This window comes from Phragmites australis, chromosome 15, assembly GCF_958298935.1.
Source record: "Phragmites australis chromosome 15, lpPhrAust1.1, whole genome shotgun sequence".
NCBI classification, from domain to species: Eukaryota; Viridiplantae; Streptophyta; class Magnoliopsida; order Poales; family Poaceae; genus Phragmites; species Phragmites australis.
In genome coordinates this window covers 20,712,571-20,784,659 of record NC_084935.1, presented here as the reverse complement: position 1 = coordinate 20,784,659, position 72,089 = coordinate 20,712,571, and the positions used below count along the sequence as shown (strand labels likewise).

General features: G+C 44.3%; 1 protein-coding gene across 1 annotated transcript; it reads right to left on the bottom strand.

Annotated features, from left to right (window-relative positions):
• Positions 1–41,387: 41,387 nt before the first annotated feature.
• On the bottom strand, positions 41,388–46,521 carry LOC133893091 (prohibitin-2, mitochondrial-like). The gene is made up of 5 exons (XM_062334055.1): positions 46,195–46,521; positions 43,920–44,036; positions 42,803–42,973; positions 42,502–42,714; positions 41,388–42,165 (listed from the first exon to the last, which is right to left on the bottom strand). The coding sequence occupies exons 1-5, from the start codon at positions 46,366–46,368 to the stop codon at positions 41,971–41,973; spliced, it is 870 nt and encodes a 289-aa protein (XP_062190039.1). The 5' UTR covers positions 46,369–46,521; the 3' UTR covers positions 41,388–41,970.
• Between the last annotated feature and the right edge of the window lie 25,568 nt (positions 46,522–72,089).

The following is a 72,089-nucleotide window of genomic DNA, read 5'->3' as shown; positions in this document are numbered from 1 at the left end:
TAGGATCTTCGAAATTGGGGGTCATTCAATATAAACAAGTTCATTAATGAAGCCATTTAAGAATGCACTCTTCACAGTCATTTGATAAAGCTTAATGTTATGATCTGAAGCAAATACAAGAAGGATATGGATGGCTTCAAGCCATGCGATGGGAGCAAATGTTTAGCTAAAATCCAACCCATTAACTTGTGAAAATCCTTGTGCGATAAGCCTTGCCTTGTTCCATACCACCACACCATGTTCATCTTGCTTGTTGCAGAATATCCATTTGGTTCCAATCACATTCTTGTCTTGAGCCCTCTCTTCTAGTATCCTTACTTCATTACGATGAAGTTGTTAAGTTCTTCTTGCATAGCAATCACATAATTCTGATCCTTAAGAGCCTCATCTACATACATGAGTTTCGAATAAGAGACAAATGAGTAATGTTCACAAAATAAAGCATATTAATGAGAGCGAGTTCTTACTCCCCAAGATGGACTCCCAATGATCAAGTCAATGGGGTGATCCTTGGAAATATGTGTTTGCTTCACTTGTGGTTCTTGAGGTGTATCTTGAGGTGCTCCAACATCTTGAGCTTGAGCTTGAGCTTCCTCTTGAGATATATGGATATCTTGTGATGGAAGTGGTTGATCATCCTTCTCATCATCTTGATCAACTTGAGGCACCATGATGGTGTGTGGAGTGCAAGTAGAAGGTATATCTTCATCATCCTCCTTTGGCTTGATATCCCCAATTGTCATGTTCTTCATTTTGTATCTCAAGGGTTCATCACTTACATCATCACATGAAACATCTTCTCATTGGGAGCCACTAGATTCATCAAACTCCATGTCACATGTTTTTTCAACAATACTTGTGGTATTGTTGAATACTCAATAAGCTTTGGAGTTAGATGCATAACCAAAGAAAAATCCAATATCACAACAAAGCTCAAACATCCCTAGGTTGATGAGAACTCATGCTTGATGCCTCTATTATCACAACATTCTTTGACTTGTGTGTTTTTTAACTCCGCCCCATTGTCACTCTAGATCTTCACAAGTGTGATCTCAACCTCATTTTGAGCCCTCTTCACGAACTTCTTGAAGATCCCAATGGTTCTGCTCTTGTCATCTAAAAATAAAGTCCAATTGTATTGATGAGAGAATTGACCCGATCTTCCAACATGTAATGATAAGTTGATTTGTGGAGACTCGACATTGACGATTCAATGCTTCTGATCAGAACTGAATGCAACCCTCACAATCACTACACCACAGCTCTGTTAGTTATCAACCACGCCAAGACATGGTTGACCTCTCCAAGAAGGCTTATCCCTACATGCAAATCGAGAACACAAGCAAGAACACGGTAGATGCAATTTGAATATTGCGAGTTATCAATAAGAATATAATAAGGTGGGGTTCCGCAACCAAAGTAGCAGCCTAGTTAGTCTTGTACAGAGGGATATCTAACAAAACAAAGTGTGTAGACTTAATCTAAGCAAAACCCGAGTTTCTAATGGCAGCGGCATGAACTATATAAGAGAACCGGTGGTCGCAGCCATGGAGGAGGAGGCGGCCAAGGGGGTGGACGTCCTAGGGCATCCCTTGGGAATGCTCCTGATTGAGGGGGCACACACCAACTTGGGCTTAGGTCCCAAGTGAAATTACAAGGCCCATGGCCCGATAAAAGGTGATGCAACACCCGACAGAAGCAGCAGCTACTTGGAGCACCGATTTGGAGGCCTTCATGGATGAATTTGGATGTGAGACTTGATCCATTGGAAATTTATTCAAATAAGCTTTCCATCAAGTACTCATATGCTTTCATCGGACTCCGAATGAAGGAATTATGTCCTTCCGAACGCAGTGCTATAAAGCTGTCTCCGAACTGAATTTTTGGTATGTGCGGCCTTATACTCCGAGTTTGGTGTTGGGCTGGTGCATCCATGTACAATATGTTGTAGAGGATGATATTGAGGTTGTATAAGACACATTCTTCATGTAAGCATCGTCCTCACTATGTTTCCTAAGCACAAGTAAATTACTAGCATTAGGTATTCATTATTCAAACTTATGAATGAGCTCACATGAATATTTTTATGCGTTGTGGTTGTATGCATGATGGACATGGTCACATCATGTATCTTGTATAATCATCAACAATGATAAGGTAAAAGAGATTGCCACCAAGACTTTGTAGGTAGTTGGTCCAAAGATCTCCATGTGTAGAAGCTCTAGGGGTCTTGATGTAAACATCATGGACTTGTATGGATGAGAGCTTGCAACTTACTTCACGCTTGGCAAGCACTACACAACTTGTCCTTCTCGAATACCATATCTTTCAAACCAACCACCATTCCATTGTTGCACACCTTCTTGAGTTAGCTCATTCCAATGTATGCAAGTCGACAATGCCAAAGCCAACCCATTGAGGTCTTGGTGAAGGGGCATGTTGTCAAGCTAGCTTCATTAGAGAAAAAATCAACAAGATAGATATATCCATATCTAAAGCCTTTAAGGATTAGATCATTATGCTTCTTCCTAGTTATGACAACATCAATATCACTAAATAAGCATGTGAAGCCTAAATTACATAGTTGAGCTACATAAAGCAAATTAAAACTAAGAGACTCTACTAAAAGAACATTGGAGATAGAAAGATCATTGGATATTGTCACCTTACCCAAACCTACCACATTTGCCTTAGAATTATCACCAAATATGACTATGTCATTGTTGGGGAACGGGTTGGCTATGCTAGCCTAAAAACAAAAATTTTCTACCACATTCACCCAGGAAACCATGCAAGTAGGAGATCATAGAACGTTACCACTTGATGCGCAGTGCAGTGGAAGAAGAGTTGGAGTAGACCGATCCAATGTCGTGCACGTCAAACTCCTCGAGCACCTTATCGATCAGATCCGCGACTAGCCCCGCGTTGGTAGTCATACTCCTCGACTAGCTCTGACCAGGTGGTCGTGCTTCTTGACCAGTTCCAATCAGGTAGTCGTGCTTCTCGATCAGTTCCTCGAGTAGGTCTGTCACGTCCACGACCAGCTCCAAGTGGTCGCATCTTGCTCCACAACCAAGTGAGTAGGTATGTCGACCAGCCATGTAGGTCCTCAACCAGCTGGACAGAAGAGACGCAATCTTCAAGTCGAGGAGATCAGCGCCGCAATAGCAGCAGTGCCTCTAAGGTATCCACATGTACAGGGATAGAATGTCGTGTGCTGGTGTGCTAGCACCGTGCGCCTGACTAGGGTTTTGCAAGGAGTTTGGGAAGAGGTGGTGGCAAGGGTTTTGGTGGTGAAACAACTCTTGCACCTACGGTTCTTGCCTCCTCTTACATAAAGTACCTAGTGGGCTCTTAATCTCATTGAAGCCCATCATTACTCTAAACCGTAATGGACCTTCAATCATATTAAATCCCACATGCAGATCCAATTGGCATACACGATCGCCTTTAGAGCATATCATCAACAATCTCCCACTTGCACTAGAGTCGATTCATACAAGTTCTAAATTCCATCCCTTTCCGTGTGTGACCTGTTAGGTTCATGTGTAAATAGTTGTTACCCAGAAACCCTTTTCGAATCACAAGTCAATAGTGGTACCTAGAAGGACATATTGACTCCCAAATGCACACAAAGATCATATCGGCTGAACCTTGATATACTCATGCACCAATCCCTTTACCACACGATACAAGTCAAGCTCAAGGTGAGATTTGTGCTACCCTTATGATAGATTGACTATTCACTCAATCAAGTAATGGATTCATCATGATTAACCCTTTAATCATATTGGCATGGCCATGCACTTTCTCAATTCAACTACCTTGAGGGGCCTAAAGATATCTCTCTCGTTATCCAGGAGGGGCAAATTCCATCTTGAACGCTCACATCCCACGACATATTTCATAACATACACGAAAGCTACCTTTATAACTACCCACTTACTGAGTAGCGTTTCGAAGCCCCCAAGTGTGTTACTACACATTCTGGAATCAATGACGATCTTAGGTCAAAGGATTCTACAGGTACACCATTCGAGACCACAACTGATGGCACTTCATATAACTATCCTAGCAGTGTCTCGAGGTGGGTCTGTCCAACACCTTGTTCGCTAACATGTGCCTAGATTATTGATTTGATATCTCAATATCTATGATCCATGAAACATGATCATCAATCAATACATGTGCTGGTTTATGAATCATCATTGTTCCACATGAACCGGGAACCATTTTAGAATGACATCAAACAAAGAGTCTCATGAGCAAGTCACATACTTGCTGATCAATGTCTATAATGATCATTCATGGAACAGAGTAACAAATTACTCAAGACAACGCAAACATAGAAGTGATACAATCATCCCCATGATCACCTTTACAGCATATCACCAAAACTTTCCTACTTGCACTAGAGCCAATCACATAGGTATCTAATACCTATTGCTCGATAGTGCACCTTCTTTCAGGTTGTAGGATAAGACAAGCTAACGGATCCAATCCGATGAATATCCAACACCTATTGCATGTATTTACATCACTTCTCCATTCAATTCAAAATGATAAATCCATGCCAAAGTACATGCTTGAAATTATGGTGGTATCAATGCTCCCAGTGCTTGAGCAATAGGTCTACTATTGACAATAGAGATCCATCGAAGTGAACACATTGCAAACCACTCATAACTCAGAAAATAATTTTCTTATCCAAGTAATCTCCAATGCAACTTCAAAAGCGTTGGTGTACATAGCAATAGTTGTAGAGTAGGCAACGGTTCTTGCATGGAACATTTCTAGCTCACTGTTCCATCATTTACATAAAACCAGATTCAACACCATGATTCCTTTGTTGGTTTGGAATCTAGCATCGATGTAACCATTTACAATGACCTTTTTCTTTCCTCTAAAAACCATGGTCACATCCTCGTTCTTATCCAGTACTAGAGGATGATTTTTCCTAATGACTATGAAAAGGACTTGTGATTGATATCAAGATTTCCCTACCCATCAGGTGTCACAACATGCTCAGTCTCACAAAGACTGACACTACATGGCATTAGCAAGAAACCTTACTTGGAATCCTGCATATTGACCTTTTTCAATAACTTGTCAATGTGCGTTGTTCAGCTTAATCTCATTACCCTTTGTTCGGGCATTTTATTCAGGATATCATGCTCATCAAGTGTCACCACACTGATTTTCACAAGTGCCAACACTTTGGCCTCCTTTTATCTATCTCTATAGATCTTTATGTCCTATTTATATTGTCTTTCCCATAAGTTCATCTTGAAACCATTCTCAATGAATATTTAATAAACTTAATGCATTGGATTGTCATCCCAATCAATAATATATCATACATATTTATGATATTAGAAACACAAATGTGCTCTCGCTCTCGATGGGGTCAAACTCTTTTGGTCATCTCATCGAAGTGAAAAATCCAACTCTGAGATACTCACCTCAATCCACAAATGGACTTTTGAAGCTTACATATAGATTCTCAGCATGTTTAGGATCATCAAAATCTTCAGGCTATATCATATACATGCCCAACTTAGGTTTCCATTAAGGAAAGTTGTTTTGACATCATAATATACAGCATTGCTCGGATGATCCTAGTAGACTTTAGCATTGCGACGGACAATATATTTCATCATGATCAACACTTTGAATTACCATGAAACTCGTCATCACCAATCATGCTATACAGACGTGAACATTTCCATCGGCGTCTACCATTTTTCTTAAAACCCAATTACACTCAATAGTTCTTATACAATTGGGTGGATCGACCAGGTTCCAAATTCGGTTTTCTCTCATGGATTATAATTTGGATCTTATGGCTCCAAGCCATCTCTTAGAGTATGGTCCCACCATTGCTTCCGTATGGTCCTTGGGCTCATTATTTTCCAACAATAATATATCGCGCTACTCCATGGTAAGGAACATAAGCCTCTCAGGTGCACGACTAATACTTTCTGACTGACATGGGGCTGGTGTCTCCATAATAGATTCTGCAACATTTTGCATATCCAGTTGTGGTTCAGTAGGAGCTGAAATGCTTTATGATGGTTCATGAATCTCTTCAAGTTGCACCATGCTCTCACTAACTTTCCTTGAGAGAAACTCTTTCTCCAGAAAGACCCCATTTTAGGGGACAAACACTTTACCTTCTCCTCGGTTATAAAAATAATATCCTTTGGTTTCCCTAGGATACCCCCACAAAAAAGCATTTATCTGATTTGGGAGTGAGCTTATCGGACGTCAAACATTTTACATAGGCTTCACAACCCCAGATCTTAAGGAAAGACAACATGGGACACTTCCAGGATATATCTCATATGGCGTCTCCTCTATAGACTTAGATGAAACCCTATTTAACGTGAAAGCAATAATTTCTAGAGCGTATCCTAGAAAGACAATATAACATCAAATTCGCTCATCAGACACCAAACAATGTCCAACAAAGTACGGTTCATCCGCTTAGACACCCATTGCAAGGAGGCATGTCGTGTATAGTCAACTGTGAAACAATTCCACATTGCTTTAGATGACCATCAAATCATGGTTCAAGTATTCATCTCAACGATCCAATCACTGAAATGTAATTATCTTGCATGTATGATTTTGTACCTCATTCTGAAACTCCTTAAATTTTTTGAAGGATTTAGGTTTGTACCGAAAACCACTTTTAGCTATAGAGCTCCTCAGCCTGCATACATCTGTATGTACAAGAGCTAATAACTCACTCGCCCTATCTCCTAGACCGGTGAAAAGCAACTGTCACACTCGGTATTATAAAGGGACAAAATTGGAGGGGTGCGAAACTCACTAGCCCCCAAGAGGCAAGGCCAACAGACCAAAGGGGTATAAATCCCCCTCCCCACAGGAAGAGGTATGGCCTACGTGACTCAAACACGTATGGTTAAAGATAAAGTCATTACCCTACAGTCTCAGCTAAGACACGATTCATACATCATTTATGAAGATCTTGCTAATATTAAGTAAAAGCCCACTTTGTGTGGCACGGGAAATAGTATGGAATCCCCAAGTGTTCATTGCAGAGGCAGCAACTTCTGGCATGCCGTCGCCAGGCTCTGGACGAATTACCTCCGTAGCCGAGCAACAACCAAGGAACGAGCTGATCGAGGACCACCTCTCCTGTTTAGCCTTTGGCTCCGCCTCTGACAAGCCTAAAGATGTAGTCGATCTCCGGAGATAATATCAGGGAAGAAAGGACATCCCCATGCAGCTGACCTGATGCGATGTGATGGGTGATTAATGTCGGTGCAAGTGGTGCTTATCCTGACACCCCAGTGCGATGAAAGTCATCCTGACACCCTCGGCAAAGCAGCTTCAGGCCGCAATCGGGGGTCATGGTCATTTGGGTAGGGATGGGTCACAAAGAGAACACTTAGTACAACACAAAGGGCAATACACAGGACATAGAGGGGCACAAACACAAAGTCACGTTGTGATACTCCCCCTAGAACGATCCATTTTTTCTACTATCAATACATTTCTGGTGTTCTTTCCTCTCAAACTTCATCTCCAAGCTTGAGTCTCCTCCTTAGAAGAAACTCTCATCATACTTGCTAGGGCAAGACGATCTCTTGCTCCAATAGTCCTCTGACAGGAAGAACGATCAGCAGAGATGAGAGGGTGGCGGTTGTGATATGCCACGATCGGCAATCACATTCTGGTTGAGTCGCTATACAACTTGTGAAATACTCCTAAGGTCACATATAAGACTTCATGGGACATGTTGTGACGCAGATGGCACATCCATATGGCTTTCGAATTGAAAGGAAACACGACAGCAAATTTGGTGCCCGCATAGAACACGTTTAGAAACCTGACTACGGTCATGTCGACCTTGATCCCGGTGGTTTGGCTGCTCTACTGGATGACTCGATTGGTGAGGGCGTGGGAAACATCATGGGTCATGCGCTGGTGAAAGGGCATGTTGATTTGACCTCTGGTCTGCTAGGAACATCGATGCCAATCGGTGATGGCCCGACTGTCCATGGCCATGACCGTGGCAGCATAGATCGGGCTTTGGTTGGGGCTAGGGCTTGGCTAGGAACTTATATGATAGTAAAATAGGGGTAAGGAAGGAGAAGTAGGGGTCCTCACCTTGCTTTGATGATCGAGGAAGGAGGATTCACGTAGACGATGATGGCACCGACGGCGACGGTGGCACCAGCGAACGGCAGTGCACGGACAGGGTAGCTGAAGTGCCTAGGGCTTTGAGTCATGGAAAGGGGGTAGGGGAGGACATGCAACACCTATTTATAGGGCTAGGGGCAGCTGGTTGAGGTGGAGTCCAAGCCGGCCACGAATCGGGTTTGAGTTCGAGTCAGTTAGGATTTCCTTTTTCGTAGCTCTCTATTCTGGGGATGATATCTCCACCGTCTGGACACCAAATTGGATGTTTCTAGACATTAAATTGTAGTACACGAAGAGATCTACAAGTTTGGTATTCATTGGAACTTCTGGAGATGCCATTTTGATTCCCAAAAAAGTGTCACAAGATAAATTGTTTGAATTGAGAGTTATTTGTGAAGCACATTTTAGGGCCATAACTCCTAGCTCCATTATGCAAAAGGGGACTTCATAGGTTAAAATCGAAGCACTCGATGGGACCTACAACTTTTGTATTGTAAAGATTTGCATTTGATGCCATCTTGAACTCCGAAACTGTATGAGAAGATAAGGTTGTCCAAGACTCCGCGAATATCCACAAATTTTGTGGATCCTTTGTGTTGGACCTTCTAGATGACTTGTGTGCCGACTAAGAGCTTAGGCTTGGTCAAGATTGGGTCCAGTGACACCTTAGTCATATCTAGGGTTTTAGAATAGAAACTTTTGCAGTGAAATTTGAAAAGGGCTTGAAATTGAATTGAGCTTGGAGTGAATTTGAGAGAAACGAAAATTGAGGTTGAACAAGAATGGGAGTAGATAAGGAATTTAAATTTGGATTTGGTTAGAATTTGAGAAAGAGGAGAGATTGACTTTAAACAAGGATTTGGATAAGATTTGATTGAACTAGAGAAGGACCAAGTATGATCAAGGATTGAATAGATGATGAATTCAATGATTTTGAATTCCAACCATTAAGACCTTAACTAATTTACTACTGAGTTTTGTAAAAGCCTTTTCAAAATCTTTTTCATTCAAAACACCAAAGAGAAAGAAAAAGAACAAGAACTTGAATGCATTTACCTAGCGCATAGCAAAATTCAGCATGCAATGCACACAAAATAATAACCTATATTAATTGATTGTTTATGAAAATAGGTTTAAAATCAATTCTACTGGTAAAACTACTTACTAATTGATGAGCCCATGGCTCCTTTGGATATGATCAATACCACCAATAATTCTCAAACCATACAAGGTCCAATTACAAGAGCACGTGCACAATAATTAGATCACCAGGTGAACTCGTTCCCTGATGTTCGTGTTTCCTTGGATGGATTATTACAAAATTCTTGTGATGTTTTATTGCATAGGAACATGGGAGAAGAACCACAACCTTACTCGGACGTCACACCTCGAAGGCCAAGTCTACTCGGACTCAAGGCTGACCTCTAGTCGTGGTCGTGGTCGTGGTCGAAGTCGAGTTCCAGGACACACATTAGTAAAATAGGCATAACTCTCTCATACGAAGTCCGTTTTAGGCAATCTTGGACATTATGGAAAGCTTACAATGAGTCCTTTCCAATGGGTATGAGCTTGACCAAAATTAATTATGGTTTGGTCAGAGTTAAAGGAATAAGGTGCAGCATCACCGTTTTGAACCCTATCGGGTTCTGTAATCGTGTCGAAGTCGGAGTCCAAGTTGTGCACGCCTCTCTCCACGGTTGCACAACCCTAGGTCGACCTCCTCATGCCCTCTATATATACACAGTAGTTATTGTAGTTTAGGCTTGGGTTTAGTTTAGATTATTCTATTTAATACAGTTTCACCGTTTATCGGTTTATTAAACCCCAAACTCGAGTGCTTCATTGGTAATTAGCAATATTCCGCATCTACATGTTCTTGATTGTGTTCTCGATTCACTTGCAGGAAAAACCTTCTTGATGAGGTCAACCGCATCTTGGCACGATTGATAATGACGTAGTAGTGGTGTAGTGGTTGCAAGGGTTCTTGATCTGTTCTGATCAGAGCCATTGGATCATCAACACAGAAACTCTACTAATCGACTTATCATATTACCTTCGGAAGATCGGGCAAATGCTCATCAAGTGGTATCATAGCCTCGGTTGCCTATTAGGTAATCTCAGTTATCCCTTTTTTTTCGTCGAGTTCCTTTACCCAGAGTCCAGAAAATTACCCAACAAAAAAAAAGGATTTAAATCTTAGTTTTCCGCTGTTCAAACCACTTTGTGCCTTTCACAATTTTGTTTTCAATTTTCGTGTTGTTGAGTTTGAGTTCGTCGTCAGTGTCTTGTTGTTGGTCGAGTCATCGTGTTCTAGTTTCTAGCGTCGAGTCTTTCCTATTTTAGTCGTCGAGTTACTCGGCTTGCCTAGTTTGCTATAACCGAGTTTGTGTCCCCTCGGGTCCCAACCAGTCACTCCGACCACTCACTCGGGGTCCCGACCACTCACTCTGACCACCCCTCGAGTCCTGACCACTCACTCGGGGTCCGACTAATCACTCCGACCACCCACTCAGGGTCCGACCCATCACTCCGACCATCCACTCATTGTATGACTAGTCATTCCACCCACCTTCTCGGATCTGACCACTTAGTCGGAGTCATCCACCTTCCCAATCCGACCACCATAGCCAAAACAGAGGTAGCCAGAGTTCAGAGAGAGAGACAGAGACCCATATACCTTACTAGTCTCCGGAAAAAGTGTGTGACCCATATACCTCACTGGCCTTAGAAAAGGCAGTAGAAGAGTTTTGAGTTTGTGTCACATTCGCAAAAAGAAAGAAAGAAAGAAAAGAAAAGAAAGCAAGAAGAAAAAAATAGAAGGAGAAGCTAAGAGTGCCAAAAAAAGAGAGAGAATTCAAACAAAAAAGAATCAGTTTGCATTGACAATTTTTGTTCCATTGTGCTGCTGTCTGTTATAATTTTTGACTTTCTTGAGCTAGTTATAGGAACGTGTCGGGCTAGCAACTATGGCGAGTACTATAGACTTTTATTCAACTTTTCTAATCTAATTTCAATTATTGCTATACCTTGCTGCTAAATATTGCCTGTCCAAGCTACACCTTCTCTCGATCAAAACGATTTCTCCCCTTGCAACTACCTCACTCGCACCCGATAAGGTATCACGAACCAGCCATCGGTTGTCCCAACTGCTGTGTATGGTGTGAACACTTGCAAAAGCATGGTAAGACACTTGAGAGTGTGTGACTCCACCTCCACCATCTAGTAGTCGATAGGAATAATATCTTTTGTTATCTTCTATCTACTACTCACCATGGTAGGTGAAACATCGGATGCGAAAGAGTGTGTTTTGAGAGAAGAACTCATAATGTTGTTGGATGATCATCGGCAAACTATTAGTAATGATATTGACAAGAAGCTTGCGGGAACCAATACCGCATTGCAATGACTCAATGAAAGCATTTCAATACTCAATACACGCTTTGATCGATTAGTTAATCTACCACCGGACAATGGTCGACTAGATCCTCATATTGCAGCTCATGAACAAGAGGAGCCCATCGTGGATGAAGAAAATTTGAGGCAAGAACGTGACGCCTTTGATGCACGACAACAAAATCAATTGAACTTCAACCGTCAAGGTATGAAGGTAATGATTTTCAGCAACATAACCCACGTGTTAATCATGATCCATTTGCTAAGGTTAAGTTTACTATACCATCTTTTACGGGTGCTTATGATGCTGAAAAGTATTTAGATTGGGAGATAACGGTCGAACAAAAGTTTAATGCTCATTTGATTCCTAAAGTGTATAGAGTTAGGCAAGCCACTGGTGGATTTAAAGATTTTGCAATCATCTGGTGGAATAGAGTTTGCATCGATGGATTGGCGCCTACGACATAGAATGCTTTAAAGGTTGCTATGCGTAACAGATTTATTCCACCCTCTTTTAAACATGATTTGCATAAGAAATTGCAGTGCTTAAACCAAGGTGACAGATCTGTAGAAAAATATTATTAGGAGCTACAAATTAGTATGTTGCGCTGTGATATTATTGAGGATGCAGAGGCTGCAATGGCACGCTTTTATGGAGGGTTAAGGCATGAAATTTAGGATATAGTTGATTACAAAGAATATGATAGTGTTCCTAGATTGTTCCAATTTGCATGTTTGGTAAAAAAAAATTGCAGGGACGACTACAGAGGCCAAGGAACAATTTTGGAAGCTCGACTTCTTCAAAATCAACACCGAGTCAAGACAAAATAGCCCCACATTCAACTTCACGGTCTACTACCCCCTCCTCGAGTAGGGCGTGTTCAGCAGTACCCTCAACACCGTCATAAACTCCTGAGGTAAGCAAATCCGTAAGTGTGCAGGGTCCAGCCAAGAGCTCTTCTTCGGTTGCCTCAACAGGCCGATCGACCGGGATTGTATGCCACCGATGCAAGAGAATGGGCCACGTCATGAAGGATTGCCCATGTCAGCGAGCATACATTGCAACAGAGGACGGTGGATATGTAAGTGCTAGTGATGTTGAGGATGAATATGCTCTTACAGCTAACCTTGCATGTAAAGAGGACGAACTCGAGATGGATATCGATCACGAGGAAGAATTGAGTGCAGCTGCTATGGAGAATTATAGGACACTCATTGTGCAGCGAGTGTTAAGTACTCAAATGAAGCAAGAAGAATAGTTACAACGCCATAATCTATTTCAGATGTTTCTCATAATCAACGACTTTCGTGTTCGAGTCATTATTGATGGAGGAAGCTGCAACAATTTGGTAAGTTCAGATTTGATCAAGAAACTTTCCTTGCTGACAAGAACACATCCTCATCCATATCACATTCAGTGGTTCAACAATAGCGGTAAGGTGAAGGTAATGCAAACACCTAGGGTGCATTTTTCTATTGGTTCATACCATGATTGTGCTGATTTCGATGTAGTTCTCATGCAAGCATGCTTTCTTTTGCTAGGACGACCATGGGAGTTTGATACTGATGCAACACATCATGGTAGAAGTAATAAGTACACTCTTATACATAAAGGAAAGAAAATATTTTTCTACCTTTAACCCCTGCTGAAATTGTGAAATGTGAACAAGAGATAGCTAAAAATAAGAGAAAAGAGCTTGAGAATGAATCTGAAAATCAGCATATAGCGGAAAACGTTTTTCCACCCAAAAAGGAGAAAGCAACAATAACTTCTAAGTCCGATGGAATTAAACTGAAAGGGTGTGTGATGCTTGCCACTAAATCTGACCTTGCTAAAATTTGTAATAAATGAGCTACCATGCTATGCTTTGATATGCAAAGATGCTTTAGTCTCACTTGAGGATATATCTACCTCTTTGCCTCCTGCTGTTGCTAACCTTTTGCAGGAGTTTGTGGATGTATTTCCAGCTGAGGTACCCCCGGGATGACCACCTATTCAAGGGATTGAGCATCAAATTGATTTGATTCTGGAAGCAACTTTGCCAAACCGTGCTGCATATAGGACCAATCCGGAAGAGACTAAGGAAATTCAGCGACAAGTCCAAGACCTTTTTGACTGCGGGTATGTACGAGAAAGTCTTAGCCCTTGTGCTGGTCCCGTTCTTTTGGACATTAATAATACTACTATCAGATATCGTCACCCTATCCCTAGGTTAGATGACATGCTTGATGAATTGAGTGGTTCTATAATTTTCAATAAAATTGACTTGCGAAGCGGATACTACCAAATTAGAATGAAACTTAGAGATAAATGGAAGATTGCATTTAAAACAAAGTTTGGTTTGTATGAATGGTTAGTAATGCCTTTTGGGTTAACTAATGCACCTAGTACATTCATGCGATTGATGAACAAAGTTTTACGTACTTTCATTGGAATATTTGTGGTGGTTTATTTTGATGATATCTTGATTTACAGCAAGTCACAAGAACAACACTTTGATCATTTACATGCTATTTTTAATGCTTTGAGAGATGCATGTTTGTTCGGTAACCTCAAAAAGTGCACCTTTTGCACGGATCATGTTTCTTTTCTTGGCTATGTTGTTACTCTACAGGGAATAGAGGTGGATGAAGTAAAAAATCAAAGTCATAAAGAGCTGGCTGACCCCTGAGACTGTTACTCAAGTAAGAAGCTTTCATGGTCTTGCGGGTTTCTATCGATGATTTGTGCGGGATTTCAGCACAATTGCTGCTCCATTAAACGAGTTGACAAAGAGTAATTCTCAAATGGGGACCTGCACAAGAAAAAGCATTCGAGTTGTTGAAAGAGAAACTTACCCATACTCCATTGCTCCAACTCCCTGATTTTGGTAAGACCTTTGAACTAGAATGTGATGCTAGTGGGATTGGAATTTGAAGGTGTGCTAATTAAAGAAGGTAAATCTGTTGCTTATTTCAGCGAGAAATTAAGTGGGGCAAGTCTGAATTATTTCACTTATGATAAAGAATTGTATGCTTTAGTTCGTGTTCTTGAAACTTGGCAACATTATCTATGGCCCATATAATTTGTTATACATTCTAATCATGAATCGCTGAAACATATTAGAAGTCAAGCTAAACTGAATAAACGACATGCTAAATGGATAGAATTTATTGAGTCATTTCCATATGTTATAAAACATAAGAAAGGAAAAGACAATGTGATTGCTGATGCGCTTTCTAGACGTTATACCTTGTTATCTCAACTTGATCATAAGATTTTTGGTTTAGAGACCATTAAAGAATTATATGTTGCTGATTTAGACCTCAAAGAAATGCTTGAACATTGTACAGAAAGGAAAGCATGGAATAAATATATGTTAAATGACGGATTGCTCTATCGTGCTAACAAGCTATGCATTCCAGCTAGCTCCGTTAGTGTTTTGTTATTGTAGGAGGCGCATGGAGGAGGATTGATGGCACATTTTGGAGCAAAGAAGACTGAAGATGTGCTGGCCACTCATTTCTTTTGGCCAAAGATGAGACGTGACGTCGAGTGCTACGTGTCATGTTACACCACTTGTAATAAAGCTAAGTCTCGCTTAAATGCACATGACCATTACATGCCTCTTCCTGTTCCTAATGTACCTTGGGAGGATATTTCTATGGATTTTGTTTTAGGATTGCCTAAGACAATGAGGGGGAGGGATAGCATATTTGTAGTTGTGGATCGATTCTCTAAAATGGCATATTTTATACCTTATCACAAGAGCGATGATGCTACAAACATAGCTGATTTGTTTTTCAAGAAAATCGTTCAACTACATGGAGTACCTAATACTATCATCTCGGATCGTGATACAAAGTTTTTGTCACTTTTGGAGATCACATTGGAATAAATTGGAGACAAAGCTGTTGTTTTCTACTACGTGTCATCCCCAAACCGATGGTCAAACAGAGGTCATCAACCGCACATTATCGACCATGTTGTGGCAGTTCTAAAGAAGAATTTGATGATGTGGGAAGAGTGTTTACCACATATTGAATTTTCTTACAATAGGTCGGTACACCCACCACCAAGGTAAGTCCGTTCCAGGTAGTGTATGGATTTAATCCCCGTGCTCCTATTGATTTACTACACTTGCCTACTTTTGAAAGACTTAATTTAGATGCTAAGAAACGTGCTAAGTTTATTCTTAAGTTGCATGACACAACTAAAAAGAATATAGAGAGCATGACTGAAAAGTATAAGATTGCTGGAAGTAAAGGTAAGAAGGAAATAAAATTTGAACTGGGTGATTTAGTTTGGTTGCATTTGAGGAAGGATCGGTTTCCAGAACTAAGAAAATCGAAGGTCATGTCTAGAGCTGATGGACCATTTAAGATAATTGAAAAAATCAATGACAATGCATACAAATTGGACCTACCTACAGATTTTGGGGTTAGTCCCACATTTAATATTTCAGATTTGAAGCCATATTTGGGAGAAGAAAATGAGCTTGAGTCGAGGACGACTCCAATTCAAGAGGGGGAGGATGATGAGCCCATGGCTCCTTCGGATATGATCAATACCACCAATAATCCTCAAATCATACAAGGTCCAATTACAAGAGCACGTGCACGACAATTAGACCACCAGGTGAACTTGTTCTTTGCTGTTTATGTTTCCTTGGATGGATTACTACTAAATTCTTGTGATGTTTTATTGCATAGGAACGTGGGAGAAGCACCACAACCTTACTCGGACGTCACTCCTCAAAGGCCAAGTCTACTCGGACTCAAGGCTGAGCTCTAGTCGTGGTCGTCATCGTGGTCGTGGTCGAAGTCGAGTTCCAGGATAGCATGTCAGTAAAACGGGCATACTCTCTCATACGAAGTCCGTTTTAGGCAATCTTGGATATTCTGGAAAGCTTACAACGAGCCCTTTGCAATGGATATGAGATCGACCAGATATTACTTATAGTTTAGTCAGAGTCAAAGGAATAAGGTGATGCATTACCGTTTTGAACCCTGCCGTGTTCTGTAATCGTGTCGGAGTCGAAGTCCAGGTTGTGCACACCTCTCTCCACGGTTGCACAACCCTAGGTCGACCTCCTCATGCCCCCCTATATATACACAGTAGTCAACATAGTTTAGGCTTGGGTTTATCTTAGATTATTCTGTTTAATACAGTTTCGCTATTTATCGGTTTGTTCAACCCCAAACTGGAGTGCTTCATTGGTAATTAGCAATATTCAGATTGCATCTACCTGTTCTTGATTGTGTTCTCGATTTGCTTGTAGAAAAATCCTTCTTGGCGAGGTAAACCATGTCTTGGCACGGTTGATAACCACGGAGTAGTGGTGTAGTGGTTGCGAGGGTTCTTGATCTGTTTTGATCGGAGCCATTGGATCATCAATGTCAAAACTCCACTAATCGACTTATCATATTACCTTCGAAAGATCGAGCAAACACTCATCACTAATGTTGGAAAATTTAAAAAAAATTGCAAATTCTGAAAACCAGAGTGTTACAGCAACCTAGTCATCTTGCCATGTAAACAAGATTTGCACATGTCAAATGATTCAAAATCAAATGAATCTTGAAGAACATCTCTATGGAGCTTCTCCATTCGTCTCTTATTCATATGACACAAGCAACAATGCTCAATAAAAGTCGGGCCAATCAATGTTATAGATTCACATATCCACAAAATTCCATTCACCAATGAATCATGACTAGATAAAGTTATTTGAAAAATGTACAACATTTGTCCGCATTCCTCTACATCCAATGCAGTGTTTATGATCTTAATCAAGTTGAGAATAGAATAACACTTATTCCATTCAAATTTTGAGGATAAAATGAAGCTAAAGCGCCAATCAGCCAACACAACAACTATTTGTTATATTGCCAATGCACATATCAACTTCACCTCTTGTCAAAAATTTCAGTTTGATTCTAGTATCAACTACCCAAGGCTAGAAGTCATACTTCCTTTCATTTTCTCGAGAACTTCCAAGTATTCCCAGTTTTCCTTTGAACTATCATTGCATGATTATGGCTCTTTAAGTGCTATGCCCCACTTTCTGAACATGTACACAAGCGAGGCTTTCATGATTAAGTATCTTTAAGTCAAGCCTGGTTCTCCACAAAGCAATATGCCCTCCATTATATTGAAGTCACGTTCAATGTGAGGTAATGGACATAAAGTGAGTAATCATGGTGTTTCTCATAAACTCCCTGAGTTACAAGATAGCATCTTTGAGATATTTCATCAGGACAAGAACTTCTAGAACACATCCTTTGCATCATTGAGTGAGAACAATTCCCAATTCAATTTCATAGCAATCGTCATAATTTAATCTAGAATTGTAAGGGGAACTACTACCAAAATCTAAAACAAAATATATGCAACGCTTCAACACAATGTTTGTGTGTATCCTCCAATAAACAATTTATCAGAAGATACTCTCACTGTATGTTTTGAAACAGTTTCCCTCCAACGCCATACAATGGGACAAGATCCTTATTTAACTAGGTTCTAGTGAGCTTTGGCATCACTACTAGAAACCTAGATGACATAGGTAAGAAACACATTGCTAATCACATTTCGATGTGACTCTTATTTGTTGGGTGGCATCGAATGCCCTGGCGCCCAACTCCATACCCCAAAGCCCAAAACTGTTTTGATAGCTTTGTTAAGTAAACCAGCACTATGTGTGCAAATGTCTGACATCCACCCTATCTGGTTAAGATAAATGATGGTACCTAGCTTTGGTAGACGTACCAAACAATGATCAAAACCTATGTGGGTGTAGCTGTTGAAGGGCATCAAATCTCTTAATTTTTCTGAGGGAAACTACTCTATCATGATAATCATGTCCACCACATATAAAACATGAAAGAGTAGTATGACAGGAACAAAAAACATCATAGATAACCATATTGACTGTGATATATTATGGCCCCTTCACATGTTGATCTCCATCGCCACGGTCCTGTCCTCTGGGTCATCATGCTCCAAGTCTCCATGATAATGTGCTAGTCTATTACACCTAATAGCACTAGATGAATTACATGAGAAAAAGAAGCATCATAAGTCAGCATGCAGACCGTTATACAATAACATGACAACCTTTGGTTGCAATGAGCCATGACACACAGGCCCTAAAATTACATGCATCACACACATAATAAGCCCATACTAGTCACAACATTCTCTGCAAAAATGAGTTAAGAATAGAAACAAATTCTAATATCTTGATGTGAACATGTTCTTATAACGATCTATGCATGTATGCTATGCAACGGTGGTCTCGAAAATACATAGATCTTATCTATGAAATCGCTATGAAAATCTCATCGAATTGATCATACCAGGCCAATTCTGAGTCATTCACAATGCCTCAATTTCCACTAGATTAATCATATTGATCATCGCGTCAGGTTTTTCACGATGACAACACACACAACCTCGATTTGCTATTCTTCCAACCATGCAGCAACACACGCTGTTAGCTTCGATGGTGATTCCAGTTGATAGGGACAAGTTGCACGCACAGCCAGGTGGGAGATCGAGCTAATCTTTGGTCATGTGATTACATCGACTCACACCTCATTCCGATCACAATTTTACCAAACTGTTCATCAACAAATACATCACATGAACCGATCACAAGAACAATAATAGATCCTATCTATTACTATCACATATTATCTATATGTGACCGATCTAGATCAAAAACTACGCATTTAGACTCTGATACCACTTTTGGGGAATGGGTAGCTACGCTAGCACAAATCAAAATTTCTCTACCGTGTTCAACCAGGAAACCATGCGAGTAGGGGATCATAAATCACTACCACTAGACATGCGGTGTAGTGGAAGAAGAGTTGGAGTAGACTATCCAACTTTGTGCAAATCCTCGACCAGCCCTGACCACGTGCACCACGTCCTCAACTAGCTCTGACAACGGACACTGCGTCTTCGACCAGCTCCAACCATGTGCACTGCGTCAGTGACTAGCTTCGCGACCATGTAGAGGAAGTAGTCGATCACATCAACCACCTCATCGACCACGAACAGGAAGCCTCAACCACGAACAGTACCATAGAAATCACAGTAGTGCCTCCACGGTATCCACACGTACATGGGTGGAACGTCGTGCGCCAATGTGCTAGCATCATGTGCTAGACTAGGGTTTCGCAAGGAGGTCGGGAAGAGGTGGCAGCCAAGGTTTTGGTGGCGAAATCAACTCTTGCGCCCACGGCTTCTGCCTCCCCTTATATATAGTATGCTAATGGGCTTTTAATGTCATTAAAACCCATCATGATCTAAACCCTAATGGACATTTAATCATATTAAATCTCACTTGTATATCCAATCCACATATATGATAGCCTCTAGGGCATATCACAAACAATCATATGACATGTGGACATAATCATCACAATTGTAGCACTTCTTCTTGTCTCCGCCACCGGAGTTGTCAAATTTCTTTGAGCGAAATTTGTTCTTCTTGGGATCATAGTTTCTTGCCCAACTTGGATATCATCCTTGTGGTTCTTCTCATGAAGAGGGCAAGCTCAGTGTCAGAGTCATTGTCATCATCATCATCATCATCACTTTCACTTGATGATGGAAGCTTCATCTTTTTATTCTTCTTGTCACCCATCTTGGCCTTGAGAGCAAGATTCTTCTTGGATGAAGGCATTTCAGCTTGCTTTCCAAACAAGAACATCTCGTAAACACAAATCTTCCCAACGGTATTGGTGATGATTATGTCATTGATGTCCCTTTCAGGAAGAAGAGAGATGACATTGTTGTATTGCGGCTTAGGTAGCACCATCAACATCCTACGAATAATGTCTCCTTAAGACAATTGAGTAAGTTCAAAAGAATTGATTTTCTCAACAAGCATGTTCTTGCGAGAATACGAATCATTGCATAACTCATTGGGAAACATCTTAAATTGATTAAGATTATTCATTAGCACATGATAGCTTTCCTCACGAATTTTCCTAGAACCTTCATGAATTTCACATAGACCAGTCCAAATATCATGAGCTAACTCCTTACTTATTACTCTAGAGAAAACATCTTCACTAATTTCCTCAAAAATAGCATGTTTAGCTTTAGCATTCTATCTAACTTATTGTTTGGTAAAAGGCTGATCAAACCCAATGGAGGTGGCTAGCCAAACTTCGGAGGAAATAGCCTCAAGGTAGCTTGCCATGCGAACTTTCCAATAGGCGAAGTTCTTTCCCTTGAACTTTGGCACACTACTGCCATTCCCGGAGGTCATTGCTATAGGATATTAAGCCTATCAAGAGAACAAGGCTCTAATACTAATTGAAAGGATGGAATGGTCCAAGAGGGTTGTGAATTGGGCTCTAATTAAAAACTAATTCTACCAAATTTTAAAAGAAGTAGCAATCTTAGCCTAGATGGAAAAAAATGCAACTACACGAACAAGCAAGTAATTAAGCATGCTAGAACACAATGTAAATGAGGAATTAAAAGCTTGCAAGAATGTAAATGCTCAAAGTAAATGTGGGAAAGTAAAGAGATGGACAAGAAGAAACTAATTTTTTTCCCGAGGTATCAAGGAGTTGGCACTTTCCCCTAGTCCTCATTGGAGCATCCATTAAGAATATCGCTCCCCCTTGAGCTACAAAGACTCAAGTGCTCCCTCATCATTGTCACTTCTCCATCTTTGGAATGACGGGCATCAAACCAAGTACATCATTCTTCTCAGGGCTCCTACAAGAACTTCAAGAACTTACCAAGACACCTTCAATCATCAAAGACTGGCTAAGTGTTGCCAACCACCAAGAGTAACAAGCCAATAGCTTCATTGACCAAGATCAAGCCTAAACTACAGCTAGATGCACACTTCATACTCTTTATGCACTAATGTTGTCCTTAATCTTCAATTAAAAACTTTGCAGATCACTCTAGTGCACTCTCTTGCTTCTTGATGACACACATAGTGTATAGGCTCATTTGGGTTTGCAAGAGTACTTAGTGAGATGAAATGAGGAGGAATTTATAGGCTAGATGTCCAAATCTAGATGTTTTCCAACCACAGACGTTTCCTATGAACGCAAGATGATCCAGTGTATACCATCTCACGCACACCAAACCATCCGATGTGTACAATTTTCAAAGCTCACACTACCAGCTGTTATTAGCCATTACTGCTGAGAAATGCTCTGCACTCCAACTGTCTACACACCAGATCATCCAATGAGTAGCATCTCCATTGTGCCAAACGCAATTCTCCTAGAAAATGCTCTGGTGTTGCATCCCATTGAAATCGGACCATCCGGCATATTCACTCCATCTTCTGAGAATTTGCACAAGTCAAGTAAAATGCTCCGGCGTTCTCTTCACTCCAATACCGGACCAAAAATGCTCTGGTGAGAGAAAAATTTTGATCATCGAGCCATCTGGTGTACATATCATCTCTCTGACCTGAGCCAAGAATGCTCCGGTGAGTTTTCATTGAATGTTGGACCATCCAGTGAGAATAATTTTTTCTGAGCTCGTCCAATTTAAACTTTCTTGAGCTCTAACTTCTCAAAATCTCAACCATGGGCTTTTTTAAGCTATCTAGTGCTAGAATTTCACAAGTGTGCATCTAACCAAGTCTAGACTCAACTAGGTCAAGCTACTACTCTTAGCCCTTATTTATAGTATGGTCAAAAGACTAGAAAAAGAGACTTAAACTACTCTAAGTGTCCTTCATCTCCCTATGATACTTAGAACTAGAAGATTCTTAATCTTGATACTCATATACTTTGATCGTCCATAGAATCAACTTAGGGCCAAAGAATACCCAATCATCATTGTGAACTAAATTTTTGATACCCTTCAAAACAAACTTGTTAGTCCCAATGATACGGTTGTCATTAATCACTAAAACACTTAACACATACCTAGAGGCCTAGATGCTATAGTCGTCATCTCCCACTAATTGTGGGGTAAGAAATGTGGTCCATCCATTCTTTACAAAGTACTGGTTTCCGCATGGGCACGTCGCTGCCATCACCACAGCTCAAAGCTTGTGTGGAGCTAATGGCACATCGGGCTCGGCCGCCTCGATGGAGTCACACGGCTATGACGGATGGTCACATAGAGGAGGCGATGCTGGCGGAGCCTAGGTGAGAATCCCCTAGGCCCTAGTTTTGCCATGCTTCTATAGTTTGCAGCTTTGGAGCTTAGCTTCATTATATTGTAAATACTTTTGCATTGTAGCATTAAGATGTATGGAATGTATTTTTACACTCTCTTTTCCGTTCACACGCTTTGTTCACATCTCAGACTACTAGTTTTGGAATAAAACATACAACAGGGTGGGGGCCCCACCCTTCTCCAGGAAAAGGGAACTCGCTGGCTTTGGGGCCGGGCTAAAGAATCAGCCCCCTTCACTGGATTTTCTTCTGTTGGCAATTGAACACAACAATCTACTTGCACACGGTGCAACTGTCACACCCTAAATTCATGCATATTCATGTTACATGCATGTCATAAGCATTCATAAGAATTTGAACGAATGTTGTGCAATTTTGAATTGGATTGAATTCAAATTGAATTGAAAAGAGAAAATCACATGAAATGATAAAAATATAATTAAATGGAGCATTACAAAGGAACTCACTTTTAAATATATAACCTAGGGTTGGAAATAACTTTAGAAACTATTACACTAGATGAGAGGAATATTAGTTAATTTTATCAGATTTTGGGAATTTAATTGCGGCGTTAAAAATTGTTGGATGTTACAATAGTAGCCCTATTTTGATAATTTTAATTTGAATTATACATAGTCTATTTAGGTGAATCCATTCCAAATAGAATCATAATGAATTATAGAAGCTACATAAAAAGTTTTATGAATTTTGGATGCCCTTAGAACCACTGTTCCAGCAGAGAAAAAAGGGAAGAATTATTGTTTCAGTTGTCACTATTCACATGGGTCCACAGTTCAGTTCGCTCCCTCTCCAACCCCATTGTCTGGACAAAGCTAAGCCACCACGTGGCCATTGCCAGTTGCCGGCTGTGGGTGGTGCCCTGAAGCTCGGCCTAAAATGAAATCCTATGATGTTAAGTCATCATGACTTTGTCGCTGACATGTGGGCTAGCTTTTAGTGGGCCTCACATGTCATTGACCATATCACAGTGTAATATAACGTTAGAGGAACCCTCTCCACTCAGCCTCACGCCCTCAGCCTTATCCACTTCCTGACACTCTCCACTCTTTTCTCTCCCTCCCTCTCATTTTCCCTCAACCAAGCACAGCCAAGAGAACAGCGCCGCCATCGGTTTCTGAGTCCTGTCGGCCAAATCTAGCATGCCGCCGACAGATCTGTGCCACCTGAACACAGGAGAGTGAAGGGAAAAGTCACTAGAAGCTTCCCTAACAAATTTCTGCTGTCGGGATTTTCATTAAAGAATGAAGGGCCGGAGAGCGATGCGGCCATGATCAAGGGTGATCTGTAGGTTGTTGCTGTGGATTGTGGAGTCAAAAACCAAGATAAGCATCTATGCATACTTCTCCCACATTTTGGTGAATTTTTACTGATCAATTTGACAAGTTATCGCTATATGTCTTGTATGCAAGTCTTAGGGAGTCAATGTCGGGATTGAGGATAGAACATATATTATTGCATTTGTCCCTACATTGATATTCTATATATCTTGATCCTTGTAACCAGGGTATCACCATGTAATTGTCTAACTTAAAATGAATGTGACATGTGTAGCAAAAATGGTCCTATTAGGCCATGATTATGATTTTGGTGATTAATGATAACATAGTCGTTGGGACTAACATGTTTATCAAGAATATATGTTAGTAGGATTCATGGATGCAATACATGAAGAAGCCACCGAAGCCGGGACAAAGTTTGGTTGAATTGGAAAAAGTACCAGGAGAAATGACTACACCGGATGGTACGGTGCTCAGGGTATTTGCACTCACTGGAGCATCTCTATCAAAGGGGTACAGAGGTATGAAAGCCTCACTGGATAGTCCGTTGATGAAGCAAGGCAACACCGGATAATGAATAGTTCAAAGATGAAAAAGAAGCATAAGACCCCACCAGGTAGTCCGATGATTGATTTGAACACACCAGAGGAATGCATCAGAGCATTGTTGACAAAAGGGAGAACACAGTGACCTGACCGTCTGAAGTTCACATGGGAGAAAATTCACTATTCTCTGAAGATTTGTGCACTGGAGCATATTTTCCAGAGAGGGTTGCATTGATTCGACTGGCTGAGGATAACGCACCGAATGGTCCGGTGATGAAGTGATGTGCATCGGAGAATACAACAGAGCAATTTACACAGAGAAGACGTTGGCTTGGATGGCTAAGGTATACTCACCAAAAAGTCCGGTGATGAAGATGGAGTATGCACCGGAGTATTCGGTATTCACAAAAGCTTGAGTGGGGTTCCAACGGCTAGTTCCTGTGAAAGTACTCACCGGATGATATGGTGTTAGTACTACTGTTCTCACTGGATCATCCGATGTTAACAGCTTTTTAGAGTTGTTGGGTTAACGGCTAGTGCGTGAGTTTGAGGCTATAAATACCCCTCCACTCAGTCATTTGAGTGTGCTGGAGTCTAGAGAAGTTCATATACACATGAGAAGACATCCAAGCCACCAAAGTGCTTAAAGTGATCATCCAAGGTGATTAAACACAAGATTAGTGAGTGATTAGTGCTTATAGGCCTCGAGAGTGAGTTGCTAGGTGATTGCTGCCTAGAGAGTGGATCAAGGAGTGATCCAACAGTGTACCTCTTGGTACGTCGGCACCTTTAAGTCTTGGTGACTCACAGGCATGCTTGTTGACCCTCCAACTTGGTGTGGAGTGGCGGCAAGGCGATTGTGCAGGGACGCGGAGACCCTTGCCTTTGTGGCTCAAGCTTCGAAGTGATCATGGTGGTGAGGAACCGAAAGAGAGGCTAGTGGTGAGACCTTGCCTTGGTGGCTTTGTAGCTCATCCGGGTTGAGACCTTGTCTTTATGAGTTGGTGGCTCAAAGGCCGTGACTAGGTGCCGACCGGGACATATCCTTTGTGGAGCTCCAATATGGACTAGGGGTGGCATTCATACCATCGATACCACGGGAAAAAATCCTTATGCTGCGTTTGCCTCTCTACCTTATTTATATTTCCGTATTTACTTACTTGCAATTTTCCGTCCTAGATAGGTTGCAAACGTTTTGATCGGTAGAGTAGACACACTAGATAAACCTAGAGCACATTTAGATAGAATTTGATATAGGTTTATCTTGTGTTGTTTTGGGGAGTCGAAATAGTTTATGTGTCCTAATTCACCCCCCCCCCTCTTAGGACATCACCGATCCCTACAACATGCTTAGCAATGCTTAGGTCACCAGTAGAAGTCGAGCGGTGGATCATTCATTGTTTGTGAGCTTTAGGGCTTAACAATGTTTCATCCAAAATAATCACAGATGATGAGTCATGAGAATGAGAATAGATGTGGATAGTGTTAGGGTCAAGTCAGAAGAGGGACTCGGGTGCAATAGACTGCTTGCATCTTTTAAGCACCGATTGTTAGTGCCATTGGATTAAGCATTTGTCTATACTTTCCATATATCTAAATATGATAACAATGAGCTGAATACCTTTTGTAGCTATGACCCTTTAGCTTGAATGTCTATGGTGTGAGCGGGAGGGCTTGTAGAGGAACTTGAGGTGGCCCAAAAATGGACCTAAGTGGCCTTTACACTGGGAGGCGCAGATCCAAATGGTCAGCGCTTAATTGGGAAAGGTTGTCACGAGTACCATCTATTGCAATTTCATCAGTTGCATGAGTCACATGGTCTCGTGTCATGTGGGTAAAGAAGTACCCCTGCAGAGTGTAAAATAAATTCGAATTAAGTACCCCTGCAGAGTGTAAAATAAATTCGAATTATCACGCTCTGGGTCAGAAGCATGCTTAATGTCCCTTGGATATCAATATTAGAATTCCAATGTTTTGGTGAATGGGATTGTATGGGATATGTTGGGAGTTGGTTCTTGTATGTGCTAGTTGAGATGGTCATGTTCGTATGTTGGCTACGTCTATGGTTATGTTGTCATGATAGAATAGAAAACATATTTGAGTTATGTTAGATACTCACATGTTTATGTTGTCAATTGGTTTTTGCTTAATTCAACTTAACTTTGTGGCCAACCCCTTACTATTCATCCAAATGCATTATCCTTATAGTTGGCAATATATACCCATATGTGCAAGTCTTGAGAATACCTTTATATTCATGCTGCTATTGTTGAGTTTTTGCAAGTGTGGATGAATTAGTTTATGGATATTTTGTGCCCATCGATGTCAGTGACAGGAAAGAGTAGCGGTGTGCTACTTAAGATGACTTCGGTGGTGCCTTATGGCAAATGGCACCACCACGTTTATTGTTTTTAGATGATATTTTGACTACGTAGTAATGATCATTTGCTAGAATATGAACTTGTTGTGATTTGTTAATTCTAGCACTTGATTGATGTTATGTTGAGAGCCTGAACTAGTTTAATTGGATCTCATCTTTAAATTTTAGCATGTAGTACTTTAAACTGTTGAAATTTTAAGGACTTTAGAGACATCTAATATATTTAAATCACTCATTCTTTACTATATATTTATGTGATAAAGTTTGTTGTAAAGGTGTGTGCTCTGACCTTGGACATAAAACACATACCAGGACTACCGAAATTGGATTCGCTTTAATCATTATTGGTTGTGGTTGTTACTTTGAGATGTGGGTTAGCACATGGCACGTCGAGAGACTAGTATGTGCTAGCTATCATCTTATTGGACGATCAGCCGATTTGATTAATTCAAATACAATTTGGATGATTCTCACAAACTAGGTAAAGAATCTTGTGTTGGCATCCCAACGGTGATTTTAAAGATTACTGGGTGGAGCGCAAGTGTTGACGATTAGTGAACCACTAATCTTACAAACTCATACAAAGAGTAGGGGATGCTTCCAGTAGATGAATCACACAGCACACACACACAATGTTATACAGGTAGCCCTACGTCTGTCTTGTATTAATCTCTAGGACTTTTTTACAAGAGGATATTTCGCTAGCCTAGATAGATCTAAACTTAGTCGAAGGGCAAATCTAAGGTGTAGGAAGCTCGAGGGTTCAAAGCTCAGGCTTGAATGACTTCAATGGGCATGTGTTGATTTCTATTGGCTTGTTCCTCTATAGGGTCCCCAGGCTCTGTATATATAAGAGGGTCATTGTATAACTCCTGGAGTCTTTCCTTATCATTCTTAGAGATAAGCTTCCCTTTTTACAAGATATCCTAGGTATTTGCAGGCAATTTCTATACATCTAAGGATTCCTTTCCTTAGGATATAGATATACCCTGAGAATGTAGGAAAATCCTAGGGTGTCTGAATAAGGTAGTTTTGTACTACCCGTCATCAGTGACGCTATCCACGCCGCTCAAAATATTGAAACCAAGGACTTTTGGGTGAACTTCGATAGATCGGTGCTAGCTGCCCAGAGGGAACGAAGGCTTGCTCGATGCGCAAACATTGAAGACCTTCGGATTCTAAAGGTGGATCCCATAGAATAAACGAAGCCTTCTGCTCCTAGCGCTTTCATGGTATCTTCTTCTTTTGATTCGCATCACTCAGATGACTAGCCGCGCGAAGACATAGTGAGCTTTAGCATCACTCCTTGAAACCTAGTGATGTAGGTAACAATTTGCTAATCGCATCTATATGTGACTCTTGTTTGTTGAGTGGCATTCAATATCTTGGTGCCCAACACTATGCCTCAAAGCCCAAAACTGTTCTAATAGCTTTGTTAACTAAACCAGCATTATGCATGTGAATGTCCAACATCTACCTCGTTAATCAAGATAGCTGGGGGCACTCTACTTTGGCAGACCTACCACACAAGGATCAAAATTCTAATAGGTGCGGCTATTGAAAGTGCATCAATTATTCTTAATTTTTCCGAGGGAAATTATTCTATCATGATAATAATATCCACCACATATAAAAACATGAAAGAATAGTGTAACAAGAACATAAATAAGTATCACAGATAATCAAAGTAATTATGACATAGTATGGCCTTTTCACATGGTGATCTCCATTGTCATGCTTCTTGTCCTCCTGGCCATCTTGCTTGAAGCCTCCATATTCATGTACTAACCTACTACACCTAATAGCTAGTAAAGAATTTACATGAGGATATCAAGTACCACAACTCAACACGCATGCCATTACACAATAACAGGACAACCCACAGTTCCAATTTTAAGCATGACATGCAAGCCACGAAAATTACATGCATGCATCACATACACAAATATGGTCATACTATTCACATCATTCTCAGAAAAGAATAAGGTATGCATAGAACTGATTCTACCGCATGATATAAATATGTAGATTATAATAATATATGTGTTGTACGCAAATGGCGGTCCCGCTGGGGGTCGAAAGGGGAGCCACCACCCCCCGGCGGGTTTCAAGGTAGTGTCCGAAAATCTTTTAGAAATACATAGATCACATCTAATAAATCACCATGAAAGTCTTATCAGATTAATCATATTAAGTCGATTTCGTGCAATTCAAAATGACTCGATTCCCATGGGTTTACTTGAGGAGACTGCGACACATAACCTCGATCTATTGGCTCCAATCTACTGGTGGTGCATGTTGTTAGCTCTAATGGTGATTCTAGCTGGTAGGAGCAAGTTGTGGCGCGTCCGAGAAGGAGCACAAACTAATCTTGTGGTCATATGATGCTATCAACTCATACCTATTCTGACATGTATGACCGATTGATATAATCAACCCATGCATAAACCGATCTATCAATATGAATTGATCACAAGAACAACAATAGATCTAATCTACTACTACAACATAGCACCATATGTGTATGATCTAGATCACAAACTACACACAAAAGCTTTGATGCCATTGTTGGGGAATGGGTACGCTACACTAGTGAAAAACAAAAGTTCTACCACATTCATCCAAGAAACCATGTAGAGGATCATGAATTATTACCATTAGATGTGCAGTGCAATAGAAGAACATTTGGAGAAGGTTGGTCCAACGTCGTGCTCATCGGTATAGAGTAAATAGTCAATATCGTCATGAATCAATCGTCTTTTCCTCATGTCCTTGTCGCCAATCAGCACCACAACAGCAGCAACAGTGCCTCCACGACATCCACACGTCCAAGGGTGGAATGTCATGTACCGGTGTGCTAGCACCGCACGCCTGGCTAGGGATTTCATGGGGAGATCATGTGGACGTGGCTACTAGGGTTTCGGGGTGATGGAAATGGATGTCGCCCATAGCCCCCACATCTCCAGTTATGTAGATCAAGCTAATGGGCTGCTACATTGGAAGCATTTAGGATTTTAATCCCTTACGGATCATTATCCATAAGGCCCATATACGGATCTAATCTGAATTAGAGATTACCTTTAGAGCATATCACCAATATTGGCATGTGGCCATCCACTCCTAGCTTCGTCAAATCGCCCCTCCTTATTTTCCTCCCACGGTCCGCTACGTATTGGCACCAAAAGGTCTTTTTCACAACATTATTATCGTCAACCTATATGTACAAAACTTGTCATTTTCATTCTTGCATTTCTTAAAGAATTCAAGCAATTTGTTGATGTCACTGGCGTTATCAGTGCTAACTTCGACACCCTTCCATCAAACATATCAGTGAAAAGGGTCATGGATGTCTCGTTAACCATTTAGATCAGCTACCACAATTTCTGAAGACATACTCAGCAATATAGGTCTGTACCGTGTAGTTCTGGAAACAAATTACAAACATGTCATCATGAAATTTAGTTCTTCGCATGTAGCTTGGAACTCGTTGCATTGTATCGATGAATTACATCATGGTGGGTTCACCATTTTTCGCAGACATGAAATGCACCATGAGAGGAGACCATGTGAGTGGATGGAATGACCCTGCTCAAGAAAACACGGTGCCCTTCTTATGTCTTGCATTCACCATCATTTTGCACCCACTCCACTTCGAAGTCTTATTTCGTTTGGTATTGTGCTTGCCTTTGAATGTGGAATAGAATTCCAAGCTCCATTTTCTCTTCTGCTTCATTTTCATGCCAAATTAAGCATTCCCAGCATATCGTTTATGGGAGATATACAAATCCTCCATATTCTCAAAGGGTATTTTGAATGTGGGAACCATGTCAGCACAGACTTTCTCATCCTGGGGTAATAACACACCAAGTAGTACAACAACATTAGCAACTTAGTACAGAAATTTTAAGTAACTGGAAGCATAGCAATAGTAAATCACGTACAAACTATGAGTAACATCTGGGAACAACATTCAGTAGATTATCACCTGACCAATTAGTAAATTGATTAATTAGTAATATCATCTTCTGCACTCTCAATAATTTTAGCCAATCAATTTTGTAAATATAGTCAGAGAGGTGAGGCCACAACATGTCGGTAAATCAGTTATTGGGAATTTGTAAAGATAACACTCATGTGGATATTATAAATATGGTTGTTTTTATTGCGAATAGAAAGTAATTGAGATAAAATCATGAGAATGAGATTCTTTATGTTCCATTGTATTGAATCATTTAATTATACTATTGGGGGGAAATAAACCAGCCTGAGAATAACGGTCAAAGATCACATCCAGATCCCTCTAGAGTCTTGATCTCCGAACCCTCAATTAAAAGCTCTATATCTGGTATCATCAAATCCTTTAACGGTACCCTTCGCACTAACAAAGCCCTCCCTTGGCTCTGCCGGTTCGACCTCCCAAAGCCTTCCAAAACACGGCCTCCCGAAACCTCGGTCCTCCAAAGCTTCGGCCTCCCGAATCCCCGGCCCTCCAGGGTCCCGCTTCTAAAAGCCTTCACCACCCTGTTCTGTGCCTCCCAAGGCCCCCACTTCGGGATGATCGGGCCGCCTTCCTGAAGGTAGCACAATGAGTCAGCAGGCCCTAGGAAGATCTACCGAGAGGGGAGCGCCGATCGTGTTTTACCTGCAAGGAAGTGACTAGCATTAAAGGCCTAGGCTGAATACACACCCCTTTGACACCTCGGCGTGATGAGGGCTATCCTAACGCCCCTGACAGTACGGCGTCGGGCCTCAATTGGCGACCGGCTCGCCCCCTTCAGGGGGCAGGCACCACGATAATTACCATGGTCGATATTTATCTCCCGATAGGATAGAAGGTAGTTATCCGAGATAAGGCTCGGTAATTTGGCCAGATCTCGGATATTTGTACATTATGATAACTTGTACGCCAAGCTACGCATGGCCCTATAAATAGGAGGCCATGGTCCTCTGGGTAGGGGATCCAACAGAACAGCAAAAACAAAAACACACTACAGCAAACGCTATGATACTCCCCTCCCAGAGTGACACATTTTTCTATCATCAATATATTCGTGGTGTTCCTTCCTCTCAAACTTTGTCTCCAAGCTTGAGTCTCCTCCTTAGAAGAAACTCTCGCCGTACTTGTTGGGGCAAGACAAACTCTTGCTCCAACAGCGCCGTCCGTGGGGATCCAAACACAGAAGTGCTAAGAGAGGTAGGAATCCATCAGGAAAACCACGAGAGAATTAGCTAAAGCCGCCATACCCACCATTGCAAGCATGCAACCCTATGCATGGCTGCCTCAGCCATACGCACTGTATGCATGCCCTAGCCCCGCTGCCGTATGGGATGGCGTTCCTCCGACATTGGCCAACTCAAAACCCTGGGTCAGTATAGGAACCCCAGACGGTGCGGAGGCCTTCCCGCCTCTGCGTGACGAATACCTCACCACCTTAGGAGAGGAGGCAGCTGAAGCCACAGCCAAGCAGACCGCCTTCCAATGCTTCTGGGCGGTCCAACCCAGGAGTGCTCCTACCTGGGCTTGGTCCCCAGGCGTCCCCTTCGACCACACCTGGGATACCCCGAGCAAGCCAACATCTTCGGAAAGTCTGTCTACCCAGCGCCCTCCTTAGGCCCCTCAGGCGAAAGAGGGTTCCAAGGAGACGGAGTGCTCCAGGGTGCGCGGACCCCGCCAGCGCCTCCGACGCCGCCCTCGCAACGCCAACCGCGTGTAGAGAACCCCAAGCCCACCTCGTCCAGTGAGGCATATTCAGAATCACTTCGGCGCCAAAAGCCGGTTCACCGGGCAGCCCTGATGGTCTCCCAAAGGGGAAGGAGCCCCTGGGGAAACCACAGGCTAGGGGACACACCCCCTTCGGCAGCGACCCCGACGGCTACTAGCTCTGGCGCCCTCGGAGGCACACAAGTGCATCCTGCATGGACCAGGGTGCGACCGCAACACCAATGACTGTTGTACCCTCATGACCTTCTGGGAGGAATACCTCGGAAGGCAAGCGGAATACCTGGCCACAGAAGGAGCAGACGAAGGACGATGCAGGCTCTAGATGCCTGGGGCAAACTCCCAAGCAAATCCCCAGCCCCTCAACCCTGCACTGTCTCTACCAACTGTACTACCAATGGTATCACATCCAACAACGAGAACAGAGTTGGGGACACACCGTCGCCAGGCTTCGGACGGAATATCTCCAGAGCCGGGCAGTGGCCAAGGACCGAGGTGGTCAAGCACTACCTCTCCCAACTAGCCTTCGACTATGCCTCCAACATGCCGTCGCTAGGCTCCAGACGATTTACCTTCGAGGTCGGGCAACGGCTAAAGGCTGAGGGGGTCAAGCTCCGCCTCTCCTAACCTAGCCATAGGCTTCAAACTCACCAAGCCTCACAATAGAGGTCTTATTCCTACAAAGGTACGCCCACTGTTAACTACCAAATAGTTTACCTGGTGATCTATCTTTCATACGGCAAGGTTAGAGTCTGTTGGAGGCCTCCAACCTTACTGCTAGGAGTCTCTTTTCAATAAATAGTCACTGGGTAGAAGCAGTAGAACTTAAGTTACATTTTCACTTAGCATGAACAGTTATATCACTTAGCTATGTTTTACGCTGCAAATAGCTTCTCATTGCAACAGTAGACTGCAAAACTTAGCTAGTATAACCATGCAAAATCCATACACTCTCGCAGATGTATCGTGCCTAGGTCGCCTGGAGGGCAGGTCTGCCTAGGTTTCCTGGAAGGCATTATGCGGCCTCGGAAGTGTAGTTGCCACATATCAAGGAATTTCCTTGATAGACCGTGTTGCGGTGCCACCCGTAGGATATCTTCGGGTGGCGTGACAAGACCATGTACCGCAGACGTAGCATGCCTAGGTCAACTGGAAGACAAGACTGCCTAGATTTCTTGAAAGGCATTGCGTAATCTCGGTATACAGTGAGGCCCACGCACCACGGGTGCCGCTTATGCCTAGGTCACCTGTAAGGCACATTATGCCAAGGTGCCCTGGAACGCATTTGCATAGCCTCGGGTGTCGAAGCCATGCCCCGGGGATGTCCCCAGTGGCGAAGTTGCGGTGCTCCGAGGAATGTTGTCGCAAGGAATCCTTGTTGCATGAAATGCTTACACACCGCGGGCGTAGCATGCTTAGGTCACCTGGAAGACAAGATTGCCTAGATTTCCTGGATGGTATTGTGTAGCCTCGATAGTGTGTAGATGCTGGTTATCAAGGGACTTCCTTGGTAATGTAGTTGCGATGCCCTCAGGGGATTTCTCAGAGGGCGTGACAAGCCCACGCACCAGTAAGCATCGCTTGCCTAAACCCAAGGTCACCTAAAAAGGTTTCTCGGAAGGTAGGCTTTTACCTGGTAGGAAGTGGAGCCCACACACCACATGCGTAGCATGTTTAGGTCATCTAGGGGGCAAGACTACCTAGGTTTTCTGGAAGGTATTGTATAGCCTCGATAGTGCGTGGACGCTGCACATCAGCGGACTACCCTGATGTGAGGATGCGGTGCTCTGAGGAATGCTATCATAAAGAATCCTCTCTGCACGACATACTTATATACCGTGAGCGCCGCTTATGCCTATGTCACCTACAAGGCAGATTATGCCTAGGGTGCTCTGGAAGGCATTGCATATCTTCGGCCATATAAATGCCACGCGCGAGGGCACATCCTTGGTAGACAGTGTTGCGGTGCACCCCGGGCATTTCCTTGGGAGCACGACAACCCTACACACCATGGGCGTAGCATGCCTAGGTCACCTGGAAGGCAAGATTGCCTAGGTTTCCTGGAAGGTATTGCGTAGCTCCCATAGTGTGTAGGACCTTCGGCATTAATACATGCTAAGGAGTTTTACCAAAATCTCCGACAAAAACGGAGAGTCTTACCAAAACCTCCAACAAAAACGAAGAGTTCTACAAAAAATCTCCAGCAAAAATGGAGTCTTACCAAAACCTCCGACAAAAATGAGAGTCTTACCAAAACCTCCAACAAAAATGGAGATTATTACCAAAACCTCCAATAAAAACGGAGAGTCTTACCAAAACCTCCAGTAAAAACGGAGAGTCTTACCAAACCTCTGGCAAAAATGGAGAACTTTACCAAAACCTCAGGTAAAAACAAAGAGCTTTGCCAAACCTCCGGTAAAAAATGTAGAACTTTACCAAAACCTCCGGTAAAAATGGAGAGCTTTACTAAACCTCCGGTAAAAACGGTGAACTCTGCCAAAAACCTCTGGTAAAAACGAAGAACTTCACCAAACCTCCGGTAAAAATAAAGAGCTTTTCCAAACCTCCGCACAACGGAGAGCCTTACAAAACCTCCACACCACAGAGAGACTTCCAAAAACCCCCGCGATGGAGATGTTTCTTCGAAAACTCTGCCAGGCAAAAAGATTCTGAAAAGACCTAGCGGGAGAGGTACCCCAGCATCTTGAAGGCTAATGCCTCTGTGCCGAAAGGGGTACGAAACCTGCTGGTCCCCAAAGAGCACCACACACAAATCAAAGAGGTATAAAGATCCCCCTCCCTACAGGGGAAGCTATGATAATGTGACTCAAACATGTATGGTAAAAGGTAACAACATTACCCTACCATCTCCTTTGAAAACACCTTTTACATATTATTTTTTGAGGATTATGCTAACATTTAATAACAGCCCGCACCTCATGGCACGGGAAACATAGTGGAATCACCGACTATCCATTGCAGAGACCGCAAAGCCAGACAGCAGCTAAGGGCTGAGGGGGTCGCAGACCACCTCTTCCACCTTCAGCTTCGCCTCCGACGCGCCGTCGCTAGGCTCCGTACAAAATACCTCCAGAGCTGGGCAGCGACTAAGGGCCGAGGGGGTCATGGACCACCTCTTCCGCCTAGCCTTTAGCTTCGCCTCTGACACACCATCGCCAGGCTCCGGACAGAGTACCTTCGGAGCCGGGCAGCGGCTAAGGGCCGAGGGGATCGCAAACCGCCTCTCCCGCCTAGCCTTCAGCTTTGCCTCCAACGCGCCGTCGCCAGACTCTGGACAGAATACCTCTGAAGCCGGGCAATGGCTAAGGGCCAAGGGGGTCGCGGACCACCTCTTCTGCCTGGCCTTCGGCTTCGCCTCCAACACACCGTCGCCAGGCTCCGGATGGAGTACCTCCAGAGCTGGGCAGCGGCTAAGTGCCGAGGGGGTCGCGGACCGCCTGGCCTTCGACTTCGCCTCCAACACACAGTCGCCAGGCTCCGGACAGAATACCTCTGGAGTGAGCAGTGGCTAAGGGCCGAGGGGGTCGCAGACCGCCTCTTCCACCTGGCCTTCAGCTTCGCCTCCGACACACCGTCACCAGGCTCCGGATGGAGTACCTCTGGAGCCAGGCAACGGCTAAAGGGCGAGGGGGTCACGACCACCTCTCCTGCCTAGCCTTTGGCTTCGCATTCGACGTGTCGTCGCCAGGCTCCAGACGGAGTACCTCCAGAGCGGGGCAGCAGCTAAGGGCCGAGGGGGTCGTGGAGCAAATCTCCCGTCTAGCCTTCGGCTTCGCCTCCGACGTGCCATCGCTAGGCTCCGAACGGAGTACCTCTGGAGCCGGGTAGCGACTGAGGGCCGAGGGCCTCGCAGACCACCTCTCCAGCCTAGCCTTCGGCTTCACATCCAACGCGCCGTCGCCAGGCTCCGGACGGAATACCTTTGGAGCCAGGCAGCAACTAAAGGCCGAGGGGGTTACGGACCACCTCTCTTGCTTAGCCTTCGGTTGCTCCTCCGACACATCATTGCCTTCAACCCGGTCAGTCGCTAAGGAACCGAAGGGTCAAGGACCACCTCCGGAGTTCATCTCCAAGGTTCCAAAGGGACTTCCCTGAGTCAAAAATCTGGAACAAATTAGGAAGGAGTACGCAGTAACCAGGCCCGAGTAGTACGCAGAAACCAGGGACAACGAGGTCGCCACTACTCCACCCGGTTCACCTTAGTTACCCTGCGTATCCACCGGTCGTCAGAAAAACTATCCATTGCCTTCGAAAGGGACAAAGAAGTACGGTTTGGAGGCACGAAAGCACGCACGCACGCGGCCACCCATTCGAAGGGTCTTATCGCCTTGCGATACGAAAGGAGACACGACCGTTCCCTAAGATCCACGTTACATTATTAAACAACCAGTACATCCAGGGGATACAAACTAAAACAACCATACAGAAATTGCCACGAACAAGATAAATCCCTACAGAGCAAAACAAGGTGAGAAAGAGTACAAGGTGACTAAGTCCAGCTGTGACATGGATATATCACGGCGTCACCAAGTACGTCATCCCAGTGACCACCTTCACCTCCTACGGGTCCCGATAGGGGCCACGCATGAGACGGCGTACGTGCCTCATATACGGCCTGCCGTTGCGGAAGCTGATTAGTAGCCGGCTCCCAAGCTATCGGAGGACGCTGAGGAGTCCGAGGAGGTCACTGGTGAGGCCCTCTCCATCGCCTTCCCGACCTCTTCTTGCTTCATCGCCGGGCCCATAGACGCCAGCTCACTCTCCCTTAGCAAGAGATCCCAGTCGATCTCCTCGTCGTCATTAGAGATATCGATGATCTCGACAGGCATACCCTCCCCGGCCAAAGGTCAGGCCAGAGCAATGGACAACCGCCTCCCCTACAGAGGTGGAAGCCATTTCACCTCCAACACCTCTACCGACAACCGAAATAGCCCGGCTCCCGAAGGAGTCGTCGAGATCATCAATGTCTCCAAGGATGAGGAGGAAGACGATGCCATACTCATGTCAAGGTTAACTGCTTGCTCATGGGCTGTGGAGACTCCAACTGGGTAACCCCGGCTTTATACCCAAGCCATGCAACCACGTAGGTCTAGAAGATGAAGCGAGACGAACGTCACCGTGTCCTCCCATTAAACACCTAGGGGAGGGGGTCGTGGCCATATTCGGTTTCCCTCCAGCATGTGACAGCACTCCACGACGAAATGGTTTGTTTTCTCACGCGGACGTCCCATCACATTGATGACCCAAACCTCTTTTGACACATGACAGGATCGCGGGCACAAGACCCTAGCGACTCCTCGCATTATCCAGTCAGAACACAACAGTGGCACATCTTGTCCCGCCAGGCGAACGTGTGGGATTCTCCACACCCACACGAAGCCTCTACTATGGCAACTCCAATGGACAAATAAATGTCATCAGGCATCCTTGATACGATACCAGGATGGGGTTGATTTTTCCTCTACATCCTCTCCCCCCTCCGAAACATCGGGGCTCGAGAATGAGGGGGTACTATTGGGGGGAAAATAAACCAGCCTGAGGATAACGGTCGAAGATCACCATCCAGGTCCCTCTGGAGCCTTGATCTCCAAACCCTCTGTTAAAAGCTCTATCTCTGATATCATCAGATGCTTTCACGGTACCCCTTCGCACCTACCAAGCCCTCCCTTGGCTCCGCCGGTTCGACCTCCCAAAGCCTTCCAAAACACGGCCTCCTGAAGCTTCAGCCTCCTGAAGCCGTGGCCCTTCCGGGGTCCCGCTTCCCAAAGCCTTCACCTCCATGTTCTATGTCTCCCGAGGCCCCCACCTCGGGATGATCGGGTTGCCTTCCCAAAGGCAGCAGAGTGAGTCAGAGGGCCCTAGGAACTTCTACCGAGAGGGGAGCGCCGGTCGTGCTTTGCCTGCAAGGAAGTGACCAGCATTAAAGGCCTAGGCTGAATAGACGCCCCTCTGACACCTCGGCATAATGAGGGCTATCCTTACACCCCTGACAGTGCGGCGTCGGGCCGCAATTGGCTCAGTAATTTGGCTGGATCCTTCAGGGGCAGGCACCATGATAATTACCACTGTGGATGTTTATCTCCCGACAAGTAGAAGGTAGTTATCCGGGATAAGGCTCAGTAATTTGGCTGGATACCGGATATTTGTACATTATGATAACTTGTACGCCAAGCTACATCTGGCTCTATAAATAGGAGGCCATGGTCCTCTGGACAGGGACCCAACAAAACGGTAAAAATAGAAACACACTATAGCAAACGCTGAGATACTCCCCTCCCAGAGTGACACATTTTTCTATTATCAATATATTTGTGGTATTCCTTCCTGTCAGACTACGTCTCTAAGCTTGAGTCTCCTCCTTAGAAGAAACTCTCGTCATACTTGTTGGGGCAAGATGAACTCTTGCTCCAACATATACATATGAACGGACATGTTCAAATATATACGGAAGGTATCCCTTCTGAATAGACAAGTGTCCCTTCCGAATGAACATCTCTTCCAAAGGGACATGAGTAACTACCAAAGTAGTTATCGGTATTGATTATTGGTTCATAACACTCCCCCTTGATCAATTTTGTCATCTGTAAAGATTATGCGAAAAACTCCTCCTAAAACTCTGTGGGAAAATAAGGAGAAAATAATAATACGCTATCAAAAACTTCTTTAAAACCTAGTGAGAAAATTAGGATGAAATGGCATATATATATTTGTATTGATATTGTCTCATTAAAACCTTAATAGAAAAAACTCATAAAGGAAAATAGTACAATATGTATGATTTGATGATCATATACAGGCTGTATTTAGGGAGTTTACTCTCTCTAAACTTTGCAATCCTCGAAGTTGTCTCATACATATTCCAAAAACATATTTTTGAATAAAGATGTTGGTAAATACTTTATAAATAAATTTGCAAAATTATCACATAATTTTATTTGCAAAATATCTACCTCTCCATTTTTCTTTAATTCATGAGGATAAAATAATTTTAGGTTAATATGCTTTTTCATATTGCTCTTTATATAACATGTATGTATTTGAGCAATACAAGCAGTGTTGTTATCTTCATAGACAATAGTAGGTGATTCTAATGAACTAATACCACATGATTCTTTTATGTGGTTGACCATTCTGTGAAGGCGCACATATTCATGTGAGGCTTCATATAATACAATTATTTCAAAATGGTTGGTGCAGTAGCCACGAGAGTCTGTATTAGTGACTTTCATGAGAAAATTGTTCCATCATATAAGAATATAAAGCTTATCTGTGATCTAAAATTATGGGGATCAAATAAATAATCAACATCAGTATATCCAACCATAGTCATGTCTTGGGTTTTCTGATAGAATAAACCAAATGGTGTTTTGTTGGAGGTGTGCTATGTCTATCTAGCAAGTTAACTATAAATACAATATCAGACCTCATGCAATTTACAAGATATATTAGCACTCTAATAGTATTGAGATATGTAACTTCATATCTCTTCATCATCATCCCTAAGTCTAAATGGATCTTTATCCATATATATCAAGGGATCGAACAACCATAGCTGTTTTCAGTGGATCCGATTTATCTATAGTGAACTTCTTCAATATTTTCTAAATATATGTAGAGTGGTATACAAGTATCCCTAAGGGAATATGCTCAGGTTGTAGACCTAAGCAAAATTTAGTTTTACCTAACTATTTCATCTCAAATTACATCTTAAGATGATTGCGTGCATCATTTATGTTTTGTGTATTTCTGATGATATTAAGATCATCAACATATACTGAGATGACATAAAATCCAGTTGAGGATTTCGTTATAAACATATATGGGAAATCATCACTATTTGAGTAACCCTTCTATAGAAGAAACTCACTTAATCAGTTATGTCACATTGTATCCAACTGTTCCTGACTTCAATTCTACGAAATACATGTTGTGATTTAACAAATGATCCATATAAGTATGAGTCACTACATCCATAAATTGTATGGGTAGATTTTGCCAATGATATTAAATATTGTAACATTATTTTACTCATAACTAGAGAGTATGTTGTATCGAAATCGATGTCGGATCTCCATATAAACTCTTATGCTACAAGCCTTACTTTGTATCTTACCACCTCATTGTTTTTATTCTTTTTTAGACAAAAACCTATTTTGATCCCAGAGGGAGGATATTTTGAGGAGCATATATTGTTGAGAAAAATACCTCTCTTTTGTTGAGCTAGCGCAATTGTACCCCGATCACTTCCTTCCATTCAGTCCAGTCGAGTGCTTGAGAAATTCTACCATAGCCATAGACTTCGGCTTGGATTCAATTGAAGGTCTTGACAAATTTTGAGGGGAAATATATATCGATAATTGTAATTTTTCTATTGTATGATTTTTTTAATCAATATAGTTTGTGAATATTTATATACCTTTTTTAACTTCTCTTAATTTCTCACAATGGAATTAAGGTGTTTTGATGTCCCAGTTACAAAATTAGTGCACACATTTGTGCAAGATCTTAAATGTTGAGCATCCATAGGCATTAGATATTGAATATCCATTAGTATCTTGCATTTACTGTTTGAAAGATAACTTCATTTATTTATGTGAATATTTTTGAAAAACTTTATCCCTTATAACCATACTTCTCCTTTTATTTGCATTTAAAAGTTCACTTTCTAGCTAGACATAGCAAGGCTCCAATAAAACGCCATCTAACAGGAGTAACGAATATACTCAAATATTTTCAAAGTACAAAAGATCTTATTTATTCTGTCAGAAGACTAAGACATGACTATAGTTGAATGTGATGCTAGCTATGACTCAAGACATGACTATAGTTGAATATAGTGATGCTAACTATTTATCTAATACTCGTAAGTCTCCTGATGCCCGCTGATCTCACATCAAGTCGTGAACTCCTTTCCTGCCATGGAGCCCGTTCAGCAGCAGCAGTCAGTCCTGCAGTTGCTGTTCATTTCTCAACAAAAGCTTGCCATGCCACCAAGACGCTGTAGGCTAGCTTCGGGAAGCAAGAAATTATGTTTCACAAAGCCTACCAGCAGAAAATCCAGCAGCACCGGCTAATCCCAAAAGGAACAGAAATCTAGCAATCATCACAAATTGAGATCTTAAAACATAATGCGTTCCTTATTGTACTTCCTCGAGGACTGGCATGGTCCAATAAGACCAGCCAGTTTGCTTCCCAGGATGTTTGCCAGGTGCTCAAAACCGAGCATTCCTCGTGACGTCTGGTACTGTGACATCCACTATCAACTCGGAACAAGGCAATAGGACATCATTTCTTCTGCTTGTTCAACACCGACAGCTGCTGGAGGTTCAGCAACAGGTCGTTGGAGTCAAGGAAGACCTTGTTGGCTGAGGACGAAATTGTATGAGAGATCTCCCTCGCAGCTTCTATCTGCCTGAGGGCAAGGAAAGCAGGGTTGTTTGCGATGGCTTGACCAATAAGTTCTGCACTCTTAGCCTCACCCTGTTCACAACAGACAAAAAAGCAAATTGTGTTTTAGAGGCAGGTTAAGCTACCAAACGCAATGACATCCACTAAGACATTGAAAAATAAGAATACAATCAATTGTGCCTCTATTGCTGCCACAGCAATAGAGGGCACTAGAGTTAAAACATAACATGAGAAGCAATAGAGGCACAAGAGTTAAAACATAACATGAGGGCACTATAGTTCAATTGAAGTAAAAATCTTGGCAATGTTGCAACCAAAATCATCAAAGTAACTGTTTATCTTCCTCTTACTTTTCTTCTAAATTTCTCAGACACAGTCACTAGACTTCTACAAGAGTAGGTTCCTTACCTGTGCCCTGATAATAGCACTCCTCTTATCTTGCTCAGCTTTCTCAACAATGAACTTTGCACGCTCAGCTTCTTGTGCAGCAACCTGTTTGGCTTCAATGGCATGAGTAAACTCCTTCCCAAAGCTCAGGCTTGTAATGGAAACGTCATCAAGGGCAATGTTGAAGTATCTAGCCCTCTCAGTCAGTATCTTCCTAATCTCCCTACTCACAGTCTGAAATTGGAGGGATAAAGAGAAAACAGTCTGCACTCTTTAGTATTAGCTTCTTTCAAAATGATAGACAAATATACAGACATGTTACCTCTCTCTGTGTGATTAGCTGACTAGCATTGTACTGAGCGACAACAGCTTTCAGTGTTTCATGAATGATCGAAGGCAAAACTCTCTCATTGAAGTTTTCCCCCAGAGTCCTGTAGATAGTTGGTAGCCTCTCGGGCATAGGCCTTGTGAGGACACGGAGACCGATTTTCACCTGCCAAAATAGAGTACAGATAATAGATAAGAATCTCAAAATAGGAAAAGAATTCCGTGTTCTATCATTCAGATCAGCATAAAAAAACTTTGAACATAATAGCACGTGCCATGAAATAAGCCACTAGCCACATGATTAATGATAGCTTACATTACCCAAGAAATATGCATTATTTCATGAACTAGAATAATATACTATGGTAAAACCAAAAAAGGGCATCAAACTTTAAACAGAAGAAAAAAAAATTAGCATTTTGCGAAGTATCATAAGCCACAAAAGGGATTGCCATGCTATTAGCAGAATCTCTACTTTTGCAGAAGATAATATAACAGGCCAATCTAGAGACAAAACATAGTTACATGTTCATACTGATGCCAAAATAAATAAGAAAGATGATTTGTAGTGCAATCCATCATATGAAAAGAGGTATCAGAATGCCACATCATAACACTCAAAAAGGCGTAAACATAACCAGAATAAATGTGGATAAATGAACATGCATAAAACATGCAAAACAAAAGTGTCTTGTTCATATCTCGTAGGCTAAAGCACTCCAAATGGCAACAATGAATACTGGCCAAATAAACTACAAGATCATCTGGGTTGAGGTTAATTGGTGACAGCTTTTGTAGCAAACTAGCAATGATTGCTCCCCAATGAATTTTATGAACAAGTATTTCAATGTAAATTGCAAAGAAACCACAGGTGGAACATAATTCTTTAGTTTGTAACAGCCAATGAAGGCTACTGTAGGATCAAATGAACAATAAATCAACGGGTTTGTCGACCAAATTTCAGCTCAACTTGATGCAATCACCAAGCGACAGAGAAGCATGCATTTGAAGCAGCAGATAGCAACATTTATACAAGAACTAGAAGCACAAATTCCAAAACATGAAGAATAGCAAGTTGGAACCATTGGACTATAAGTGATGTGTATATTTACCATCTGAAGATCCCTGCTTCCAGAAGTACTCTCAACAAGATTCGGGCGAGCACGGACATCGTAAATGATTGGCCGTTCAAACAATGGGATCATAAAGTGAGTCCCTTCAGGGTATACCTGCATGAAGAAAAGGTTTGAAGTAAATTGAACCGGTTCATTATCTAGGGGAACATAAACTAAGGTGCACATATTAAAAGATAACCCCAATCTACAAAACGTCCCAAAAAATCATATTGCACAATAAGAAATCCTCCAAGAACATCAACAAGTTCTGGCGCACTGAAAGATATCATAAAAGATCGACAATCACGACCTACTTAGACAGGCACAGGTCCTGATTCAGTTAGAAGTATGCTCAAGATTAAACAAACAATCACAAACCGTCTTTGAGCTTTAAACTAATTATTCAATTGAAACAAGATAAATTAAGCTATAATGGGTATGCTTCTATATTAATTGAGCTAGTGCAAGCTGGGCGTCATACATATCCATCCAAGCATTCATATTATGCATATAAAATTGTTACGTTCATTCAAGCTAACTCGCAACTCAAGCTTTGTGCTATTTACGTAGTATCAAATACACCTTCGGGCGAAGCTTATAGTCCAACTCATACAGAGTAAAACTGATAAATCAAGTCCTTTGTAATTACAAAAACTGGATTAAGCTGAAAGACATGCTTCGTTAGCTTAGCCCTTCATTAGACTTAACGAAGCATGCATATGTATACCTTTTAGCGAACTTCTTTTTTTTTGTGCCCTATTGTGACAAAAAGAAGAGGACTTTGTAAAGCTCGCCTGTGTCCTCGCAACACAAGACTTACTGAATGCTGACAAGTAGGCTCTGTATTAATAATAATCAGAGAAGAATAATCACACATAAAACCCCATTCCTCTTTCTCCCCATGACACAAAACTAGCACCGAAACAAACCCCAACACATTTTATGGTGCTATGACGGCGTGGAATTCACACTATCAGTATACCAAATATGATGTAAATACTGGCAAGTATTTCCCAGTAAAATTATAGAGCATTCAGGCATACAAGAACACTGCATTCAGGAATAAGTAAAATCACACATGAGATCCTTACAACTCTAGGGCCATCAAAGACAAAGGTACTACAAATCATCCCTCAGAATGGCTAACATTACATGATGAAAACGGGAGAGACCGAGACAGTGGACACCAATAACACCTCTTCCATTTTGAATTTGTAAAACCTAATTGGTTGCCTCGAGAAATGTTGCAGATAACAGCATGGGCTCAAAACAACACTTCACTAATCACTAACAGACCATGACCTGGAAATAAATCAGCAATGAAGCATCTAAAAACTGAATGAAGTCACTAACTACAATTTTTATAGGTTACATAAAAAAGGAGATAGTAAATTATCATCTGATCATAAGATGCTTCTGTATAAAATAAATTAAGATAGTTGATTTCGTTTAAAGAACAAATAAAGAGCACCAAAAATGCATACAACAGTTAAACTAACATAGCAGAAATCAAAAGAGAAACACCAGAAGATATAAAGTTGATTAATCACATCCAAATCAAACCTTATAGCATACGAATGGACAGAGACGCAGCAAACTACAATTTTCAACGATAGATTTAGCACGCTGTTCAGATAGTAGATGTAAAAACAAGGAATCAGACAGCTGAAATCACTACAATTATACTACAAATTGGAATGGTCTTGCAAGCCCTCAACACCAGTTCCCACAATCAAGGCCCAGAATTTGAACCATCTCATGGTAAATGATTATAAAGCAAGAAAAACGGTGTGGTGTCCAATGATGACATTTTTGACAAGCCACAACCTCAAGTTTTGCTCAGAGTAACATAATATTAGCTCAGATTTACCAGAACGTACGCAGAAATCCAAATAATTGCTTAAAAACATCCCGGGTTGCAATCCACCAAACCGCAGTACCTCTAGCCACATTTCACCAACGAGAAAAAGGATACCAATCCTGCTCACAATTTGAAAGCTGCTACGACCGCGCATGGCATGTTTCCGATTTTTGCTGAAAGTAACACGCATGACTAGCTTAGATTTACAGGAATGTACCCAGTGATCCAAAGAAATCTTCTCAAAAGCATCATCTAGGCTGAAATCCATCTCACCGCGGATAGCCCCATTTCCCAACCAATCGCGCCCTAAGCACAACCAAACCAAATCTCTACCCCCACAACGAACCACCGCACGTCGAAACGGAGAGAAGGGGACAGCAAGAAAGAGAGAAACGTCTACGGTGTCCAGACCTTGTCCTTGATGCCCTGGATGCGGTTGAAGACGATGGCACGGTGCCCGCCCTCGACGTTGTAGAGGCTGTTCACGGCGGCGTACACGGCGGCGCCGCCAAACACCGCCACCTTCACCAGCGTGCCGGCCCCCGCCGGAGGGACCGGAATCCGTCCGCCGCCCTTCACGTTCATCGTCGCCGTGCCTCTTGGGATCGCCGGAGACCGAGCAGGTGGTGGAAGGGGTGAGGAGGAGGAGTGGGGGGGGGACCTGTGGGGACGGCGGCTAGGGTTTTGTTGGGGGATTTGTTGAGGCGGAAGTGGGGAGTGGGAGAAGAGGGTGGACTAGGGGAGGTCGGTGGGTGATCGAGACCGTCAGATTTTAGATGGGCGGTGTTGGAGTGAGGGAAGCGTGGGGTTCTTTCCTTCACCGCAAGAAAGGGGAACGGTGGTGGCAAAGCACCGCACCACGCTGCATCTATGCCATGCCACGTCATTTCTGAAACAACAACTATTAGATCAAACTCAATTAAAGTGTTAACCATCACAGTAGAATCAGTAGTGCAGGGTACGGGAAGCAATTCCCATGTAGAATATCTACAATCCACTTTTTCAGCGAGGGATTTCGATGATACATTGATTTAAATTTTTTTGTTAGAACAGTAGAAATTTGCGAAACTGTATATGACTTCCCATGAGAATTCAAGATTCCATGACTACATAGACAAATAAGCCATTCAGGAACACAGTCTAGGTCAGTTAATTGATGGTGTGAATATACGTTTAGATTATCTAAGTTTGAGTTTTTTAATATAAATTTAAGTGTATATTTCTTTTTAATAAAAAAGTCATCTAGTTCTTCCTAGATTGACCTAGTATTTTTTACAAGCTATCAATTACCATAGTAAAAGACCAGTAAAATACTAATAGTCTGTTTGTTTTAGCTTTGAATTATAAAAAGCAGTTCCTAAATTGTAAATTTTAAAAACCTAGATTGTAAAAGTTGAGAATCCAAAAGCTTAGAATTGTTTTGCATATTAGATTCTGAGATGAGTTAGATGTTTACTTTGATTGTGCAATGTTTGTAATACCCTTAGTTTTTCATTAGAGATTGAGGTACAGAGATGTAAGAAGAGACACTCGAGGAAAACATAAGAAGCCAACAACTAGAGCTTCTCGACACTTATATTGGCTATGTTTGTTTCTGCTTATCAGCAGCTTCTGTTTCTCAGAAAAGTTGATAAGCTGAAATAAATGTCAAACTTATTAATGTCTTATGACTTTTTTGATAAGCTGGTTTCTGGTGAAATAAACTAAAAGCTGATAAGCTAGCTGAGGCCAGATTTTCTGAAAAACTGGTGTGCTAGGAGCCTAAAAATTAAACACATAAGCTAACCGTTTTTCTTAGAAGTCATAAGCAGTTTTTTATATAAGCGGCTTTTTAGAAGAAAAAAAATCCATAAGTTTCACCAATGTTAAGCAAGGCCATTGCGGCTGCAATGCAGACAGCTTGTGCCATGGTGTTTGTTGTGCAGCTGCTCAGGTCAATCGATGCCATTGTCGCTGCAAAGGTCGAGCAGCTTCTTCCTCACCTCCACGACCTTGTCGAGCAGGTCAACGATTAGTTCCAGGATGTCATCGCACCTGGACTAGAGGAGCCCCCATGCATGTCCACTTTTGTCACGTTCGCTGCGATGTCGTCACCCCTACCCACGACCTCCTTCGCCTCCTCCACAACCACCCTCATGCGCCAAAATTCGTGCATCATCACCCCGGAACTGCCCCTCGCTTCAGCCGCCGTCCTACTAGCCTTGGCCACCGCTCACGCCGAAGTAGGTAGTAGCAAATCAAGTCAAGTAGTACAAGTGTACAATACAGCTAGATCTATTTGGGACCCCGCCATCCTTCTAGCAAATCAACTACAACACAACAGAACAGAACATATCCCCTCTGGTCCCTAATAAAAATTGCTATACTTTCGCATCAATCATGGCAAAAACACCAAGAGTCTTACATCTGATCCTCACCGTTTGCACCCTCTCCAACAGCAACTTCTCCACTCTTAAGCTTCCAGCGTGATCAATGCATTCCACTCTTAAGCCACTGGCATCCCGCCGTGCCTCCTCCACAGCACTGGAGTCGCTAGCCACGCATTCACGTTCCCTATGGGGGTCTACCCCATCATCGGCGTCGTGCGAGCACCTTAGTAGTGACGAGTTGTGAGGAACCGTCCAAATAGTATTCTAACTAATCATCAGGAGGATCATTATTCATGATCACAACCTCGACGATTAACCAGAATACCATTCCGGTAGTCCCGGCACGTGTTTTGTACCCAGGATCGGAACACATGCCTTCCAACTCAAATATCACAACACAGTTTAATAGAGAGCAAATAATTAAACTGGATTACAATTATTAAACATGCAACTGCTTCCACAATTTACAACAAAAGAGGAACAACAACAACTATGCAGTGGAAGAAAAACCTATACAACAAAAGAGTATGGAGCCGCATGCCCTTAGGCTCCATACCAAAAGTGCCGGAGTTCGGAGTAGAAGGTGCTACTCCTGCCCACCACCCTGATCGGCAGGCACAAAGTAGCCGAACACAGTCTCTTCCTCGCCAACCTGAGAACCTGAAAACAACTTAAGGGCAGCACCCCTTAGTACGAAGGTACTAGCAAGTCTTACACAGTATGAGTATATATATTCTCGACTCCAAGGATCATGCATTTAAAGCTGTAGCAAGGATTAAGACATGTTTAAGTTCATTAAGCGGTAAGCAACCTAGACTCTAGGTGTAAGCAACTGATTTAACCAACCACCCACTCAAACCCTGCCAACCAACTGATCAGAACAGATATATAATCAACAAGTGTGTAAAAGTAAACCATTACTACCAAACCACCGACCACATCCCGGCCAAACCACCCAAACCAACCAGGCCACAACCCACATCGAAACTCTAAGACCAAAACATGGTCGCTCGGTGGAGATAAGCGATAGCGATGCTCATGACCGAGAGCGCGGCAGTTCGAACTGATTATACACCCTGCAGGGGGATACTCCTAGACCCACACGACACAGGGACCATACGGCTTGTGCCACCCGCTAAGATGCACACAAGGGGGTACCCGTGATAACCTTTCCCAACCAGGCCCAACCATGTGGATCAACCATAGCTCAGCGCGGCGGTATTAGAACTACTCCCCGAGCAAACTAATACCGCTAACAGCCCGGACTCAAACCGGACTCACACTGTTTATGACGAGGCCCACATGACCACGTCTGCGAAGGTAATCAGCTCGCCTATCATTATATCAGCATGTGGTGAGTAAGGTAAGTGCTAAAGCCGACTACACCGACGATCGGTGCTTAACCGGTACAAGCGGTCTACAGTGTCCGGGTTCCCTCCCCGAACTGCCTGAGGACTCCTCGTGAGTAGATGACACCCCTAACACCGCCCACACCTCGTCTCAACTCACCACTCAACAACCGACACATCATCAACATAACCACAAATGTGAACAGGTAAAAAGCCCTAGGCTCGCGACAACGGTGGACGCCGTCGTCGACTTCTACCGGAAAGCCTAAGTACCACTAAGCATAGCGAACTATCATTAGACCTCGACGACACCACTAGGCTCCTAGAAACAACACATGACACGTGACCGAAATGGGATAATGCATCGGCATAGGTTCTACCCAACTCGGTACCCGACACATGCAATGTATACATAAGCGTAGATAACATATTAAATTTTCAAGTAGACACGGTGCAGTATGATAGATGCTTGCCTTGCTGCCCTAGTTGCTGCTCACAGCTACCCGAGTCACGATCACCACTGCGGGAACCTTCGGGGACAGACTCGTTCGCCTCGCTTGCCGGGTCGAAGTTCCCTGAGAGAATAACGCGTGCAATGCAATGAATGTTATGCAAAGAATGACGTTTTATAGTCTGTGACAACAGTGTAAAGTGCCGTGGTACGAGTTTAACGCACTAACGATTTCCTAATTGAGATTAGGGTTAACCATTCAATTATCCTCGGATTAATTAAAGCATAACTAAGGCTTAAATCAATCTAGAACGCTAACTACGCTAAAAATGAAGGTACATATTTTTATTAAACAGGGAATAAACCAACAAGATTTATAGAATTGATTTCATCAATTTTGGAGTTACCAACATTTAGTTATGAATTAATGAGGCTTTACGCACATTACATTAACTAAGGAAATCCCAGCACATATTTCATAGTCACTAACAACTTTAACATGTAGAATATGAGCATATAAAGCTAACAAAATTTGTTTTACAATTTTTGGAGCCATATTCCATTTCTTATGCATTTTACAACGTTTCAGCCGATTTATTAGTTCAACAAATACCCAATTTCGCATTTTTCGATTTTTACGAATACTTAAATATCCTAAACCTTTTTCCACTCGGGTTCGGCCAGCCGCTGTGACTGACAGTGGGGCCGGCGTATTTTGACCCGAGTCAAAATTGACTCGCGCCAGGGACACTGCGCAGCGCGGCCGGCCGGGGCTCGGGTCGTGCCCGCCGGCGGCGAGCGGCGCAGACCAGGCGGCCGGGAGGGATAGCTGCAGCTCCAGCACGTGCGCGCGGATCCATTTGAGGCATACGCGGTCGCCAGCGACGGCTGGAGAATGGTCAGCGGCGGCGGACAGCGGAACTTCACGGCGGCGGCACGGCTTTGACTCGCCGACGGCGAACGGCGGCGCAATAATCCTGACCGAGCACCCTACGCGATCTACGCAAGCACGTGGACCTAACGGCGCGCTTGCCGGCCGACGAGCTCGACGACAGCACGGCTGGCGGCACGCGCGGGGAGGCGGCGGCGCGCGGCTGCACGGCGGAAGGCGCACCAGCGACGGGCCAAACGGAATCTAGCGCGCGAACAAGACTCAAAAGTGGAACTGAAAGCTCACCGAGCGCTTCAATGGGCCGAAGAAGCAGCAACGAGGTAGCTCGACGGTGAGGTGCGGAAGGAGGCCACCGGCGCCGAGGAAGACGGCATGAGCTCGCCAAATCCGACCGAGAGGGGAGGGGATTCGCGCGGAAATTTGTTGGAGAGGCTTCGACGATCCTCCTTAGCGCTTCTCGTGGCTCGAGCTCGAGGGAGTTTACCGTTGGCGCGTCGGATTTGGCCGGCGGCGCGGCGCAACGTTGCTCTGCTCTGCGATGTGCTGGGCGACAGGAAGAGCAAGGGAGGGAGAGAGAGATATAAAGCAGAGGGCGAAGGAGGGGGATAAGGCCTGGGGCTGATCTTTTGGCCGGCAACGTGGAGATGGCCACCGAAGTCAAGGATGGCGGCGCCGCATTGCTCTGTGAGAGCGGGAGAAGGGGGAGCAGAGGCGGTGTCTGAATGAAAAGGATGACAGGTGGGGCCGTGAACAGTGCTGGCAATGCAAAATATCCCCACCACTTTAGCCATCCATTTGAATGCCTTCCCAAAGTCCAAAATTTGCAAAACAAATTTCTCTTGAAACTAAAACTCATAAGGAACCCATTTGAACTTGTTTGACTCAAAAAGCTTGCACCAATTTCAAATGAAAATTCTCCAAAGAGGCAAGCTTTTCTAACTTGTGTTGATTTTTATGCCTCGAAAACAATCCCCAAAAATTTGGGAAAATTCATTTATATTCTCCTCCTGGCATCTACTAATTTCTAAAATTGTCACCGGCCCTATGTTCCATAGAATTTTTAGGAGATGCTTCACAACGCACCAGTTAAACGTGTTTAGAAACTCTGGGTCGTGACACGAGTTTGGCACGCTGATGCAAAGGTATAGCCTCACTGCCGACAACATCCTCGACGCCCTCCTCATGGACACCGATGGGAGGCTCCTAAATATGACCACCATGGGGGAGGACCTCTTCTGGGCCATCAGAGGCAGCGGTGGGGAGAGCATCGGCGTCGTGTGTGTCCTAGAAGCTGTGACTCGTGCGTGTGCTGAAGACCGTCACTGTGTTCACAGTCCACCGATCAAGAAACCAGTCCACCACCAATCTCATAACCAAGTGGAAAGAAATCGTGCCCGCGCTACCCTGGGACCTCATCCTCCGCGTGGTCATGCAGAACCAGTACACGCAATAGTAGAGTATGCCCCAGGAGAGGAGCGTGAGGAGGAAGGAGGTGAGCATCCTAGTGGTGAAGAGCATGCTGCAGAAGTTGTTGAAGCCGCCGGCGAGGAGGGGGCGACGTGGGCGATCGGCGGGCGGAGGATGAAGGGGCACCGGAGACGATGAGGGAGCGGCTGTCAGGGGGTGATGTGACACTTGGGAGAGTGTGGCAACTGGGAGACCGAATAGAATAGGACAGTGAGGAAAAAAATAATGGTTTGGGAATAGTAATGACATTAGTGGGTAATTAGTCTATGTTTTTGTATGTACTTATGTTGGAGCAAGAGTTTGTCTTGCCCCAGCACATATGACGAGAGTTTCTTCTAAGGAGGAGATTCAAGCTTGGAGATGAAGTTTAAGAGGAAGAAACACCACGAATGTATTGATGGTAGAAAAATGGATCGATCTGGGGGAGAATCACAACGTGACTTGTGTTTTTTCACCTTTGTGTCTTTCTTCTCCTCTTGCCCAGGCGACCAGGGCTCCTATTTATAGGGCCATGCGTAGCTTGGCGTACAAGTTATCATAATGTATAAATATCTGGGATCTGACCTAATTACTGGGTCTTATACTGGATAACTACTTTTTACCCTACCTGGGAGATATATCCACCGTAGTAACTATCGCGGTCGCGGCTCGGCGTCGTACTGTTAGGGATGTCAGGGCTGCCTTAAATGCACTGGGGTGTCAGGATAACACCACTTGCATCGGCATTGATTGCCCGTCACTCCACATCGGGTCGGTGGCAGGGGGTGACATTTTTCCCCCTGATACTGTCTTCAAAGGCCTTCTGTATCATAGGCTTCGGAAAGCCACCCGGGGGCTGGTGGGGTGGCCCGAAGGGGTTCAACCCTGGGGGTAAGGCCTGCTGCTGAGAGTTCAGAGGCTGAAGGCTTCAGAGGTATGAAGAGGTGGCACAAAGGAGCCCGATGCCTTCAGAGGTCAGGCCTTTAGCTAAGGGTCCAGAGATCAAGACTCCGGAGGGACCTGGATAGTAATCTTCAACCATTATCCTCATGCTAGTTTGTTTTCCCCCAACAGTACCCCCTCATTCTGAGGCCCCGATGTTTCGGAAGGGGAGAGGATATAGAGGAAAACTAACTCCAACCTGGTATAGTATCAAGAATGCCCGATGGCTATTCCCTATTCTTAAGAAGTTTTTTCGTCAGGAACCATGGGCGTCGATGGCGAGGCCCAAGGCTGATGGTGTACTGGCGGTGGCGATATGCTCCGGAGCTTGTTGGAGCTGGCATGCGCGGTGTTGTGACCCCAGGCCAAAGGGGCGTCGATGGAGATGGTGCACTCTGGGGTCCGTGCCGAGGTCGATACAGGCTATCTAAATTTCTTTGGTAATGGTTCTTCTTGTCTTTTGAGGTCGCCGTAGTAGAGATTACGTGTAGGATCAGGGGACCCCACATGTTTGCCTAGCAGGATGAGACGTGCTACTACCGCGTTCTGACTGAACAATGCGGGGGGTCATTTAGGATCTTGTGCCCACACCCCTGTCACGCGCTGAAAGGAGTCTGTGCTATTAATGTGACAGGACATCCATGCGAGGAAACGAGGCATTCATCGTGGAATGCTGCCACGTGTTGGCGGAACGACCGGGGTATGGCCACGGTCCCCTCAGGCATTCAATGGGGGACACCGCTACGTCGGTTCCACTTCATCTCCCGAGCTTACTTGGCTACTTGGCCTGGGTATAAAGCTGGGGTCACCCGGCTGGATTCTCCACAGCCCTACAAGTGAGCAGTTAACCTTGTCTTCAGTATGGCATCATCTTTCTCCTTATCCTCTTCGGAGATGTCGATGATCTCGACGGCTTCTTTGGGAGCCGGACCGTTTCGGTCATTGGCAGAGGCGCCAGTGGCCATGCTTCTTCCATCTCTGCAATGGAGGCGGCTGCCTGCTGCTCCGGCCCGACCCTTGGCTCAGGAGGCCACACCCATTAGGATCATCGATTTCTCTGACGACGATGAGGAGACCGACTAGGATCTCCTGCAGGGGGAGGCGATGAGGAGAAGCAGGCGTCTTCGGAGATGATGGCGACTTTGACGGTGAAGCAGGAGGCTGGGAAGGCGAGGGAAAAGGCCCCACCGGCAACCTCCTCGAACTCTTCTTCGTCCTCCGATAGCTCGGGAGCCGACTACTATATCGGCCTCCATAACTGTAGGACGCAGATGAGGCGCATACGCTGCCCCATGCGTGGCCCCTGCCAGGACCCGTAGGAGGTGAAGGCAGTATTCTGGAGAGAGCTCTTGCTGAAATCGTGAGACATTCGTGTCTCACGGTCGACTATGGCCTTGCTGTGGGCCCATGGCTTGATCTGGTCACCTTGTACTCTTTCTCCCCCTGGTTTGCTCTGTCGGGGTCTATATCCTTCGTAGCAATCTTTGTATTGTCGCTCTTTGTATGTGTCCTCTGGATGTACTAGTTGTTTAATAATATAATATGGACATTTGGGGACGGTCATGTCTCTTTCTATATAAGAGTACAAGGGGATCTTTCAAACTGGTGATCATATGTATGTGTGCCTTTGTGCCTTCGTACCGTACTTCCTCTCCCTCTTCATGGCTAGTTTTTCGGATGACCGGGGTATTGAGACCTTGCATAGATTGTAACCGGCTCCATTTTCTTCTTGGAGAGAGGTGGCCTTGGGGCTCTGGTAACGGTAGATATGCAGGGTAGCTAAGGATGGCCGGGCGAGGTGTTGGTGACTTCGCTATTCCCAGCCATCATGTTCTCCTTGAGTTTGGCATTAGGTTGGGCCTTTTTCCAATCTTGTTTCAGACTTTCGACCTGGCGAGGTCCCATTGGGATTCTTGGGGACAAGCTCTTGGAGATGGACTGCGTCCCTTTGGGCTCCTAGCTGTTGCCCTGCTTCGGAGGTGACCCGTCTAAAGCTCGGTGATAACATGTTGAAGGGGAAGCCGAAGGCTAGATAGGAGAGGTGGTCCGTGACCACCTTGGCCCTTAGTCATTGCCTGGCTCTGGAGGTACTCCGTCCGGAGCCTGGCGACGGCGTGTCAAAGGCAAAGCCGGGGGCCAGGCGGGGGAAGTGGTCTGTGACCCCCTCGGCCCTTAGCCACTGCCCAGCTTCGGAGGTACTTCGTTTGGAGTCTAGTGATGGTGTTTCGGAGGTGAAGCCAAGGGCCAGGCGGGAGAGGTGGTCCGCGACCCCCTCGGCCCTTAGCTAATATGCTTAAGAAGGTCTATGTTGATTGAAACTTATTTTACTTTAGAACTCTTCTTATATTAATTAATTAAATATCTTCATATCCTATTTCTAATATATATGTGGATGTAGATAGGGTGCCTAGGGGCGCTCCTGCAACTAATATTTAACACTCACAAACAATAAATCCATAAAAACCAAGAACTCCAAAATGACCTAAGAGACACTATTGATTGATCTCTCCTAATGGGATTGGCAGTTCCCTATCAGGTACACATGGTGGGGTTGCAGGTTCTCCTTCTGAGTCACTATTTTGGTAGTTGGATCTGGAATCTAAAAGTGTAACACCCTAATTTTTCCACCTTTAGAAATTTTTTAAAATTTGCTAAAATTTAATATGAGTTTAAATAATTAAAAAGAGTAAAATCCCATTTTATATAAAGGAAAATATATTTGACATAGGATATAATTGATTATTATGCATTCATGCTAAATTTGGCTTTTGATGGATTTTATTTGAAGAGGATTTGCTTTGAATTTGAATTTGAATTTGGATTTGAATTTAGAAAGAAAAAAAAGAAAAGAATAAACCTTCTCTCAGGCTGCCTTTTTCTTTTCCCTCCCGGCCCAAACCACCATTCGGCCTGGTCTAGCGCGCCCAACCAGCCTCTCAGCCCCGCCTCCCTCCCGCTTGGGCCGCACCCGCCGCCGCCTCGGCCCATTCCCGCGCGCCCTAGCCGAACACGCCGAAGACGCCTTTGCTCCTGCCGCCTTCATCGTGTGCCACCAACATGTGGGGCCGCGTCCCTATCGTCTTCCATCGGACTCCGCCGCCATATCCAAGTCGAACGCGCTGCGCCGTCGCCCTGGAGACCGAATCGAGTACGCTGACGCCCCTGGATGTCCCGAGCCGCCTATATAAGCAGAACCCCTCTCCCCGAACTCATCTCATCCCAAATCCGCCGAGTCTAGAGCCGAGTTCGCAGATTTCGAGCCCCGTCGCAGCATTGTCGCCGCCCTTCGGTTGAGCTCGCCGCCGAGCAGCCCTAGCGCCATTGAGCTTCAACTGAGCAGCCAAGCGGAACCGCGACCGACCACTGAAGCTCTCCCCGCCATCGCCTTGGCCCCTGCGCCGCGAGAGACCCCTTCTCGACGAGATCCCGAGGTCCTCCGCCATCCCTTCCGTCGCCGCCCGCCTTTTCATGCCGCCAAGCCTGCGATAAGCTTCAAAACGGATTCCCCGTGCTCCCCTGGTTCTTTTGCGCCGCTCGTCGCCGCCACCGGTGAGCTGGAGCCGATTCCAACGAGAATCCCGGCCGTGCGCCGCCGCTACCCCTCTATCGCCGTCGTCCTGCTCCTCTCCGGCCGCCCGATCCACCCTCAGCTGTCGGATCCAAAACCCACGGCCGAGATTAGATCGCATCTATACCCCTTCGACTAACCAACCAGAAGGTACCAAGTGTCACTACTTAAACCAGTTAGTAGCCATGCCATGTTATCAAGCCACCTCAACTGCCACCTAGCCCTCTCTGCTGATGTGTCATCCCTGTCACCATGCCACATCAGCCAAAGCAGCCCAGTCAATTTTAGTATAAAAATAAATCTGATGATTCCTGGAAATTGGTAATTTTGCAAAAAGACCCCTAGACTTTTCTATAATAACAAAAGAGCCCTATCTTTTTACAGTTAAGTCCCTATACTTTTCTATAACTACAATTAGGTCCCCTATTTTTACAAAAAGGTCCCTGAACTTTCTGTTTAATTCAAAATAAGCCCTTTTCTTCTCCAGATTTAACCCTAGATTTGTTTTAGCCCTAACTTTTTCATCGTAGCTCCGTTTTAAGCGATTCTTGCGCTGATAGATTCATTTTTCAGTGCTCTTTCTTTCTAATCAGCTTTTATTTCGTTGTTCTTTTGTTTTGTGCTCTGTTCTTAGTGTATCTTGTTTGTTTGTTTGCTGGTTATTGTGCGATTAGCCGACAACGTCCCGGATCAATTTGAGGAACATCAAGACGAGGAGCAAGAATACACTGAGCAGCAGCAAGGAGAAGGCAAGTGTCCTTGATCATATTGAATCTATGTTTTTAAATGCTTTGTTTTACAAAATTGCATGCAGTGTCAATATGATGGGTAGTCACCTATGTTAGGGTTTTTCCTAGATTTTCCCTTATCATCCCTTGGAATCTAGATGGTTTATGGTTAGGTGTCCTTTGTGGGTAGATTGCTTATCCATGCTTTTGGGATGTTGAGAAGTGTCATAATCTTGACTAATGAACATATGCAATAATGATGGTTAATGTGTTAATGGTCTAGCAACATGGAACCTTAGGCCTTGAGCAAAGTGGTGTTGATGGTTATCATGGTTATGATGTTGGTTTAGTGTTTGCCCAAGTAACCTAAGTAAGGACCGGTTCGTGGAGCGACAACCCAAGAAATAACGTACCAACCACGAGGCTAATATGGGTAAGGTGTGACATACTGATTAGAGTCTGTCCAGTGTGTGTTGGTCAGCACAAAAGTGGGCTTCTGGGTAGGAGCTTAGCTTGCGTAAAGCCTGGCGGTGAAACCTACTGGGCAGACATATACTGGATTAGTCTCTGGTTAGTGGAAAGTGTCATACAGTGATTCTTGGCGGCACACCACTGGCGTGTGTTAAGTGTCTTGTAAACACGGCAACATAAAATTCACTGACTCGTGGGGAAAGCTGGACAACCTCTGCAGAGTGTAAAACTGTTATAACAGCCGTGCTCACAGATATGAGAGACTTGGATCCTCACATGGTTAGAGGGTGGATGGTTATGGTTCTAGTACAGGGAGTACTAGATGGTGTGGTTTTGGTTATAGTACAGGGAGTACTAGATGGTTGTGGTATGCAAGGTGGGGAGCCTTGTATGCTAGATGTTGGATTGTTTGGGTTACATTCATTTAATAATTGCTTAATGCTTTTGAGTCCAAATGTGTTTTCATTACTTGCATTTACACAATTATACCATGTGTTAGCCTATTCTTGATATAAACCTACATGTCATTATTTTCCCACACTTGCTGAGTACTTTATTTGCTCACCCTTGTTTTCTCTTAAAAAACATATGCTGCTCAGTGGAAGACTTTGAGGATTTCCAAGACAACAACCTGGTGTTCTAAGGAGCATGTCTTCCAGTCGGTGCCTGTGGAGTGTTTGGTCGCCAATGTTTTCGTCCCACTGCCGTCTTTTAGATGCTGTTGTTTAGGTTAAAATTTGAGGTTGTTTAGGTGAAGTCTTTTATTTGTAAGAAGTAAACATTTATTTAATTAAAGTATTATTTTTGCTACTTCACCTATGACGTCCTTATGTGTGTTAAACTTCCTGGACACACATAAGCTACACTTGGTTTTGTCTGTTAAAACCGGGTGTGACACAAAGAGTCTTAGAGTGCAATCTCTTGCTTGGAGGTGAGGGTGCGTAGGTATAGCACCATCATGTTGGAGGCGTCGAAGGCCCATGTTCTCTTCTTCAGCATCTTCCAAGCATTGACAGGTGGTCTTTAACTCTAACATAGTGTGCTCATAGAGTTGTCCAGGGCGATGATGAATTGATCTTGCAACGAAAGAGTGTCACTTGATTCATTACAGTAGCATTAGACTGTTGTTTCGGGCTTGCAAGGCTACAAATGAGGATGTAGTGGTACAACGAGTCTCTAATGCGCGGTCCATAGTCTAGGCACACACGGTAGATAGTTGGCGCGTGGCATCCTATATGCTTTCTTCAGAGCTAGCCCTTATTATCTCCGTCGAGTAGGTTTGAGTGACTCAGAATTGTCCTTTATGACCACGGTTTCCATAGACGAAGATGGTGATACTCCACTCCATACCATTTGCCTGTCTTGTTCCCTCGTACAATGATTTCTTTGTGTGTCCCATATCTGATAGCATGGACCAAAGCATCCCTGGTAGAATCCCATAGCGCATGTTGTAGTGACACACTTCATTGAGATTCGAGGCCATCTATAGGTTTGAGAATAGGGAGGAATAAATAACCATCAAAAGAAGAGATAAAAATGAGAAGTCTTTGAGCATAGCTTTTAGGTTTTTTTCAAGTTTAATCTTTTAGGACTATCCATGCTATCTAAGACTTTGTTCTAGGTCAATGTGACTCTGATACCACCTCTATCAAGACCAATCTAAGAAAATGACCAATCTTATCTATGTGGTGTGCCCCCATAATCAATTCCAACATATAGTGACTTCATATATGAATATCATTACAATACCCCACTTACTCGTAATTAAACATCTTACAAAAGTGACATTCAAGAGCCATTATCCAAATAAAACTACAACAGAACTACATAGACTCTATTCTTCATGATGACTCCACAGGCCAACAGACATAGAAAACAGATCCATCCTCTGTAAATTCTACAACATATTCTCCAACTGAGTGTTTTGTAATAGAAATTATGAGCACATGTCATACTTAGTATGTTGTGAGGAAAATAATATACATATAAAGGCCTAAACAATAACATAGCAATATTGACTCTTTTGTAGAAATAACATTTACTTTATAACAATTTAAAAGCAAGTAAATAATTAAGTGAATAACAGTAAATAGACAACAACCTCAAGATTCTAACAATCTTGACTTAACTAACCTTCCAAACCCTGAACCATGGTTCCCGGCACCAAGGTTGAACAACACCTCAATCATAGTTCCCAGCACTATAATTGACCAAACCAATCAATATGTCAAATTATAAATGTTGGTGCAAGAGATCGTCTTGCCCCAGCAAATACGGTGAGAGTTTCTTCTAAGGAGGAGACTCGAACTTGGAGACAAAGTTTGAGAGAAATGAACACCACAAATGTATTGATAGTAGAAAAATAGATCGATCTAGGGGGAGTATCACAGCGTGGCTTTGTGTTTATGCACCTCTGTATTTGGTGTGTTTCCCTCTCCCTCTCCCTCTCCCAAATGACCATGGCCTTCTATTTATAGGGTTATACATAGCTTAGCGTACAAATTATCGCTATGTGCAAAATATCCAGGACCCAGCCGAGTTACATGGCCTTATCCTGATAACTACTTTTTACCCTACATAGAAGATAAATATTTGCCATGGTAACTATTGTGGTACCTGCATCCTGAGGGGTGATCCAGTCGCCAATTGCGGCCTGGCGCCATGCTGCCAGGGGTGTCAGCATAACATCCATCATACTGGGGTGTTAGGACGGGTCCACTAGCCTATGTCACTTCCTTGCAGGCAAAGAATGACCGATGTTCCCCTTCTGGCAAATCTTTCTTGAGGCTTAACGACTCACCCCGTGGCCTTTGGGAAACCTGCTCAAGCCCCTGAGACGGGTGCTCCAGGGGGTCATGGCTCCAGGAGGCGGAGGCTTCGGGAGGCATGGCTCTAGGAGATGGACGCTTTGGGAGACATGGCTCCGGGAGATGGTTACTCTGAAGCCCGAAAGTCCGAAAGCGGTCTTTAGAAGGTGAGGGTCCATGGGCATGGACTAGCTAAGCCAAGGGGCCTTCGGGGGTCCTTAACAACGACCCCTAACAGTAGCCCCTCGCGAGGGCGGCTAGCGGAGCAGTCGGGCCCGCGGTTCTTTTGGAGCAAGGCCTCTAGCGGTCCCTGGTTTTGCTGTTTGATGGCTCATGGTCCTTAGTATCGCTTGGCTTGCCTTGGAAGATTTGATCCACTTGATATAACCTATCCGTTCAATGACGTTGGTAAAATGGGCATTGAATGCACCCTGTGAAAAAGGCACAATCACACCTTGTTAGGCGGACATGGGACTCGTGGCATCTTGTGGATGGGGGGTTGTGAGGGGCAGTTCTGCTCCCCCATGATTGTGGCCTGGCAGGCAAAGGGACAGGGCATGTGCCCATTTTTCTGGGGGAGGCAATCTCTCCCTTATGTTTTCAAGGAGAGGGATTACCCTGAGTGGCCTTCTTGCTTGCGTCTCGTTCTCGTCTGCCCTTTGCCTCTAGTTGTTCTTGCTTTGCGTATGCGCTCATCGATTGTTCCTCTTCTTTCTTTCTCGTTGTCCAGCGCCTTTCGCCATCCTCCTGCAATCCATATGGCTAGCTCGGGTTCCCTTGGTGGAGTTGGAACTCAGGCGGTGAGCAAAGCCACCGGTGTGACCATGGCGGGGGCACCCTCTTGTGGTGCTGGTTCCTCTGTTGTTGATGGGGCCACTACTAGGGGTGGTGCTCTGCCGAGCTAGCAGTAATCATCCCCAGCAGACCACAGTGCTGGGCGTGTCTGCCATCGATGATGCGGAGCTTGACCGGATGATTAGGGAGGGGAAGATACCCTCTAGATCCGTCGCTCAGTCTCCACTAGACGAGGAGGTCTCGAAGCCTTTAGCCCACGAGGTCATGGTGTTCGAGGCTTTCTTCAAAGCATGCCTAGGCTTTTTATCGGTGTCGTTGCTTGAGGAGGTGCTCCGCCACTACTACGTGGAGCTTCCGTAGCTCCATGCCATCCTGCTTGGCCACCTTCGAGTAGGCCATGCGGGCGGAGGGGTGTGAAGAGAACGCAGATTTCTTTGCGGCCCTCCACTTCACTAGCTACCAGCCGAAGATGATCAAGGGCGATGGGATGAAGAGGCCCCTCTGCTTTGGTAGTGTTAACTTCTAGATATGGCCACAATACCACGATGCCTTCCTAGTGAAGGCTATTAACGATCGGTGGTATACTGGCTGGTTGCAGTGATGGTTTTACTATGATGTTGGCTTCGCATCCCCCTTCACTCCATAAACTGGGATATTGTGTACGTCCCAGAGCCAAAGACAGGGATCATGGATGACCAGTTTGCTTTGCGGCTAGCCCTTTTTTGGAGGGTGGCTGAAAGATGAGCATGTGTGACCTCGTGGAGGAGTTCACCATGTTACGTATTCGGCCCCTTTAGATGGGCTGGGACTGTGCCTTCAAGCAAGGTGTGCAAGAGTGGACAAAGGTTTACTCCGGTCCCCCTTTCAACTCTGGTGTGTCCTCTTTGTTGTCTGGTTTTTGATCCATAGATGTGAGCCACCTTTTTCTTTCAGAGAACTACCTTTCACCAGAGCATGCGAGGAAGATCGCGGAGGTGATCTTGGGCCCACCTACTCATGTGAAGCGGGAGCGGTGGGTGGCTCCGACACAGAGCTGGGAGAGGAACAATCGTGTTTGCTTTCATCTTGGAGTGGAGGCTTTGGGGTGGCAGGATCCACCGGAACCTAAGGCTGCTGGGAAACAAGCGTGTGCCACTCCCACGATCCGCGTGTGGCCACTTTGGGCCCAGCAGCCTTTTGTCTCTGAAGGTTTGCATACCGGCTTGACGACCAAGTCGTCCGAGGTGCTACTGGTCTGTAGGAAGTGTCAGAGGCAGGTTTGGAGCACAGTGGTGGTGACCAGGGGAAGGACCTGGCCTCTCCGGATATTGGCAGCCATAGCCAGAGCTAGAGAGGAGGTGTGGCCTCTGTGGAATATGATTTTGGTTTTGCTAGTTCGGACGTCAATGACGTTACGGGCCCTTGTATGAGAGGTTTGGAGGGACTTGGTGAGGCATCATTGCTTCGTTAGCTATATCATGTTTTGGTCGTGCACCAGAATCTTGATTTGTGTTTCTTGGTATTTTGTAGCGATCGTTGAGGTGAATGTGTCTTTGACTCCTCCCCCAGAGGCTTCGGAGCCCCGACAGGGGTCGGACACTGCTCCGAAGGTGTCCCTGAAGGCCGCCTCGGGGGACACAACCTCGTTTCCATGGAGGCCTGAGCCAGTTGGTGATTTGGCCCTAGCGGCCAGTGCTAGGGGCACTATGCCCTCCACAGGGGCTCCCTATACGAAGAAAGAGGGGGGCCCTGACCTTGGGGTCTTGACCTTGGCGTTCGGAGGCGTCCAGGGCTGTCATCACGGCCTCCTCCTTTCTCTAGAGTGGAGAGGTTGAGCGATCGTTGGCCCAGCTTCCTTTGGAGGAAGTGGAGACGCGTCTGGTAGCGATGGCCCTGTAGATCAGTAGTTTAGTCACGATTTGCCGGGTCTGGTGTCGGGTTCTAAGTAGCTCATTTTGCCTTTTTATTCTTCTAATGTGCTGCATAGCAAGTAATTTTGACGAGGGCACTGGGAGATAGGGGCACCAGGACTTTACCACGGCCCATGACGAAGTTGAAGGCCTTTGTCAGGCCTTGGAGGAGGCCCAGAAACAGGTGGAGTCTTCGGAGGGTCACCTTCAGGAGGAGACGGTGCTTCGTGAGCGTGAGGAAGGTCTCCGACGGGAGGAGGCTACCGAAGGCCTCCAGGAGGCGAGGGAGTTCACCGATGCGGCCAACGCAGCCCGTGTGTTGTCCGAAGGTGATGTTGAGACCCTTAGGGCTGCGGTGGGTGAGGTACGGCGAGAGATGAAGAAGGCTCAGGCATCGGAGGGGGTACTACGCTCGATGTGCCAGCAGTTAGCTGCACTTGCGTCAGAGGCCACCTGGATTACCTCTGATGCCATGAGCGGCCTTGGGCAGGTATCCGCCACAAACCTCCGACTCAGAGGCGTCGGTTATGCCGCTCTTCTGGCTTTGGTCTGCTGCGAAGGTCATGGTTAGAGCCACGAAGACCTACACGAGGTCTAGCGCACACATGGCTGTGGCGCTCCAGCTGACCCTGCTACACCATGCGGGGGTTGGTCCCTTCGAAGTACTAGAGCAGCAGGTGTCGGACTCTGTGATCAAGGATTTTCGGCCAGAGGCACCTTCGGTGGAAATTCGTGTGACTCTGGAGAACTTACGCCATAACTTATGGGCAAGGCATGGCCAGAGCGTGACACTGCACTATATGGCAGGTTAGGTGACTCTAGGTGCCATCGGGGGTCTTCGCCTGGGTTCTTCGTCAGGAGGTCTGGCCCTTCATCAGGAGCCTGCAAGCGCACTACGGCCCTGTGAAGGCTTTTCACTTCACGTCTGTCACACCCGGTTTTAACAACCAAAACCAAGTGCGGCTTATGTGTGCCCAGGAAGTTTAACACACATAAGGAAGTCATAGGTGAAGTAACAAAAGCAATACTTTATTCAATTAAACGTTCACCTCTTACAGTAAAAGACTTTACCTAAGCAAAAACTCAAAATTTAATCTAAACGACATTATCTAAACGACGGTAGCGGAACGAAAGCATTGGCGACCAAAACTCCACAGGCACCGATTGGAAGATACGGTCTTAAGAACACCAGGTCGTCGTCTTGGAAATCCTCAAAGTCTTCCACTGAGCAGCATATGTTTTTGGTAGGAGAAAGCAAGGGTGAGCACATAATGTACTCAGCAAGTGTGGAAAAAAAATGACATGCAGGCTTATATCAAGAGTAGGCTGACACAAGGTATTATTTGCGTAAATGCGAGTAATGAAAACACATTTGGACTCAAAAGCATTAGACATGTATTAAATGAATGTAACCCAACAATCCATCAACTAGCATACAAGGTTCCCCACCCTGCATACCACAACCGTCTAGTACTCCCCGTACCACGACCAAACCACAACATCTAGTACTCCCTGTACCAGAATCAAAACCAAACCAATATCTAATCATGTGAGGATCCAAGTCTCTCATATCCGTGAGCACGGTTGTTATAACAGTTTTACACCCTGCAGAGGTTGTCCAACTTTACCCACGAGTCAGTGAATTTCATGTTGCCGTGTTTGCAAGACACTTAACACACGCCAGTGGTGTGCCACCAAGAATCACTGTATGACACTTTTCACTAACCAGAGACTAATCCAGTGCATGTCTGCCCACTAGGTTTCACCGTCAGGCTTTACGCAAGCAAAGCTCCTACCCAGAAGCCCCCTTTTGTGCTAACCCAACGCACACTGGACAGACTCTAATCAGTATGTCACACTTTACCCATATCAGCCTCGTGGTTGGTACGTTACTTCTTGGGTTGTCGCTCCACGAACCGGTCCTTACTTAGGTTACTTGAGCAAATACTAAACCAATGTCATAACCATGACAACCATTACCAACATCCCTATGCTCAAGACCTAAGGTTCCATGTTGCTAAAACATTATCATATTAACCATCATCACTGCATATGTTCATTAGTCAAAATTATGACACTTCCCAATATCCCAAAAGCAAGGCTAAGCAATCTACCCATAAAAGACTCCTAACCATAAACCATCTAGGTTCCAAGGGACGATAAGGGAAAATCTAGGGAAAATCCTAACATAGGTGACTACCTATCATATTGACAGACATTGCATGTAGTTTTGTAAAACAAAACATTTAAAAATGTAGGTTCAATATGATCAAGGACACTTGCCTTCTCCTTGCTGCTGCTCAGTGTACTCTTGCTCCTGGTCTTGATGTTCTTCAAACTGATCTGGGACGTTATCGGCCAATCGCATAATTAACGGCAAATAAACAAACAAGATACACTAAGAACAGAGCACAAAACAAAAGAGCAATGAGATAAAAACTGACTAAAAACGAATCTATCGGCGCAAGAATCGCTTAAATCGGAGTTACGATGAAAAAGTTAGGGAAAAAACAAGTCTATGGTTAAATCTGGAAAAAGAAAAGGACTTAAATTGAATTATCAAAAAGTCCAGGGACCTCTTTGTAAAAATAGAGGGACCAAATGTAATTATGAAAAAGTATAAGGACCTAACTGTATAAAGACAGGGCTCTTTTTGTTATTTTAGAAAAGTTCAGGGGCTAAATTGCAAAATTACCAATTAAAGGAATTATCAAAAATTATTTTTAGATTGAAAAACCTCTTTTATGACGTGGCTGCTGACTGGTTTGACACATAGGCAAGAGGGCTGAGATGGCAACTGAGGTGGCAGGATGACGTGGCAAAACGGCTGACTGGGTTCAAGTATAAACACGTGGCGCTACGCTATTGGTTGCTGAAGGGGTACGTTCGGATCTAATCTCGGCCGCACAAAACAGATCCGGCGACTCAGAAGAGATTGGGTGGCCGGAGGGGAAGAACAGGGTGGCGCCGAGGGGGTTCGCGGCGGCGCACGGCCGGATAACTCGCCGGAATCGGCTAGGGCTCGCCGGTGGCGACGACGAGCGGCGGAAAAGCATCAGGAGGGAGAGGGCATCCCGTTTGATGGCTTACCGAGAGCAGATCGACTCTGGAGGAGCTTGGCGTCGACGAGGGGCGGCGGGAGGCTCGAGTCTTCGTCGGGGATGGTGCTCCGGCGGCGCAGGGGTCAAGGCGACGGCTGGGAGAGCTTCGGTGGTCGGCCGCGACTCCGCTAGGCTGCTCGGGTGAAGCTCAACGGCGCTAGGATTGCTCAGCGGCATGCTCAACCGAAGGGCGGCGACAATGGCGACGGTGGGGCTCGAGATCGGCGAATTCGGCTCGGGACTCGGCGGGTTTGGGATGAGATGAGATCGGGGAGGGGGCGGGCACATATATAGGCAGCTCGGAGGGTCGTGGGGCGCTGCAGGACTCTAAGGCGGCGTCGGTTTCTTGCTCGGATTCAGCGGCGCGGCAGAGTCCGTCTCGGAAACGATAGATCTGATCGGCGGGTCCCACATGGCAGTGGCACAGGTGAAGGCGGCGTCTGCGTAGGCGTCTTCGGGTGGCGCGCAGGTGCACGGCACTGGGCTGGCTCGGGCGCGCGGTGCGGGTGGCTGGGCCGGAACAGGGGCGCGGCCCAGGCGGGAGAGGAAAGCCGGGGCGGCTGGGCCAAGGCCGAGGTGTTGGGCCGAAAAGGAGAAACACAACCCAAGAGAGGTTTTAATCTTTTTCTTTTTCATATGAATTCAAATCCAAATTAAAATTGCAAAAACCAGGCAAAAATCTCTTCAAATAAATTCATCAAAAATTCAAGTAAAATATTATTTGCCTAATTCAGAATGAATGCAAAATATTCACTTATATCCTATGTCATTTTCTTTTTCTTACATATAAAGTAGGGTTTTCTCTCTTTTAAAATAAAATATTTAAATTCATTTGAACTTTAACAAATATTGAGAAAAATTTTGGAATTAGAAAAATTAGGGTGTGACAAACCTACCCCCTTGGAATGAATCTCGCCCTCGAGATTCACCTGGAACAGAGAAGAGATGAGGAAACTCCGTTTTCAGATCTTCTTCCCTTTCCCAAGTTCTTTCGTCGTCCGAGTGGTGACTCCATTGTACTTTGCACATTGGGATTACCTTGGTTCTGGTTACTCTTTCCGATCTTTCAAGAATCTTCTCAGGGTATTCTATATAGGAGAGATCTTCCTGAACGTCTAATTCTTCCATAGGCAATTGCTCTTCTGGTATTCGAAGACACTTCTTCAACTGGGAGACATGAAAAATATCATGCACATCTGACAGCTGAGGTGGTAATTCTAACTGATAAGCCACTTCTCCCCTTTTATCCAATATCTTGAAAGGTCCGATGAATCTTGGTGACAACTTTCCTTTAACCTTAAATCTACGGAGGCCCCTCATTGGCGAGACCTTAAGATAGACGAAATGCCCAATTTCGAAAACCACTTCTCTTCGTCTATTATCCGCATAGCTTTTTCTGTCTGGACTGTGCAATCCTCAGATTTTCCCGAATCACCTGAGCTTGTTTCTCTGCATCTGGTAGAACTTCTGGTCCAAAAACCTGACTCTCTCCCGTCTCATTCCAAAACAGCGGTGTTCTACATTTCCTCCCATACAAAGTCTCAAAGGGAGACATTTGGAGGCTTGTCTGATAGCTGTTGTTATACGAGAACTCGGCATAAGTTAAACTTTTGTCCCAACTTTTTCCACACTTAAGAGCACATGCTCTCAACATATCTTCTAGTATTTGATTTACCCTTTCGGTTTGTCCATCTGTTTGAGGGTGATAAGCAGAGCTAAAATTCAACTTCATGTCCATAGACTCATGTAGCTTCTGCCAAAACTTAGAGGTAAACTGAGTTCCTCTATCCGAAACAATCTTCTTTGGTATTCCATGCAGACATACTATTCTTGACATGTACAGCTTTGCTAGTTTAGCTCCAGTATACGTGGTTTTTACCGGGATGAAATGGGCGACCTTTGTCAAGCAATCAATTACCACCCAAATAGAGTCATATCCACTCTGGGTACGGGGCAATCCAACGATAAAATCCATTCCAATTTATTCCCACTTCCACTCAGTATCTTCAAGGGTTGCAGTAAACCTGCTGGTCTCTGATGCTCTGCTTTGACCTTTTGACAAGTATCACACAGAGCTACATATTCTGCAACTTCTCTTTTCATTCCATACAACCAATAACGATCCTTAAGATCATGATACATCTTGGTACTCCCAGGGTGAATGGAATAAGCTGATTCGTGAGCTTCTCTCAGAATCACCCTTTTAATATCTTCCCGGTTGGGTACGCAAATTCTCTTTTTGAACCATATTGTACCTTGACTATCTTCCGTGAAACCTGGAGCTTTATCCTCCTTAATAAGCTGTCTAATTCTCTTGAGCTTCTCGTCCTCCAGTTGACCTTTCCTGATTTCTTGTTCAAGGGTACAATCTAACTCCATGGTGGATGTTTCCATGTCTACCACAAATCCAAGGTTGAGCTTTTCAAACTCTTTCCATAACCCAGGTTGGTTATTTTGAACCATCATTGAATTACAGTAACCTTTCCGGCTCAAGGCGTCGGCCACCACATTTGCCTTTCCTGGGTGATAGTGTATTCCCACATCGTAATCTTTAATTAACTCCAACCATCTGCGCTGACGAAGGTTTAGATCCGGTTGAGTGAAAATATACTTTAAGCTCTTATGATCCGTGTATATTTCACATCGTTTTCCAATGAGGTAATACCTCCAAATCTTCAGAGCATGAACCACAGCTGCTAGTTCTAAATCATGCGTGGGGTAGTGCTCTTCATGCTTCCTTAGTTGTCTTGACGCATAGGCCACAACTCGACCTTCTTGCATGAGAACACATCCAAGTCCTTGTCGCGAAGCATCACAGTAGATGTCAAAGTTCTTGCTAATATCAGGTAGTACTAGCATTGGGGCCGTAGTCAATCTCTTCTTCAACTCCTCAAAACTTGCCTGACAAGCAGGACTCCATTTAAACACCACATTCTTCTGAAGCAAAGAGGTAAGAGGTCGGGCTATCCTAGAGAACCCTTCTATGAAACGACAATAGTACCCTGCTAACCCAAGAAAGCTTTTGATTTCTGACACGTTGGTTGGTGGTAACCAATTCAGTACATCCTTCACTTTAGTAGGGTCTACCGCTACACCTCCGGCGGTTAAGATATGGCCAAGGAACGCAACTTGGTCTAACCAAAAATCACACTTGCTAAGCTTGGCATACAGCTGATGTTCTCTGAGTGTCTGTAGCACAATTCTCAAATGTCCTTCATGTTCTTCTTTGCTTCTGGAGAAGATTAGAATATCGTCAATGAACACCACCACAAATTTGTCCAAATAATCCATGAATACCTTGTTCATGAGATTCATGAAGTAGGCTGGGGCATTAGTTAATCCGAACGACATAACTGTATACTCGTATAGCCCATATTGAGTACTGAAAGCCGTCTTTGGTACATCCGACGGTCGAATCTTCAACTGATAGTATCCTGATCTTAGATCAATCTTGGAGAACACCTGGGCTCCTCTCATCTGATCAAACAAATCCTCAATCCGGGGCAACGGATATTTGTTCTTAATGGTTACCTCATTTAGTGCCCTGTAATCTACACACATCCTTCGGCTACCATCCTTCTTGTCTACGAAGAGAATTGGGGCTCCCCAAGGTGATGCACTGGGTCTAATAAAACCTTTGCTTAACTACTCTTGAATTTGCTTCTTTAATTCGACTAGGTCGTTAGCCGACATCCTATATGGCCTTTTTGCTATAGGGTCGTACTAGGTACCAACTCAATGACAAACTCGACTTCTCGATCAGGTGGCATACCTGACAATTCGTCGGGGAAGACATCGGGAAACTCACAAACTATCCTGATCTGCTCAATGGTTGTTCCTTCAAGTGAATAGAGAGACTGATCCTCTATTGCTGGTTCTGTGGCTACGAACTCCACCTTGGTACCTTCTCCATTGGTTAGGTGCACTGCTCTTTTGGCACATTCTATAACTCCATTGAACTTGGCTAACCAATCCATTCCAAGGATTACGTCTATACCATTGGTTTCCAAAACTATAAGGTTCGCGGGGAATTCTACCCCCCTTATGCTAAGCCTCATCCTAAGACATATATATTTTGCCTTCAAATTCCCCCCAGGCGAGCTAATAAACATATTATTCTTCATCATAACCATAGGCAGTCCATGCTTTGCGACATACTGAATGGTGATAAAAGAATGCGAAGCTCCAGAATCAAACAAAACAGATGCAGGTCGGGAGTTAACGAGGAACATACCGTACACCACATCTTGAGCATCAATAGCCTCTTTTGCTATGACATGGTTGACCTTCCCATGCACATAGTTCTATTGTCCACGATTATTCTGGCTGGGGTTCTGACTTCCATTGCGTGACTGGGATGGGGTTGGAGTTGTCCTTGGGGTGTTGTTGGTTCGGGCCAGATCTTGCGTCTTCTTAGGGCATTTATTCACATAGTGCCCTTCTTCACCACAATAGAAACATCCTTTGTTCGGGCCTGGAGTTGCTGGGCTGTTCTTGATTTGAGGTGTGGCCGGTGGGGTTGATCGGGGCGTCTGGTAGTTGGAGCGCTGAACGGAGTTTTGTGTCTGAGTCCGATACTGAACGTTGGAATGAAACATGGGGCCTTGTGGAGACATCTGTGTGGCTCCACGGGATCATGTGTTGCTTCCTGTCCTTGGAATGACATCTTCCTCTTCTTCTCTTCCAGCTGGCGGCCCTTGTGCTCAACCATTAGGGCTTTGTTTACCAATGCTTGGAAATTGGGAAACTCTTGGGGTAGCAAAGCATATTTAATGGCGTCATTCAGGCCTTCCAGGAAACGTTCCTTTTTCTTCTCCTCCGTGTCCACTTCATTTGGTGCATATCTGGATAACTGAGTAAACTTGGTCAGGTACTCCCTCACAGTCATGGGTCCTTCCTTCAAACTCATGAACTCCTTCTTCTTCAGACGTACATCACCAGAGGAAAGATGATGGGTGCGGAAACTAGCTTTAAACTCCATCCATGTGATAGCTGCAGGGTTTTCATGTGCTGCGCAGTAAGCTTCCCACCAATCTAGGGCTTGACCACTGAGTTGATGTGAGGCGTAGAGAACCATCTCCCTATCATTACACTGTGCAACGTGTAGCTTCCTATCTATGTCCTTTAGCCAATCATCTGCATCCATTGGTTCCACTGCATGACTGAAGACTGGGGGTTGAGTTCGTTTGAATTCTCCGAGCCTTGATGGTTGATGTGGTTGAGGAACATGGTTTGGTTGTTGTTGTTGCATATGCACCATTGCTTGAGCTAAAGCTTGCAAGATTTGAGTTTGCATAGCCATCTGCAGCTCCAAGGTTGATGGAGGGGGCGGGGGTGGATTCTGGTTGTTCTTGTTCTCCTCTTGAGTGTTAATGCTCCTCCTTGTGTTAACCATCTGGTTAGGGGTGAAGAAAAGAACAGAAGTAGATGAGCAAGTCTAGAGAAGTTTAACTAAAGGAACCCATCTATATTATATTATATAGAAATAAAGATGCGTC

Bases quoted from the DNA above. Each gene is read 5' to 3' on its own strand.
- LOC133893091 (XM_062334055.1), bottom strand. From the start codon at position 46,368: ATGAACGTGAAGGGCGGCGGACGGATTCCGGTCCCTCCGGCGGGGGCC. The intron at 44,037-46,194 runs GTCTGGACACCG...TTCTTCATGCAG, and splicing joins TCCAGGGCATCAAGGACAAG to GTATACCCTGAAGGGACTCA. The intron at 42,166-42,501 runs GTAAGGAACCTA...TGTTGTGAACAG, and splicing joins GTGCTATTATCAGGGCACAG to GGTGAGGCTAAGAGTGCAGA.